At 44.6% G+C, this 69685-nt stretch overlaps 6 protein-coding genes across 8 annotated transcripts in view; 2 read left to right on the forward strand and 4 right to left on the reverse strand.

Moving 5' to 3' along the window:
• Positions 1-2857, reverse strand: part of LOC143516666 (sialidase-1-like) — a 6961-nt gene extending 4104 nt beyond the window's left edge. The window contains exons 1-5 of the mRNA XM_077008413.1: positions 2624-2857; positions 1459-1648; positions 1092-1354; positions 94-276; positions 1-2 (exon numbers count right to left, since the gene is read on the reverse strand). The exon at positions 1-2 is cut by the window's left edge and continues 218 nt beyond it. Coding sequence (XP_076864528.1) covers positions 1-2; positions 94-276; positions 1092-1354; positions 1459-1648; positions 2624-2686 — 701 coding nt within the window. The 5' untranslated portion in view covers positions 2687-2857. The remainder of the gene's footprint in view (positions 3-93; positions 277-1091; positions 1355-1458; positions 1649-2623) is intronic.
• A 2771-nt stretch (positions 2858-5628) lies between these two features.
• tmem268 (transmembrane protein 268) lies at positions 5629-14895 on the forward strand. Its single transcript, XM_077008414.1, has 9 exons — positions 5629-5920; positions 6795-6926; positions 9388-9482; positions 9596-9703; positions 10151-10309; positions 10810-10920; positions 11385-11474; positions 11869-12078; positions 12219-14895. The coding sequence occupies exons 2-9, from the start codon at positions 6809-6811 to the stop codon at positions 12375-12377; spliced, it is 1050 nt and encodes a 349-aa protein (XP_076864529.1). The 5' UTR covers positions 5629-5920; positions 6795-6808; the 3' UTR covers positions 12378-14895.
• Positions 14531-22908, reverse strand: prrt1 (proline-rich transmembrane protein 1). 2 transcript variants are annotated; one of them, XM_077008415.1, is made up of 4 exons: positions 22596-22908; positions 18314-18702; positions 17998-18189; positions 14531-17457 (listed from the first exon to the last, which is right to left on the reverse strand). In XM_077008415.1, the coding sequence occupies exons 1-4, from the start codon at positions 22612-22614 to the stop codon at positions 17281-17283; spliced, it is 777 nt and encodes a 258-aa protein (XP_076864530.1). In that variant the 5' UTR covers positions 22615-22908; the 3' UTR covers positions 14531-17280. The 2 variants fall into 2 exon arrangements, with proteins under 2 accessions (XP_076864530.1, XP_076864531.1); XM_077008416.1 differs by having other exon boundaries at positions 18344-18702; positions 22596-22906.
• A 2270-nt stretch (positions 22909-25178) lies between these two features.
• skic2 (SKI2 subunit of superkiller complex) lies at positions 25179-40471 on the reverse strand. The gene is made up of 29 exons (XM_077008418.1): positions 40350-40471; positions 39907-40028; positions 39705-39826; positions 39316-39433; positions 38700-38814; positions 38452-38526; positions 38150-38203; positions 37896-38053; positions 37633-37812; positions 37338-37483; positions 37120-37266; positions 36784-36868; positions 36575-36681; positions 36291-36437; positions 36078-36174; positions 35661-35873; positions 35224-35334; positions 34513-34624; positions 34040-34158; positions 31260-31391; positions 30752-30889; positions 30439-30543; positions 30122-30254; positions 29826-29952; positions 29533-29743; positions 28637-28747; positions 28291-28509; positions 26328-26468; positions 25179-25893 (listed from the first exon to the last, which is right to left on the reverse strand). The coding sequence occupies exons 1-29, from the start codon at positions 40360-40362 to the stop codon at positions 25693-25695; spliced, it is 3759 nt and encodes a 1252-aa protein (XP_076864533.1). The 5' UTR covers positions 40363-40471; the 3' UTR covers positions 25179-25692.
• Positions 40472-41101: 630 nt separating this feature from the next.
• On the forward strand, positions 41102-44862 carry nelfe (negative elongation factor complex member E). The gene is made up of 11 exons (XM_077008419.1): positions 41102-41241; positions 41475-41559; positions 41759-41828; positions 42308-42453; positions 42569-42643; positions 42770-42807; positions 42912-43153; positions 43318-43462; positions 43877-43931; positions 44137-44239; positions 44354-44862. The coding sequence occupies exons 2-11, from the start codon at positions 41485-41487 to the stop codon at positions 44425-44427; spliced, it is 1023 nt and encodes a 340-aa protein (XP_076864534.1). The 5' UTR covers positions 41102-41241; positions 41475-41484; the 3' UTR covers positions 44428-44862.
• A 136-nt stretch (positions 44863-44998) lies between these two features.
• On the reverse strand, positions 44999-50698 carry LOC143516671 (zinc finger and BTB domain-containing protein 12-like). 2 transcript variants are annotated; one of them, XM_077008421.1, is made up of 5 exons: positions 50470-50698; positions 49093-49298; positions 48794-48988; positions 48463-48663; positions 44999-48145 (listed from the first exon to the last, which is right to left on the reverse strand). In XM_077008421.1, exons 2-5 carry the CDS (start codon positions 49294-49296, stop codon positions 47135-47137), a joined length of 1611 nt encoding a protein of 536 aa, XP_076864536.1. In that variant the 5' UTR covers positions 49297-49298; positions 50470-50698; the 3' UTR covers positions 44999-47134. The 2 variants fall into 2 exon arrangements, with proteins under 2 accessions (XP_076864536.1, XP_076864535.1); XM_077008420.1 differs by having other exon boundaries at positions 48794-48991.
• Positions 50699-69685: the final 18987 nt, after the last annotated feature.

The following is a 69685-nucleotide window of genomic DNA, read 5'->3' on the forward strand; positions in this document are numbered from 1 at the left end:
GGCTACGGACGAGAACAAGGGCACTTCAGCCGAAGAGAGTCAGCCTGCTCTGGCCTTACAAGTGTACACACCAACATCCATGCATGTTGCTACCTGGCACTCATCTGGGTTGAAGTCCTGGCTCTGTTTGGGCTGGTTGTAGGGGATGCTCTTCAGGGCCGCCCCGTTCCTCCACGTGCGTCCGTGGTCGTCGCTCAGGATGCAGAAAACCCCGTCGCCCTCGATGGAGCCGTGGCCACACACCACCAGGCGGCCTTTAGCAGGCGCGTGACGTTTCTGTGGACACGCCACATACACAACAACTTTGAAACTAAACGTCTGCGCCAATCTCAGCCTTCGAATTTAAAGTTAAAACTTCATATTACAGGAGAAACGATTGGTCAGAATAGCTAGCTGGGTTACAACAAAACAGTATTTGACCTCGTACGTTTTGAATGCCACAGTCGGGACTCGGAACACCAGCTCAAAGTTTGCCTGCCATGCTTTTATTGTGACACTATTTTGATTTTGCAAATGCATAATAGCTGTGGCTAACTGTGTTGCTGAATCATAGCTTAAATTTAACAGCTGGCTCTGGAGTCATTCCTAAAATGAGCAACGACTTATTCCACTTCTTTGGAGAACTAAATAATCACCTAAACAATAAAAATAAACTGTGCTCCACGTTGATCTTTTCTGATACAGGTAGCTTGCCTATTATTGATGGATCTCTTGGTAATGTTGATAGTGAACAGCTCTTGAAATCATACAGGAATGCCGCTTTCGGTTGCTAGATAATGCAGACCATTAGACCTTCACACAAGCCTCTTTGAAGCCAAATAAATGTCTGATCCTGAAGCTGAAACTCTTTAAACTAAATGTTGGAGAACCATTGTGTGTCTGTACACATGTTGGTCTTTTTTGAAAGGTTACATTACAAAACTTGTACAAATAAGATAAACATTAATACACTGCTCATGTATCACAATATATAAATGTAGTTTCACATGAATTATCTCATGCAAGTGTTTAAAACTTAACCATATGAGCATATACTGCTGGAGATCCCAACAGATGAAACTAGATTCAGGGCCAGGGACAGGTAAACACACCTGAATGCCAAAACCAGGCCCTGGGGCAAAGCTCTTCACCCCCAGCTGGACGGAGAGGTTGCGTGGTGTGCTCCAGGTTAAACCATCATCCAGGCTCTCCACCAGCATGGTACTGGCAGGGCTGCAGCCGTTCAGGTGAAAGCAGAGGGAGTATACGAGCATCACGGAGCCCGTCTGTTCGTCCACGACAACCGAGCCCAGGTTGAGACCGTCGAACAGTGAGCCGTCGTCCACTATGAAGGACGTGGGGGACCACGTGGATCCTTGGGTTGGAAGAAACACAGATGGACGAGAGAGCAGGATACATGATGCTCATGCGTGTGTGAATGTGTGTGAATGTGTGTGTGTGTGTGTGCGCACGCGCCACCTTTATCCGTGGAGCGTCTCATAGCGAGGAACTTTGCCCCTACGTCCTCTGACGACTCCTTCCTGGCCTCGGCGAACGCCAGCAGGCTGCCGCGTGTCGTGAACGTGAGCAGAGGGATTCTGAACGTGTTCACCTCACCCGCTCCGCCGCTCACCCACAGTAACTGCTCATCGTAGACCAGCGGAGAAATCTGGGACACACACGGTAAAGAAAGAGACCTTTTAGCACACTGCAGCAAAGCAGCTGGAATGGACTCCGTTCCTGTCACTGTTAGAAAGCCTGTGAAACCATAATAACTGGTTATGGTTTAATGATGTAGATTAGTCCATGTGATGAAGCGTGACTGAGAGGATAGCTATAAAGCTATAAAGCTATAAACAACACAGCGCAAGTTGAGGTTCGATACGTGTTTGCAATTTATATCACAAATACTTAAGTTAAACGTTTACACTATAATTAGTTTACACTAGAAATTACTTTTTTTAAGTGCTACAGTGAACAAATGAATAAATGCAATGGAAATATTAGTATGGTTTCATTTGGTGGAAACAGCAATGCATTTCCTTGATGCAAGTTTAACCTCTGGGTATATTGGGACATATTACCACATTTTTAACATCTTTAGCCTAACAACACCACCTGGCAGCCTTTACTTCCTGGATCATTGTGATAGATGTGTTTAGATATGTGATGGATGTGTTTAGATATGTGATGGATGTGTTTAGATATGTGAGGGATGTGTTTAGATATGTGAGGGATGTGTTTAGATATGTGAGGGATGTGTTTAGATATGTGAGGGATGTGTTTAGATATGTGAGGGATGTGTTTACATATGTGATGGATGTGTTTACATATGTGATGGATGTGTTTACATATGTGATGGATGTGTTTACATATGTGATGGATGTGTTTAGATATGTGATGGATGTGTTTAGATATGTGATGGATGTGTTTAGATATGTGATGGATGTGTTTAGATATGTGAGCCAACTCCCATAACATTGTTGAGAACACAATTCCAGGATCGCCACTTAACATCATAGAGAGTGAACACAACGTTGTTACTTTACATATGAAAAATGTGCCATTTCCTCTCAACAAGCTTTTGCATGACGGAAGATTTTGAACTGATTGCAAAATTCATTCAATACAAAGTTTGATTTACCTTTGAGTGAACCGGATTCACCAGCAGCAATATCCACCATAAAGTTATATGTAATTTTCCCATTCCGCCTGTCGGCTACGCACACCCTTCGCAGTCAGAATCTCTACTGGATCTTCTTGGTGGCTAAACACACGACGTGGTGTCACTTCTCGCCTCTGTAATAACTCGATTTAATAGTTGAAGTTCAGAAAAACACCCAGAAAGGATGTTGGGCTATTTTCAAGTCTTCGTCGGTTGTCACATGACACCCGTGACGCAAAGCGATCACGTGGTCCAATCATGACGCACCGTAGACTGAGCGCCGAGAACAGCAGCGCGGCGCATAAATTGCGCAGAAATTATGACAGTAAATAAATGTATAGTAAAAAAATGCAGGTAAGGAATATATGAACATCAGCGAATCTTTAGATTTCTAGATTTCGCGCCGACAACAAACCACTAATACAGAATTTAATATTTAATTTGTAGACCGCATGAATATTACTTTACCAGATATCTAATCCACATTTCAAGAGTTGCTAATAGGCCTATATTATATACCTGCACAATATTCGTTTATTTCAGGATTGCCTTAATAAATAAACTGACTAGTTTAATCTGTTGACACTAAGCTACAGGGAACTAAACTGCCTGTTCCAGTGCTGAGTTACGTACTGTATTGGTTATTATATAACCTCAGAATTATAGATGTGAACTGGGCAAAATTTCTGCTGATATAATCGATATTGTTAAAAGGATATTACATAAGTTACATAACGATATTTAAAATGGTTGTAAAGTACACGTTTTGCACAGAGGTGCTTCAAGCTAAGAAGAATAAGCACTTTGCTTGCACAACTTGCATCCTTTCTCCAAAACGTCCTGTTTCTCTGGAAACGTGGTGTACATGCTGTATGTTTAACTGAATGGAGAGGAATACGATTTTCTGGTCATATGCTCTAAAGGCAATTGTTATTCATCCTATAAATCTAATTTGTTAAAGTGGTTATGTTTTAGGGCACACTGATGTGGTTTTAAGAAGTTGAGAGATGTAAAGGAGCCCCACTGGTCAATAGTGTAATTTCCTCTGCTCTTAACATACCTTTTCAAGGGGTTTGATAGTTAGCTGATGACATGATTGGAGCAGAGACAACCTGGCAGTGAAGCCCCAGGAATGAGGTTAATCTCCACCTTCGACCACAGCACTCCTGGGAGATATGAAGGCCGCATGAAGGATTAGTTCAAAGGAGGGCTGAACTCTACCTGTGTATCTAATGCACTGCAGAGTTTAGCTCATTAAGCTATCACAACTGATCCAGTTAATTGAGGCTTTGAATGCAGCCTAAATGCCCCAGACACTTGCTGGTGTTGATTTACCTGTGTAATCACACCTGACACCTGCTGGTGGATTATATTTGTGAAAACACCTGACACCTGCTGGTGGATTACCTGCGTGAAGGCACCTGTGATATTCTCTATCTGTCAAAGTCATAGTCAAATGTAATGTTTTGATCATAGAATTGACTGTTGATGTTGTGTGCCACAGACATAATGCAAATCATGTGATATGTGTATGTCCAGGGAAAAGGCACACAAACAGCAGAAGAAAGCACACCAAACATTTGTTATCAAGATAATTTCACACAAGCCTTACACATGGCGACCTGTACACTGGTACATAGTATACCAGGATGACAAGTTCATAAAGATGACTAGAAATCACACAAGGTGCATTATGTCTTTTGTATCTCAAGATTCCACCAGAGAGGCATATTGATGCAGTGGAGTCTTCAAAGTGATTTTTTTGTTTTTTGTTCTGTATTACTTTGATATGAAATTATATGAAAACATGACAGTCATCACCTATTTTTTTAACTATTGATTTTTTGGAAAAATGAAAAAGATGAAAGACTTTGTTTTTGATTACTGATGTTAACGTTAGGGTTACGTTCTGGTCTATGTACAGCAGTATTAGTAACAATATATCGTTCACAGTAAAACCTGTATGAGTTTCCATGTGTAAACACGTTCCTTAGTGTACAGGGCATGACTCAGCAGACCCAGCTCAAGATCATCTGCCCAAAGCGGTGACTTGAGAATAAAGGTGTAAATCATCTGTGATAGAGGCTATGGCTGTAAACAACACCTCGTCCAAATGTGCAGTATTATAGCTCCTGTTCCAGAAACTATTAGTCTTGTTTTAACATTTCTAGGAACATTAGTGTTAGCTTATCTGCAAGTGTTTTGGCTCTGCAGAAGAGAACTGCCATGTTGAAACATGTACTAAGATGACATCAGATTGAGTGGCATATCTACAGAAAATCAAGCCTCTCTCTCAAACTGTCTGTCTGTCTCTCTCTCTCTCCTTCTCTCTCTCTCTCTCTCTCTCCCTCTCTCTCTCTCTCTCTCTCTCTCCCTTCTCTCTCTCTCTCTCTCTCTCTCTCTCTGTCTCTCTCTCTCTCTCTCTCTCTCTCTCTGTCTCTCTCTCTCTCTCTCTCTCCCTCTGTCTCTCTCTCTCTCTGTCTCTCTCTCTCTCTGTCTCTCTCTCTCTCTCTGTCTCTCTCTCTGTCTCTCTCTCTCTCTCTGTCTGTCTCTGTCTGTCTCTCTCTGTCTCTCTCTCTCTCTCTCTCTCTCTCTCTCTCTCTCTCTCTCAGAGAAGAAACTCACACAAACACACACATACAAAAACACATGCATTCCTCTTGGATTCCCCAAGTCATGTGGCTCGGCTCATCTGAGTCACAAGTTGCAGGAGAGAAAACGAGAGAAAAGTAAGAGAGGTGAAGAGGGAGTGTGAGAAGGGGGAGGGCTGTCATTAAGGTGTCACACGCACACAAAGAAGGCAGCGATTTCAAAGCCAGCCTCAGCGAAAACCAGCGGGAGAGAGTGGCAGGATGCGAAAGAAAGATGACAAGAAAGGAACGAAGAAAATGATAAAGATGAGGAAATAACCCGCGGTTCAGAGCCAGACGGGCAACTGCTGACAGTACTGGGAGGAGCTGGCGCTGGGGGACAGTAAGAGACGCTCACTGCTACACACACGAGAGCCCGAGAGACATAGAGAAAGTGAAAGATGCACCGGTCGTCATAGGCAGTCTGCATTTCACAGGTCAAAAGTAAAGCGCCAGTTTGCTCACTTGCCGGCTAACACCGGCAGGCGTGTGACGGAGAGAAGCGAGGGCGAGGAACAGCAGCTGGTGCTATATTTAACGAATTTGCTGTTCTGTGTCTTTCTCATTCATAGACTGGCAAGGTCTTTTCAAGGAGAAGGTCTGTCGGACACATGCTGCAGTTTCGGGAGCCTTGATCTGAGGTCCAGTAAGTACACGAGTGCACTGTGGTGCCCAGTTCTGTTTTGGAACCAGTAAACACACTGGTATAAGCAGTCAGCTCGAGTAACGCATTGCATCCTCGAATCAGAAATGCCTGCGTGTTCAAGTAGGTCCTTCTGCTGTTCGGTAAGCTGTTCTGATACGCTCACTATGGACAGAGGAGCATTCGGTGAAGGTGCAATGAAGAGATCTCCTTGATATTTGTTGGGCAACTTACTTCAACATACTTCGCAGAATGTGAAACTGTTAAAGAAGAAGTTCCCCGCTGGTCTGACATTTCCTGTTCTGATACAGACCGCCTGCAGCTCTGAGTGTGATTTTGCAACCCCCAAGTGTAAAGAGTGCTGAACCCTCAAGAGTAAAGCCCAGCCAATAGCCCTTGGGCGACTTCGTCTGCTTCTAATCCCGTTGGATTTGGGATTATAGGTTGGCTGGAATTCGAGGACGTAATGAGCAATCGAACTGACTTTTCAAATCAGGAAGATGTTTGAAATGCCATAAAAGGAGCTAAAGTCTCTGGGCCAGACTTCCAGTTCATTAGACAGTTGGTGTTGAATCTCTAGTCGAGCTGTGAGTGGAGTGAGATGAGAGTGAGATGAGAGTGAGATGGGAGGAGCATGGAGTAAACCTGATGGCAGAACATCAGATCCTGGGGCCTCTTTAAAGGCTCATGTTGACATCACAATGATCCATGTTGGATACATCCAATCAGAAGAGAGACGATGAAAAACGAAAGAAATAAATAACAGGACTTTCCTCAAAAGCCTGTTCTAAAAGTTACAATTCCAGTAGTAGGTTTTAAATCAGATTAATTCTGAGTACATACTCTGAACGGAGCAATCTGAATGTGACATTTTTAGGAGTTGCTGTTAACATGGAGGAAAGGACTCCTTGCTGGACTGAGGAGAGGAGTGAGACTGTGTTGAGGATCTCATCAGCAGACAGTAGTCCGAGTTCAGAGAGACGGAGCCGAGACTTTACACGGCCAAACGGTATGATGCCCTAAATGCCTCTATATTCTATCTATTATTGGCATATTCATATAGCATAGTATAGTCAATTTTCATTCTTCTATTTAATGCTTTTAAAATGCATGTTGTAGAACCTTTTTAAGACAGCAAAATACTTAATGTTGGTAGTATTGATATGAAAGAAAGCTAATATGGAAATGCGACTTCTAAAAATAATAGTAATAAAAATATAGCCGCAAGCGGCAATTGGCGGGTTCACACACGAATAGGCCACTTGGCTTCAATAGGCAATAGACCCAATAGGTCCTTTAGACCCAAAAGAAGCTGTTTGAGTGGAAAAAATGCACAAATAAATCAATGTGCAAAAAAATGTTCAATTGGGTCACTAAAGGCCCAAAAGGATCAAAATAATGTGTATTGGCAAAATGATTCAAACCACAGAACTAAATCACATGCTGAGATCAGCTTTGTGTGTGTGTTTGTGTGGTATTTCATGTGAGAAATAGTTTTCAGTCCGTTCCGATGTTTGGCCACTAGATGGAGCCCAAGTACTACCATACTGATATCTCATTAATCTCAGTAATGCAATATGACATTTTGGTGAATTAAAAGGTTCATTTCTGGTCAGGCAGTGCACTTTTTGTTATAAGATGCAATTGCAATGTTATAGAACTTATTGATCTGGATCATACAAGACCAATTACTTGTCTGTATTCTGCATAACAAGATTGCAGCATGAGTTTTTATGTTTTCTTAGGTTTTTGGGTACTGTAGCGCCCCCGACAGGCCAATTTGAACCAAACTTGGCATACCTCACAAGGACTTCAGGATATAAAAGCCTTTCAAATTGGGAATTGATTGCATACATGGTTTATGAGTTATAGCAATATAGGTCATATATGGCATGGCCACAATGATATAATGGGAAAATGGACCAATCAGAAAAATAAAAATCCAACATTTTTTTACTCAGTTTTTACCTACAGAGTCTACTGATTATGGTCATAGCAATTTTTCCATAATTGGATCAAATTCCTATGACTAGTTTGTAAATAGCTATTTTCAAACAATAGATGAATGTGACAAAAGTATGCATTTTTTAATAGGACTTGTAATTGCAAAGTTGTCAGGTCTACTGCAAGGAATAAAATGAAACAAGTTGCATGTTCCTAAGTGAAAATTTGGAGGAGTTATGCATGATTTTCACAAATAGCGCCACCTAGTGGCCATATGTTTTAAAACTGCACAGCATGACACATAGTCCTGAGATATGCACAGTGGTGAGGTTTCATGTTGTTTGGCCAATGGTAAGTCTGTCAAATTGCCAATTAATTCAAATAAAAATTAATTGGCTCATGGCGGCCATGTTTTTTGAGTGATGATGTCATCATTGTGTGTCTTGATATCACTTGGGCCCCTGATGATGCCTGTAAAGTTTTGGCTTGATGTGACTAATGGTTTCTGAGAAACAGTTTTTCCCATGTTATAGCGCCCCCTATTGGACAATTGTGGCCAGCTTTGACCTATGACCTCGTAGTCATGTGCCCTAACAACTGTTAAAATTTTATGAAGATCGGTCAAAGCGTTGCTGAGATATAGCTGTTTAAGTAAATTTGGCCACGCCCCAGAGCTATTGATTGACATGTCACAACGACACTGTATGCAAATGTCACAATTTTTTCCAGGAATATTGATAATGAGATTCTTCTGAACATTTTGATACCAAACTTGTGGTGATTGGATGAAAAACCAGGGACTAGTATAAAAAAGTAGGTTTTGCATATTATGCAAATTAGCAAAAAATCTAAGTAGGCGGAGCTTAATGGTTCTTGAGGCTTTTTTGTTTGGCTTGAACCAAGGAATCCATCAGAAGTGGAATTTTGTTTCTAGGCCCTACGGTTTGGGAGATATGGACCAAAACGCAAAATGGTGCGCTATAGCGCCACCATCAGGCCAATGTGGGTCTCTGTACTTTAGCACGGTCTCGCAAAGAGACTACACCATTCTGCCAAGTTTGGTGTCTCTGGGCCTTACGGTCTAGGCTGCAGTATGCGTTTTATGCGGAGAAAAATAATAATAATAATAAGAAGAAAAAAGAAAAATTCGAGCAATTACAATAGGTTTCCCACACTACGTGTGTGAACCCTAAAAACTGTTCTTTGCATCAAATCTCTGATGTTCCAGATGAATGCTTCATGACTGTTTTGATGATTCCCAGCACTCATTTGATCTTTTAACTGTGGTAAACAACACCAATTATGGCAAACAGTAACATTTATGGTAAAATAATGCAAGCTGATGGCTACAGTCACGAAGCGCGTAAATACAACACATTTTAGTGATTTCCCAGCTCAATGATTCATTTACCAGGTGTAGTTGGTCGCACGTGAACCCAAACTAGGCTGGACGCAACTGATCCAGGCCCAGAGCCACAAACACCTTTGTGTGTGTGTGTGTGTGTGTGTGTGTGTACATGTTTTAGGTCAGTGTGTGTTGGCTGTATTCTCTTCCTCTATGGTTACTCCAAGGTTTGACCTAGAACGCTGCAGGACACGGTTGGAGAAAGAGGGTTTCCAGGTTATTCCCTCTTGACGTTCTTTACACTTCTAAACCACTTCGACTTTAGGGATTCTATAATGAACACTGCTCCCGTTCTCAATATCTCTCCATTTTGTGATCCTCAACCACAGATCCCTGCAGAGGACTTTGAGATTCCACTAAGAATAGCACTGGATCGTCCTTCTGTGAGAAGATTCTTGTTCTTCAATTCTTCCCTTTTTCATTTCATCATGGCTCCGGTAAGAGGCACATTGCAGCATACATTGTCTAATCCTCTTACGAAGTTCACTTCATGAGAAGGGCTTCCACCACAGTAGAATTCAGCCCTCGTTTTATGAAGAAAATGTTGACATACATCTAGAGATATATAGCGATCACCAACAGTCAAATTTCGGACTCTCGGTGGCTTGTGCTTGTTGCAAAGTACACACTTTACTACACAGTACTGCACTTTACTACACAGTACTACAGAATTTCCAGAATTGAGTAACGTGCCAAACACACTGACTACTGTAGTTCCGTGTGCATGTATTTGCATGAAGTTCAGCATACATGTTTTTTTGTGGAGTTCATTATGTAGCATGTGTGTGGGAGTGTGGACGTCAGGGCGTGCGTGATTGGAGTGTGTGTGTGTGTGTGTGTGATGTTCAGTTCAGTGAGCGTCATGTCTTTGTCCCTGTGTGCAGTTCATGTACGCAGTGCTGTGGTGTGCTGTCTACTCCAGCCTGCACCAGTTCCTGGCCCAGAGCAGCTTGGACTTCTGGGTTCTGTGCCTTTGTGTCAGCCTCATCGCCACCTTCATCACCATCACCATCATCTTCATCCTCCATTACAGAAGCAAAGAGGCAGGAATCTGGAACTTCTTGTGTATTATAATTCAAACTCTTATCACAGTTCCCCTACATACAGGCACAATCTTAAAGGACAGATTTCACCATTGTTTTGTGGATTTACACAATTTTACATATTTCCTCTCGATGTATATGCAGTTGCTGTGTGATTGTAAGATGACTGCAGATTCAGGTGGAAATTTAGTGGAGGTGTATGAACCTAAACTGAGTCTTAAACCTCAGACTATTAAGGCCACCTCCTTAGAAAACACAAATAGCAGTAATGCTGAAACTCTGGAGGCAAAACCCCCCACGAGCACTTGGGCTCTCAGAGCATTAATAAACATTCAGCACTAAACATGTTTTGTTTCATATCTGTTTAAGTGTAATAATCACCTCCCTGTTTAACACATTACACAACCTAATAGTTGCGTCACTACCGTCCTAAACAAGCATCTTTATGTCGAACTATTATATTGATTATAATATTACTATTGCTTTGATCTCGGGCGTAGATCAACGTGAACACAGACGTGCGTCTGGTGCAGGTCAATGAGAGGCTGGTCCGATACGGACTGCTGATGGGCGTGTCCGACTGGGTCCAGCAGTGTTCAGGGAAAATGCAGGTGCACTAACACCTCCACATGTTCTGTTGAGTCACCGGCGTGTAAGGTACACCGTAGACACACCTGTGGGCCACCAACTCTTTTTCGGTCAGTTCAAAGTATTTTGAAATTAACTAATTAACTAATTGTTTTGGGCTATGTTAGTGGCGTTTTATGCTTCTTTATGAAAGTATATGAATACACATACTTTTAAGTTCAGTTAATGCAAACATTTATGAATACAGCATAAACAAATATACAGTGACTTGCAACCCCATAAAAGTCATCAGATTAATCTGGATTACACGACATAGTGAAAATGAGCAGATCTTCAAATTAAATAATTATATGAAAATTAAATAATATTCAAACTATTACTTATGAGAGCCTATTGCAGCCGCTCTGTGAGGAGTGTCTGTACACTTTGTAGCCAGTAGCCATTGACACCACCTCTCTCTCTCTCTCTCTCTCTCTCTCTCTCTCAGCTGTTCTGTGTGTTTTGGAACTTGTCTCCATGCTTGCAGACCTTAGCTCAAACCCTAGAGGAGCTGAGCTTTGTCAGGAGTGAGATACAGGTAAGCTAGTTTTTACCTTTTAATGATTTCTATTCTTTTATATAATTATTATGTTTGTTAATGTTCTAAATTTTTGTAGACTACTAGAAATCAGTACATGCAAAAAAATTAAAAAGTGCTTTATATTCTATCCAAATATGGATAGAACGGTAGAATAGATACTTTATTGATCCCGAAGGAAATTAGAGTAAATCAAAAAGTAAATGAATAAATGACACTTTGTCAGTGTACATTTCTGCAAATATGTTAGATTAAGGAAAAGCGATGTTACAAGGGACATGTTCAATATTCTGCAAAAATGGGTTTGTTTTTTGAGTTTTTAATGAGAAAATTGAGTCTCAAATAACTGTTCCCACAAACAGCACAACCACACGCTCTTTTTTTTACCCTCCAGGACAAACTCAAGAAAAGAATGTCCCATCTCCTTCTAGTAGCTGAGGTCACGACCCCTGAACCTGTTGACGGCCCTCTGAGTGAGGAACCTGATGAGGAGCGCCCCCTACTGGTGGACAGTAACAGGGAAAACACTTCACCCAGGCAGAGGGAAGAGGCTAAGCTGACCAGAAACTATAGCCTGATACCGGACTGTGCACTCTCATGTCAGGTACAGAGTGGTTAGGAGAAAACCTGTTCCAGCCAACCGTTACTTTATATGTATTAGCCTTGGAATATTAGTTTCCTGACTCTTTCATCAGCTTTTGGAGTGACGTGTGTTTGTCTGTGTGTGGGTGCGTGTGTTTACAGGCTATTGCATATCAGCTTTTGATGACCTACAGTGCAGTATATGTGAAACTGCTGGCATCAGAAAGGCTTCCCAGTCGCCCTCTAGTGGCAGAGAGAGAGCACTGCAAAACTGCGCATATGTGTCTTTGTCAGTACGTGCAGTACAAAATCCTGCAGTAGCTTAATGTGTTCAAAAGAGTGTCCAGCGTTGATTTAAGTAGAGGTGTATGACTTTTGCACTGGCAATGCTCAAACAATCACGCCCTCAGCCAGCTGTTCTTCAGGGGGGTTTTTAAATGCTGCTTTTTAAAATACACATGCTTGTTCATTTTACACAGCAGGTATAATTTTTCGGCTTTTGTGTTTTGCGATGGGCCTTATGTAAGGGGTGTGGGGGAGGGGCTGGAGTGGAGGGAGAAAAGAGAGGGAGTCACTGATGCAGTGCAGAGATATCCACACACACACACACACACACACACACACACACACACACAAAAACACAAACACATTCATAATGTCCCCTGCATATGCATCAAGACTCTGGCAGTTCTGAAGTACTGACTCACTTCTCAAGAGGGACGAGTACTGAACTAAATGGCACACGGTACTGAAGTACTGAAGGAGGTTTTTGGCATGTAATGCAGCAGTCCAGAGTGTAACGCAACGCAGCGCAATATATAACACGCCACAGGGGGGCAGGCAGGAGCCACATGTGTGGCTGGGAGGTACAGTCCATTAATCAGTGCTGATGGCGTAGGGGTGGGGGTGGGGGGGTGAGGGTCTGCTTGGAAAGGACGCGGGCACGCCACGGGTGACACAGTAACAGTGGTGCAGGTCAGAGCTGGATAGGCTGAAGCTTACAGTGAAGGAGAGAGCTCCGGCAGCGTGAGGCCTGCTTAAACGATCACAGAGATGCCGAGCTCTCTTCGGGAGGCTAAACGACCATCTGTGATCCTGCAGACACAGTCTGGCCTGCCTCCTCACTCCAGCTCGGCTGCTGTCCTGGTTTAGCGCCCCCCCTCGTCCCCCTGTAATTCATTCTCTCTGCTCTAACCGCACATCACGTTCTCCTCTGTCCATGTTGTAATGTTACGGTCATCTACGCTGCCGCTTTTACAGTTACTTACATCTCCTGAACGACCAAATCTATGAGCCAATCCTGAGACGGCTGAACAGAGCACCGAACGTCCCATGATATGCGAGTGATGACAGATGTCCCTGCGGATTGAGAAAGGATGATTGGGTCCTGCTGGATGGTACCGACACGCTGCTCCCTTGTGCATTAGCAGGAACTCAATGTTGGGGGATCTTATTGCTCTCAGTGACAGAGAAGAAAAGAGACAGACACACACTATGGGGAAAAAAGAAGAAGAAAAACAGGCCATCTATAAATAGCCTCAAATGAGATGAAGAGGAGAAGCCGTGAGGAGAAGGTGCGAGGGAGTGAGACAGAGGGGAGAATGAATGAGACAGAGGCAAGAATGAGTGAGACAGGGGTGAGTGAGACGGAGGCAAGAATGAATGAGACAGGAGCAAGAGTGAGTGAAACAGGTGAGAATGAGTGAGACGGGTGAGTGAGACAGAGATGAGAGTGAGTGAGACAGACGCAAGAGTGAGTGAGACAGGAGCAAGAGTGAGTGAGACAGGCGAGAATGAGTGAGACAGAGGTGAGTGAGACAGAGGCAAGAGTGAATCAGACGGGCAAGAGTGAGACGGAGGTGAGTGAGTGAGGCAGATGTGAGAATGAGTGAGACAAGGGCGAGAGTGAGTGAGACAGAGGCAAGCAAGAAACCTCCACCAGAGTCACTCTGTGCATATCCTCTTTAATTTAAACAACAGGATTCATACACAACAAATGCATGAATAGTATCCATCAACAGGACGAGCCCCATAAAGCACACGTGACTGCATAAGTCATCCAGCAACCTCTTTACACAGGAGGGCTGCCACTCTCACAAGCTCAGAGACACTCAGCATCTTAAGGGTGCGGTTACCAGGGGTAACCATCTTTACTTGAGCAAAGTCATCTGCAGCAACACAGGATCAGTTTTAAAGTAGATTAGCGTGGAAAGGGCAGGTTGGCGTGAGGGACAGGGAGGGGGGAGTGTCTAAAAATAGCACGTTAGAGGCCTCTGTTCACTGGATTCACAATCTTAAAACACCAAACTGATTCACATCTGCTCTGGTAGCAGAGGTATCACACATAAATGTGTCTTCATCATACAAATTACACTCTTCTGTGTGCTGCATTCGAAATTAAAAAACAAGAGCGGGTCATTTTAGACATAGTCAAAATATTAGGACTGTTTATTTATATTTTTTCAATAAATAAAAACAATACATACATCAATACAGAGTAGTCACTTATTGGAATTAGGCAAAATGCTCGCAGTTACACTAAAGCTCTTAATCTAGTAGAGATGGTGGATTTGAAAAGCTGATGAGAGCAGAAAAAGATAAAACACACAATTGCCTGTAACTCTAAGATCAGCTGGATTTGACCTTAGAGATTATTTAGCATTAAGACTTCAGATGTGTAACAGCCATTTTCATTCTATTTTTTGATTAGTTATTTTTTCCTTCTTTGTAGAATATATTTATTTTGTGGATTCTTGTTTTTGAATACTTGTATGTACTTTAAAGCACTTTCAGCCTCATTTAAATGTATGAAAATTGCTATATAAAAATACTGCTTTTATTGTTGTTGTTGTATCTAGTAATTATACTGTATAGGGGAAAAGTGCTCTGTTAAAAAAGAGAAATCAAAGTTGCTGTAGGTCAGAGACTTTTCTCTGACATCCAACATTTATTCTTGGTGGTGTATAGTCCACCATTGTCCCACCAAACGCAACCTGCTAAGTACATCGTGACACAGCAACTAACTGGGGACCCGTGGGACGCAGCTCTTCCTGTTTTAACCATTCATAAAACAAGCCAAACACTGACCCATAATCTGAGCAAATACAGAAATGTCAGTATGGGAATATGTACTGTGCCATCTGCCACACTGACCAGCTGGGAAAAGAATCGCCACACTGCAGCAATTTCACAACCACATTCGGGGTGAGAACAGTTCTCTTCACCAATTTAGAATCAGAATCATTTAAACCGAAATGGTAAAGTTGGCAAAGTTCGTGTTTCTATTGGTAACTAATTAAAATAAAAATGTAAAGTTTAAAATGAAGCTTTAAAAACAGAAGCTCATGAACGCGTGAATGACTCGCTGGGCTTGCGGCCTACCCTGACGTCTCAGCGGCACCACGACCATCGTGCTGGCCTCGTGCTGCTGAGAGTCAAACTGGATGTTAATGGTGGTGGAAACCACTAACCTAGCAAAACCCAGTGAAGTGGCATGGGAAGGAGGACCGCGACGGTCCGATGGTGCCGGTCCGATGGTGCCGGTCCGATGGGCCCGGTCCGATGGGCCCGGGGCTGCTCCTGCTCTATGCTTGGTCTCCTCAGCGTCAGCCCCCACACATTTACTCATCCAGTGCTCACCGACTGGAAGATTGCAAGGTGCCAAAGGGATTTATGGTCTCGTCGGACGAGACTGTGACAGTACTGCAGTGCCGGGCAGGATATTTTTAGAAGCTGATTTGATTCATGTGAAATGAGTCATATAATGAGTCATATAAATATCATTTTTGTGTCACATTCCCTGTTTTTGGCAACATGGCACTGATAGAGCGTCTGATCTTTTTCAGTTCTCTTCAAGACACCTTTAAATGTTTCAAAATGTCTGTTAGCTATTTAGAGCTGGCAAACAAATGCAGAAGCATTTTTGCTAAGTGAAGCAAGTTATGTTTACCATCTAAAAAACTCATTAAATAAAGCTACTTCCTCACTGTGCATACAGCTGCATATCACAACATGCTTAATTAAAAATAGGCCATAATACTTCAGCAATCTATAATCATATTTGATCATCAAATGATAAAAATAACTCAACAAGTGCACTATGGCCAAATATATGAATAAATATACATATAAATAACTGAACACACAAACCAATCATAGTGTAGTAAGTAATAAATAACGTATAATACAATTGTTTGCCACACACTAACCAGATTGCTAAGAGACTGTAATACCCAGTCTGAGGGCCTTTCATTCTTATCCCCCAGAACATTTCAGATTTTTTAAGCTGGGTACTTTCTCGTCATAGAGAAATATTCAATTTTAAAGAAAAACATATGATTCCAAAAACTAAGACAGCGCACCAAGAATCCTTTGGAGCAGTTTATATCAGTTCACTCTAATATTTAAGCTGCTTTTCAAAAAGAAATATGCAGCGATTAAATTATTCTCGGAACAGGCTCAGGGGAACAAGGGTAACGGCAGGATTACACGACAATGTATTTGGCAAATCTGAGAATTTGGGTTTTTGGCAAAGCTGGCAAATCATTTCTCTTTTTACTGAAATATCTAACACTGTTTTTTTTATGTAATACTAGAAAGGAACAATCGAAGGTCAGTTTCCTTAATCGTGTCCTTCAGTTTTAGTATTTGGCCGTTTAGCCTGCTAGGAGATTGACCATTTCTATTGTACAGCCCCACTGAACCTAATTATATTCATGATATAAATCATAGATGGAATACTGACAAACACAGGTCATGTTTAGAATACATAATGAATATGCAACCAGGGTTGATTACATCCTACACGTCTGATGCTTCTGCACAGCTATTACACTATCGTCAAATCTGTGAGGGCTAAAACGACAGTACAACTGATTGGAATTTGTAGATCACTAACTTGTTGGCTGAGCATTAACCACATTTCCTTCAGGAAAAGATGAGAACTTTGTGTGTGTGTGTGTGTGTGTGTGTTTCCTAACTGTATGCATACACACACGTACAAACAGCAATGTGACTTCTACATAGCTACAGCTCAGCCCCTGAGTGAGACTGACTGTGGAGTTAAATCTACATTGTGTGGGTGTTGTGTGACAGTCTGGGTCAGAGGATCAGTACAGTGTCAGAGCGCTATGGATGGAGATGTTGGCTGTACCATGTGCGGCTGTGGCCGGAAGTCCTGGTGCGGGCAGTTTGTCGGGAGCAACGGCGCCCCCTGCAGGCGACTCTAAGGTTCCCAGTCATCGTCGTGATGCTGGGAGGCGATGATGACCACCACCGTGAGGATGGTGCAGAGGACGATGGAGGCGATGCCCACTGCCAGACTGATAAAGGAGAAGTTACGTGCCTCGCGTGACGCTATCTCCGCGGACACCATGTCGCCCCGGGCAACTGCTGTACGCACCTGGCGGAGGGAAGGAACACCTTTATCTTTAGAGGATGCTCAAATATGTAGATGTGCTTGATTATTATGTGTCCAGTAAGTACCTAAGTATTGTAAGGGAATACATTTCTTAGACATTTATGCTCCCACAGATCATCTTGCGACCTGAATATCACAGATCTTTACCTTTTTATAGCATTTAATTCTGTCTCACACCTGTAGATCATTTATATATATCCATAGCCATTTCAATAACTGAAACTAATTCAGTAAATTAAATATGTGTATTGGAACTAAACACATATCTTCATCTTCTCAGTGTGAGCTCACCCCTTTAAACATGACGAAGAATCAAAGCTAATTTCACATTCATTACATACACACACACACACACACACACACACACACACACACACACACACACACATTCACACATACACATTCACCCCTAGTTTCCCCTGCATACACTCTTATTCAAAGTAACTCGGGAGATGCTCTCATTCCTGTGTCATCAGTGGCGTTGCCTGGCAGTGCTGTTGCCGTTGGCGATGCCGCACCCACCTGTACTGCTTTGATGATGGCGATGATTCCTGTGGGCCAGAAGCAGCACACGGTGGTGAGCACAGCGATGGGCAGGTAGTCGTGGGGGGGGCGGCGGGGTTCCATCAGAGCAATGCCAGGGGGCATCTGCATGGCCATCTGCCCCGGGGCCACACCTGGGTGGGGTGTGCCATTAGGCAGGTAAGGCTGGCCCTGGGAATGAATAAAAACTAAGAGATTAGCTCATTAGTCCTGATCTACAGTAATGATACATAATTGACACACAGTTAAATATTTTCAGCTGTTGTATGTATGTGATCACAGTTGTGTTCATTACATCGGTTTTTCGGAACATGACCCGACCCACCCCGGTTCCGATGGGGTAGACTGGCACGTAGGCGGTGCAGGGCTGCAGCTGCAGCGGGTATCCCGGGTGCAGGTAGCCCACGGGCGGATGGGTCACGGCGCCACCGGGCCCGTGAGTCTGGATGGTGTAGCCGTTAGGAGCCCCCTGAGGCCCCATGGTTCCACAGTGGAACTGGGTCTCCTGCAGATACCCGTCCGACCCGGGGGGCGGGGGGGGAGGTGGGTAGTTTGGCTGGGGTCCGCAGGCAGAGGGCGGCGGGTGCGGCTGCATGTTGGGGTCCTGGGAGGGCAGGTAGGGCGGGGGAGCCATTGGGGTCATCTGCTGAGACATGGCCTGTCTCCCCGCGGCCTCTTCCAGACCTGACAACATCCAGCAGAGAGGACAGTCAGCACCAAGCAGTGGGGAACCGTCAGGGCCCTCTACGCCCTCTCAGAGGGCCTAAAATATTCTTAAAACATAAATATATATCATTTATCCAATTGTTTTTATCTACTTACAGTTTGACAATCGACATCTAAACAATTACAAAAATATAAGCAAATAAATTATTCAACCGTGTCTATTCAATCTGTGTTGGAAGGTGAGGGGTTAAGAGGAAGCCTGTGAGCCTGTGTCTCCCCCTATCAGGACTGTGATGCCCGCTGTTCGTTTACAGAGGGCCTGGCAGTAAGGATGTATATCTTCACCACTAAGGTAGATTCGATACACATCTCGATACACCGTCACCGAAACGATATAACTGCGATACTCTGAAACCCCTTGTCGATACGATGCGATACAAATCTCTCCTGTTCACGATATGATGCGATTCAAAATGATTTCATAACGATATGACTTATTATATGAGGATTCGGTTTGATAAATTCGACACAGTTAGTTGAGGTTTGAGGATGTATTGGCCTAACCCAGGGGTGCTCATTACGTTGATCAAAGTGTCGGTCGATCGCGAAGGAATGTGCGTAGATCGCGTCACATTAAAAAGTAGTAGATGAATCGCACACAATTGTTTGCAGATTGCGTGCATCTTGTCAAGTTGACCACCTCGCTTAAAAAAACCCGAAATATTTCCACACGTTTGATTTGTGTGTCATTTTTGGTGCATTAAATATCTTTGTCGTTGCTAATGCTCTCGTTTCCCTCCATCTTTGTTGTGTACGTCTGCGTGTTTGCGTCAGTACCTGAGGACACGATGGTGCATTTATGTTGCCTCAAAAAAAAAAGAAATCAATAAAAATAAAAAGTATGTTGCCTCTGTAAATACTTTAGAATAAGGAATAGATACTGGAAAACAAAACACCCGATTTAACCATGGTATTTGCCAATGCAAAAAGGCTAGAGGTGATGCACCGTAAATTCGCCCGCAAATTAAACCCGATGCACGTTGAATCTACCGGTGCAGTCGAATCGCAGACATGTGTGCTGAATCACCGATGTGAATCGGTGAATCTCCACATCCCTACCTGGCAGTTATAATTCAGTGCAATACCAACGGACGTAATTTTGGGGGAGGACGGGGGGAACATGTCCCCCCCACTTTTTCAAAAGCCGGTTTTGGTCCCCCCCAGTTTTTACGGTTAAAACCAAATATTTAAATAGCGACGAATCCATGTCCCCCCCACTTTTGAAATCAAAATTACGTCCATGGCAATACCAGTTTCAAATGACAGTAAAATTGACCAATCATATCTTCCCTCTTAGTGGGCGGGCTTAGCTGTATGATAATTTCAGCCCGCTGTGGCAACGCTAGCTGTCGTTAGCGTACCACCGCTAGCTAGTTTCGATTCACTCCTTTGATGCCCTCGTGCGCGTTGTTTACATATTCCGCTAACGAGGAACACGGAGCTGTGAACCTTATTTTGTTGGAACCTTATTTTGCTTAAGAAGTTATCTAGATAAGACAGATATTGTTTATTGCGTTTCTAAAGCTGTACTGTCGTCTCAGTTTTTTTTCTTTTTATTGCAGTTAAATAGGAAAGGAAACAATTTATTCGGGGGTGGGAGCGGGCCCAGGTTTAATGGTCACGGTTCGCTACTGGCACCGAGCATACGGCCATGCAGGCAGGGCACAACCGGAATAAACCTGTTGTGTTGTTGCATATACGGTAATCTAAAGAGAGGCTCAATCGCAGTAGTTTAGATTCGACTGCAGAAGTGTTACTGTATTTGCACAGGGAGGTTTTCCTCTGACCAGAGGTCTTGCTCGCTGTCAGTGTGTGACGTCTTTCATTAACATATGTTTTGTTTTTCTCAATCAGACTCTCACTGTATAACAAATGTGCTAGAACTACCAAATTCTTTACAGTCTACAACTACAACGCAATTTTAGTTTTATTTTAAAAGAATTAAATCCAGTGACATGTTGTGTCTTAAATGTGGAATATAAAAACAGAGGAGTCAAACTACCTGGACAAGATTAGCACAGGAACACCAGCATTTTGTATTTCAAATGACACAACGACAGAGGCCCTTCAAGTGTAAAATGTGGCCTGGTTGAGAGTCTTCCGTTCGAACTGGCTATCACGGAAAACAGCGAGAAAGCAGAGGTGGAGACAGAGGATGATGGTGTCCTGATAGGCGAGTGTGAGAGACGTAATCAAACAGGGAGGGGAACATTGGTTTCTATACTCTTGTAAATGAATTCAGACGGTGGCCCGACTGCTCATGTCTTACTGATGCTGAGTTGAGATGGGTCCTAGCAGTCCCCAAACGTAACAGATAGCATTTACGATAAGTGTGTGGACCATCTAACTAGATGTGATACACCAGGCCAAGCGCACCTAACAGTTCCTGCATTTTCCGATTACTCTTTTGTGCACTAAAATGGGGTTAATGCAAACAAGCTCTAATGGTTTGTGTCGTAAAATGCTGGCCAAAGACATTTGATGTTTGTTGCAAACTCTTCATAGATATAAATCAATCTGTCTATGGATCTGTAAGTCTCTAAACTGTAAAGTATACGGATGACATTAGGGGGTACGGAAGGGGTTTTGTGTGTGATAACATTAGGGGGTAATATGTGTGAGTGAGAGAGAGTGAGAGAGAGAGAAAGAGAGAGAGAGAGAGACAGACAGACAGACAGACAGATAGATAGATAGATAGCGAGCTATTCCTAAGGACAAAGCATTATGTAACCCCTGACATCGTCAGCAAGGCAATGAAGGTAAGGAATTGTCTGAGACACTGCTATTCTGATTCACATATTATAGAGAGAGAGAGAGAGAGAGAGAGAGAGAGAGAGAGAACAAGCGTGGGGGAGGGGAGGTGGGTACAAACCATTCAGCAAAGCCAGAAATAACATAGTAGGAACCTGACATAGTAGCAAATCAAACATCTTTTTTCAGTCTTTTGTGTCCTTCAAGCTCTGGCCGACAGCAAACACGGGTTACATAAATTCACGTTAAGAGTAGTTCATCTGACTCGGTTTAGATCATCTGACTCGGTTTACATCATCTGACTCGGTTTACATCATCTGACTCGGTTTAGAGGCCACAAGAACGTGCGGAAGATCTTACGTCACCTAATATCTAATTAATAGCAACTCGAAGCAATTTAGTGACAATAATAGAATGGAAACCGAAATGAACAGATTGTTCAGTTTGCTCCTCATCTACACCCAGCCGCTCACGCGCCTTTTGTGAGTGTATCTAACGCTTCATCCATCTCTGACTCAAAGTGTCCGCCTGAGACAGTGAGACAATGCTCTCCTCTCCATCACGCCTATATATATATATATATATATATATATATATATATATATATATATATATACATATACATATACATATATATATATATATATATATATATATATATATATATATATATATACATATATATATATAACTGAGTGAGCATTGAAAAAATATGGAAAAAAAAAATCTACAGATTGCATATAAATGTATTGAAGAGTCATATCCGGACAATGACAGATTGTCCATCAAAATCAGATGATGGATAGAGAAAAATGTAACGGACAGAGATAAATGCGGCGCCAGAGCGCATCTGTGTGGATGCAGTTGTTCACAGCGGTACAGGCGAGGAGATGCAGCGCTGAGACGAAGCTGGGGAGATAAGGTGCGTCACAGCTTCATAAACACATTTATACAAATACATCCCTTTAACACACGGATCTGATGCACTGACCAGCCCTATTAAACAGTGGACAGCAGCATAGAACTATAGTCGAACTAATTAACAGTTAAACACCTTAATAAACCAGAATATAGATAAATGATTAAAAAAGCATTCTTACTGTGTTTTTCCGACGACATCACGTTGAGTTATACGATGCGATGCCTTTGAGTTGTCCCTCCACAATTCTTTGGGGGGTGCAGTCTCTACGATGCCTTTGTGTGTGTTTAAACCGTTAACATGAAATAAATGATGGTTGCAATATCTCCAGATTAAGAAAGCATCATCAGATAAATGGTCTTCATCGATCCCGGCTACGTTGGTGTTAATCCTCACAGATGTCAGTGCGTTTCACTGCCTTTTCCTCTCAATGCTGGAGCAATAGGTCCAGTGCAGAAGCGGAAGACGCTCACAACGCATCGCGTTACACTGAATTAATCAGACACACGGTCTCGTCTTAAAGAGACAGAGGAACCAGGTGCTAGTCGTAACAAAATACACTTCACTCCGAGTCTGAGCACACCCAAATCCCATTTAGATACCAAACATGGAGAAAGGTCTTAAATAGAGACTGGTTTCTCGTCTGTTCCACATGAATTACAGATAAATTTAAGTAGAAGCATGCAGTGGTGATTTCCTCACAATTTATTGAAACAAAAGCCAACGACATTGGTGGTTATACCCCAACAAAATATGTCAATGTCTCAATAATTCGTCATGTGCCCTTGAACATCAATTACATCTCGACAACAACGTTTCATGCTGTTCACAAGTTGACTTGTGTTGAAGTTATTGTCTGCTGAGGTATGGCATCCCATATGAGGTGAGTTATGAGCCTCTACATGGAGACTCAGCTGGTCTAGTAGATTTTCTATGGGATTCACGTCTGGAGAAAGTGCAGGCCACTCAATTTCAGGCAGCTGTTCCCTAATGACACGACCTTGATGACTAAATTAGGCCTGTGTTGTTCATGCAGAGAATTAATGACATTAATGACTGGATTAATAACGTTATTCAAATAGTATGGGCTTGTCACAAAATGTAGGGCAGTTCTGTATTGACTAGATGGTGTCTGTCCACACTAACACCACCACCACAACCATCACCACCACCTCCATCGAAAGCTCGTCTAGTGACAACAGCAGCTGATGCAGAGCACTCTCCTTGACGTCTCCAACATCATTGGCGGCCATTTTTTTCTGCTCAGTGTGAATCAACTTTTATCAGTGAACAACACAGAGGCCCACTGTTCCCTCATCCAGCGTAAATACTGCCTGGCCAATATGTTGATGCCCATGTCTGGTGGTGTGGTCAGGTACTTTTGCACGTCATCTACCACACAGGGGCACATGGTCATGGTCTGCTGGTTATGGAACTGGTCTTGTGACCGGAGGGTCGTGGGTTCGATTCCCAGACCTGAGGCCATGACTGAGGTGCCCTTGAGCAAGGCACCTAACCCCAACTGCTCCCCGGGTGTCGGGCTAAGGCTGCCCACCGCTCTGGGCACGTGTGATCCACAGCCCCCTAGTAATCACTAGTGTGTGTGTGTGTGTGTGTTCTAACTGCACAGGTGGGTAAATGTGGAGGACAAATTTTGATTGAGGTGAAAATCACAATTGACAAATATGGCACATTTCATTTCACAGACTACTCTGATGTAGACCACTCTGATATAGACAGATCCTGACATGACACTTGGGTGCCTCTCACCACCCTTAAATGTGCCTGGAATTCTGCAGGGCACTGTTCCCAATGAAGCGGTCAGTGTGGGACGTCTTCATGTGACTCTTACAGTCTGTATCTCTGTTGCAACCTGCTAATGACACTCTGTGAGAATCTAAGCTCAGTGACAACTTCCGTCTGAGTACATCCTGTTTGAACCCTCGCAATGGCGATCAATTGTTAGGAATGGCCTTGGACTGATCTCAAAATGTGAACAGCATGATGAGGACAGTTTACATACCAGTTTTAATTAAGCCAGGAAATGTATTGGTTGATTCATGGATTAAACACCCATTTTGCCATTAAACTCTTTGTTAGGCAACAAGTTGTGTAAAAAGTACTGAAACATTGAACAGTTAGACAAGTGCATTCAAATGTTTAGAGTCACATTATGTTTTAGTCACATTACATTCACCTGTACAGGTACAAGTGCATTTTAGGTTATTCCTGAAATTTCACCCGAAAGCCAAAAATCCCTAATTATTTGTCAGTAGTGTTTATACCTTCTCAAAATTACCACTGAAATTATTTACCAGGCTGAACTATGAATGCAAAAACAGGCCTTGTTTACAGAGTGATCGGTTTCTAATAAGAACGTCCTACGTGGAGGCCCCTTTAAGCCATTAACTATGGTGAACTGGTGCAAAAATAATGGAATTATTGCATTTTGTAAATAACTATAGTCATCATAGGCGTGGTTTGGGGAGGTGTCGACCCCCCCAATAATTTCTGCTCAAACGTGTAATGTCTTAGGTTGGGTTATGTGAGCATGTGTCTGCCTAGGTTTAAAAGGAATTTACACCACTGATCAGCACTAACAGAATGTACGTAATCCTAACAGCTTTGAATTTTGCAAATCCAACAGTAAATACAACTGCTAATGCTAAATGTAATACATAATGTAAGCACTTTTTTACTTGATTTGATTACCAACGGAAGCTGATGTGTATAACAGTAGACCCGACAACCATTTACAGATGTAGCAGATTTTATTACATCACAGTTCATTACTGTGTTACATCTTTGACTGCCAAATGCAAACAGTCTGCTGATCTGACCGACGGCGTTTTTGTAAAACAAAGCAAATGCGCACACACACTGCGTGCACACACCCCACTCGCACTTGTACACACACCCCACTCGCACTCACACACACTGCGTGCACACACCCCACTCGCACACTGCGTGCACACACCCCACTCGCACTCGCACACACCCCCCACTCACACGCACACACCCCACTCGCACATATGTAAACATGCTCTGTAATTCAAGTACACATCTGGAAACAACTTTAAAGCTACACTCCCTCATCTCGTGGCAACCTTTACTTGTGATTGTAGCCACTGTGGTTTTTAATGCTCATTGCTGTTTAATCTCATCTGTACATTCCATGGACATCCACTTCACTAGGCAATTTATTCTGATGTGATTCGTAGAAAATGTCTATGCATGTATTCATGTATTCATTCACAGCAGGGCGGAGCGCGGCACTCTCAGTGTGTGTAGAGGGAGGCGGTGAAGACGATGTCCCTGCGGATGGACAGAGAGGCCGTCTCCATCTTGCTGCCCAGCACGGCGTCTCCCACGATGCGGGCCGCCTGTCTCACCTCCTTCAGAACCTCGTCCAGCCTCTGGATACAGCGCACCACCGTGCCCTCCTGAACATCTGTCAGCTGGGCGATCTCCGCAAAGGGCTGTAGCACACACACACACACACACACACACACACACACACGTAATGCCATCTGTGTGGCTGAGGGGATTATTTCCATGCTGTGCCTACTGTTAAACCTATTAACCTTAACCTCATTAACCAAAGTGAAAAATGAAAATGAAATAAAAAGTAATCTTTATGTTTTCTACCATCACTAATGAGGGACCGACTCGTCTCTGGTCCCCACACTTTTATACACAAGTCACTGAAATAGCATCATAACGCAACATGAGACGAGCACAGACAGGCCGGGACACGCTGCTCAGGTATCCCTGAGCAACGGGATCGATCTCTGAACACGCCCCGACGGCCAGAAGGTCCATTTCCAACTCCACACACGGAAACCAGACCAGTGCGACACGCGTACGGTAGCCCTGTGAGGCCAAACCTGTGTGCGTCAGGGTGGGTGCTCACCATGCCTCTGGCCCAACAGTACACCACCTCGGTCAGGCCGAACTTGAACTGGGACACGAAGTCTTCGGCCGTCTGCGGTAGGCCGTGGTCACGCTGGAGCTCGCCGATGCGCTGGGCCACGTTGAGCACGCGGTCGATGGCCTGCAGGGGGCGCAAAGGGGAGAGAGACGGAGAGATAGGGAAGGTGAGAGAAGAGAGGTGGGGAAGAGACAGGAAAGGGAGAATGAAAAAAATGGGGAGGGTGGAGGGAGAGAGAGAGAGAGATATTAGTAACTACATGTTACAAATTTGTTTGAATCTTACCCATCACCTTCATTTTGCCTTCCTGTATAGCTCTGGATCTAAAGCAGACGCTGCTGGATCTAAAGCAGACGGTGCTGAAGCTAAAGCAGACGCTGATGGATCTAAAGCAGACGCTGCTGGATCTAAAGCAGACGCTGCTGGATCTAAAGCAGACGCTGCTGGAGCTAAAGCAGACGCTGCTGGATCTAAAGCAGACGCTGCTGGATCTAAAGCAGACGCTGATGGAGCTAAAGCAGACGCTGCAGGATCTAAAGCAGACGCTGCTGGAGCTAAAGCAGACGGTGCAGGATCTAAAGCAGACGCTGCTGGAGCTAAAGCAGACGCTGCTGGATCTAAAGCAGACGCTGCTGGATCTAAAGCAGACGCTGCTGGATCTAAAGCAGACACTGCTGGATCTAAAGCAGACGCTGCTGGATCTAAAGCAGACGGTGCAGGATCTAAAGCAGACGCTGCTGGATCTATATTGTTTGAGCCACATTCAAAGCTCCATGTACTCCATGTGTAGCCATGAACAATAAACTCAATTCTGTACCAACGTCCCAAGTTACTAAAACACATTATAGCCTGTGTTATTAATAACAAATTCAATGATTTATTGATCATTGGTGTATTATCAAACTGTATTCTGCCTATTTTTTAATCAACTGATTTTGAATAATGAGTTTAACTAAAACAAAGATGTCTGTTGACCCAAAAAAAGGTCAGCAGCCCACAGCCTACAGGAGCGCAACACTAACACGCTGGACGTCAGTGCTAAGACTGCAGCCGTGCCAGTAATCTTATGCTGAGCTGAATGAGTCAGGGACTCCGTGCCACTACCTGCTTCCTGTCAAACAGCCCAGACAGACACCCAGCTGCGTGTGCTGGTTCAGAGACGACCGCACGCACCTGCCTGCCTCTCACACGCACACTCACGACTGCAGTCATCACTAATTCAAGCACTCTTTAAAGCTGTGTGCGTGCATGCTCTGTGTGTGTGTGTGTGTGTGTGTGTGTGTGTGTGTGTGTATTCAGCAGGCAGCCTTTGTCTGAGGCACGGAGCGAGGCGAACAGGTTCCAGACGCTGTGCTGTCCTGGTAGTGAGTCAGGGCCGTGTTGTCACACACACGCAGGACTGGGTACACACACCACTGGATGTGCACTCCCTTTAATAACCCAGACTCAGAAAAGGTTTCCTCACTCTGGAGAACTCCAGACCCAGCTGAATCCATCAAGATATTCATCTCAGTTATTTCTTGTTTGGTGCTGCATTTTAAATTAATTATAGTAACTTATTACTGATCAGCCTATTAAAAATGTACTTTATTTGAAGTACGTATTGCTGAATATACCTGAATGTAGTGACAGTAGCTATTTAATACAGAAGGATTTAACCATTTATTAACAAACGTGCATGTCAAAACGTCTATTCCCATCACATTTGACCTAAAGTTTCAAATCCACAGCCAACTTACCAAAGAGTGATATACAAGTTAACTTATAGTGAACTTGAACTATATAAAGCGATACATAGTATATTTATAGCCTGTCATTTACAGTTATGCTGCAGAATTTCTGGGTCACTAAGAAACAAGGACACGAGAAAGCAAAGACGGGGGTGCAAACGACGACCCTCCGGACGCGAACACACACGGACGCACGCGCACGCTGGTCACGGTACCTCCTGTATGGTGCTGGGGACGTGCGGCTCTATCTGCGTGTTCTGGGTGAAGACGAGACAGGACAGCAGGGCGGCGCTCTCCTCCGGTGCCAGCGGGCTCAGCGTGTTCTCAAACAGCAGCTCGGTGAGCAGCAGCTCGTGGCTGCTGATCTGACAGGCCACACGGCCTTTCAGCTGCACCGCACCGCTACCGTCGATGTAGTTCAGGGCCTCCAGGACCTGGAGACGACCAGACACGGGCGGGTGAACGGCGGGGGGACGGGGGCGTCTGCTTTGTGACGAGGTGTAGTGTTGTGTTGACTTGCTGTACGGGGGCCTCGTGTTGCTTTAGTGTGAGGGCTCTGACCTTAATTCTCTGATGGTACTCGGGTAGCAGGGTGAGAGACTGATCAGACACCAGGAACAGCAGCCGGTCCAGCTCCTCCTGCACCGCCATCCTCTCCTGCACACGTGTGAACTGAGACGAGAGAGAGAGAGACAGGCAGTCATTTTGAGACATCATAAAGAGAGAGAGAGAGAGAGAGAGAGACAGGCAGTCATTTTGAGACATCATAAAGAGAGAGAGAGAGAGAGAGAGAGACAGGCAGTCATTTTGAAACATCATAAAGAGAGAGAGAGAGAGAGAGAGAGAGAGAGAGAGAGAGGCAGTCATTTTGAAACATCATAGAGAGAGAGAGAGAGAGAGAGAGAGGCAGTCATTTTGAGACATCATAAAGAGAGAGAGAGAGAGAGAGAGAGAGAGAGGCAGTCATTTTGAAACATCATAGAGAGAGAGAGAGAGAGAGAGAGAGAGAGAGACAGGCAGTCATTTTGAAACATCATAGAGAGAGAGAGAGAGAGAGAGAGAGAGAGAGAGAGAGAGAGAGAGAGAGAGAGAGAGAGAGAGACAGGCAGTCATTTTGAAACATCATAGAGAGAGAGAGAGAGAGAGAGAGAGAGAGAGAGAGAGAGAGAGAGAGAGAGAGAGAGAGGCAGTCACTGAGGCAATCATGTTGTTTCCAGCAGACGATGAATCTGAGGGAACACGGATGACTGACAGAGCCACGCGTGTAATCTCCACCCTGCTAATGGTGCGATGGCTACAGTACTACGATAACGATAAACGGACGATATACATCGTGCAGCCGTGCCGCCAATACTACGCAGATTATCTTCACTTCTGTGAAGTAAACCATTTTGTTTTCTCCGCCACGTGCGGGCAAACGGTGAAACTAAAGTAAGGAAGGAATGGAGTGGGAACACCTGCTCGGTGAAGGTGGGAGAGTGAGAGCAGTGGAAGTCTTTGAGGCTCTCCTGGAGGACACGCTGTCTCATCACGGCCTCCACCACATCCACCCCCTTCAGGTGGAGGTCGTTCACTGGGTCAAGGGTCGCAACGCCATCCGGGTTGGCCTCCGCCAATCGCAGAAGCTCCTGGGTGGCGGTGGAAATGGCCTGCCCGGGTGGGTCCAGTCTGGGAGGGGGAGGGGGGGGGTGTTATTCTGCTGTTGTGGTTGGACCAATGGGAGGTAAGGTGCATGAATAGACACGCCCACCTGAAACGGGGCTGTTGCCTCTTGTTGTAGTTGTCAATGATTCTCTCTGGAATCACCTTGAGTGTTTTAACTGTGATGGCGGTGATATCTTGTGCCTTCAGCTTCTGCACCGTGTGACTGCAGGGACCTACACACACACACACACACACACACACACACACACACACACACACACACACACACACACATATATATACACACGCTGACAGAAAAGAACAGATGAATCCAGTCCAATGACGCGGGGCATGTGAGTGTGTTCTGCCCACGTCCCGTGTGACTGTGTGGGGGATCCTGACCCTCGGGAATGAAGAGGCGTTTGCTGTGGAGGTGTGTGTGGCTGGGGCCCATCTGGGCGCCTGGGGTTTCCTCTTTGCCCTTCTCACACATGATGAGGGCGGTGAAGGTCCGATTCACAGCGTCACTGGACACCTGCAGGCAGCCCAGCAGCCCAGCAAGAGACACGATCAATGAACATGAAGTCATTCACATGAGTTTTAATGCAACTGGTGAATAACTCAGAGTAGTGGCTGATTAATATGCCTTGTGATGTGCAACTAAATATAACCCTAGCGCTGAAGAGGATTTTTCATAACCACCAGGTGCACACACAGACCTGCAAGACGACTGCCAGGGTGTTGACGTGCTGGGCGTTGTTGACCACAACCACCCGGCCCACTGAGAGAGCCTTCAGACCGCTCACGGACTCCATGACTGCTTGCTGAGTTACGGGTATACAGAGAACAGGGTGGGGATTTAAAGGGTGGAGATTTTAAAGGTATAAGACATCTTTTTGGCATGTCTGAAAAAGCCGTGTTGAAGTAGCACATAACTATAGATGTGTTTTTGTAGATCATGAAGAAGTGGAGATGTGTGTGTGTGTGTGTGTGTGTGTGTGTGTGTGTGTGTGTGTGTGTGTAGACACACACCTGCAGCCTCTCTGTTGTGATGCGGAGCTCTGTAACTGTGTGATAATAGGACAGCAGGTCAGATAACTGACCCTCCGTGTCCAGAGGAGGCAGAGAGGAGAGCATCGTTCTCAACTCCGCAATTCTCCTCTCATGAGCCTGAGAGATGGGGGGGAGAGAGAGAGAGAGAGGAGGAGGATGGGGAGAAAGGGAGAGAGAGACAGATAGAGGGAGAGGAAAAGGTGGGAGATGCAAGAGGGGTGCAAGAAGGTGTCAAATGTTGTCAGATGTGCTCTCTGATCTTCCCTTAATGGCTGACGAAAGAAGAAAAAACTACCTCCAGACAGAATATGAGAGAGAGAGAGAGAAATATTCCATCTGTGTCAAATATTCCATCTGTTACCTCAGAAATAGCTACAGGAGGTTTATTTGTGTGTTTTTTTTTTACAATTGTAACTTTCGATCAAGGAGAGACACCCTGTGAATTGTCTCCAGCCCCAGGGGGCTGCTGGGAAATGTAGTTTGGTACCTGTGTATCCCTGTGGCTCTCTGAGAAACTTCTGCGCATCATGTCGGTGACGCGTAGCGCTTCCACACGCAACAGGTTGAGGATCATGGTGTAGGTGAGCCTGAACTGAGACTGTAGCACTGTGGGCTTCCCCTGAGAACACATCACACGTGGTGTAGGTGAGCCTGAACTGAGACTGTAGCACTGTGGGCTTCCCCTGAGGACACATCACATGTGGCTTACACACACAAAAACACACACACTCGCACACTCACGCACGCACTCACACACGTACACACACTCTCACACACACTCACACACACACTCATGCACCCACCGGCTTTCTCTGTGCCACTAGTACGGACCGCAACGCCTTCATAAAGGCGGCATGAAGACGGCAAAATAACGATTATGATGATTAACAAAAGAATCGAACGCACTTTAAGACAGGAAAGCGTCAAGCTTAAGTTGAGAACATGTGATACACACACAGACGTAAAGGCCCACGATGTGTTCACCTCACGCCAGCGTCATTAGCGCAGTGTCAGAGGAGGAGTCGTGGGGGGGGCTGATGGGAAGGGGAGTTCTCTGCACAGCCCACCGAGCGTAATTACAACCCTCAGCCCATCACTGGTGCTGTTGCCATGGAGCCACACGCCACAGAGCTGATTAGCGCTCAGATTAGACTCAGACATGTTCCAGCCCACAGCCCTCCTGGACAGATTCCCCGTTCTAAGACAGACTTCCAGACCTGGAACAGACTGTGATGACCAGCACTGGAGAGCAAGGAAGTCACTCCGACCTTTCAGAAACGGACAGGCAAGTTTACAGGATCACGGAAGGATATCGGAGCTGCTCTAGCGCTGTGTGCAGTTGGTCCACAGCCCAGTGCAGGGTCTCCCAACAGCACTGTGGAAAGATCTCAGGGCTCACCGTCGATGCACCAAACCGCGGCCCGTTTTCACCCACACGCCACCTAGAGGCGGGTCAGGGTGGCACGTTTGCTAGAGGCTCAGTGAAGCCCTTGATCATAGAGCCAGAGAGGAAGAGACAGAGTCAGAAACCACGAGGCAGATGGAGACACGCGAAGGACAGAAGGAGAGACCAAAAGAGGGCGGGTCTCATTAAAGGGGACATAAATATCTCCAGATCTTTAATCGGATCACGTGTTTGCAGAACAAAAATTAAACTTGTTTCTTAAAGTCTCACTTTTTTCTTTTTCCTTAAAGCTAAAAACTACCTGTTGCAATTTACCGGACCTTGTAAAATTGAAATGACATCAGACATATACAGAATTCTGTACATTTCTCTCCAAAGGTCCTTGAATGAGTTGTTGTTAATAAACTAAAAATGTTTTTCAACTATTGCAGTCCAGATTTCATTATTTCTATAGCAAAGAAACAGCCCTGGATAAACAGCGCTGGTTAAGGTCTTGGGCTGAGGGCGCAGTGAGAATCTTTATTGTGCTTGACTGAAGTGCCACCTGAGACATGGATACAGCTCTTCTCAAGGCTTGAACTGTGCTTCGTCACTTCCTACCTAACTGACAGAACACAATTCATCACTCTACCCGGACACACCACATCCACCTCGGTTGTCATTTAAGGAGTCCCACAAGGCTCAGTACTGCACTCCCCCTCAGACACATCACACGGCATTTCAAACCGAACCGTCATCGCCGAGTAATGACACCCTGACCTCAGCACAAACGTCCGCCACGGTGTCGCTTGGAAGCTCACAGAACTCTTGGTGAAACCCAACTTCCTCATTCTTAGCAGGTTCAATAAAGCTCTGAATAAACTCTCAATGGAGCTGGTGCTCTCGCTGGTCCTCAGAGCGTGTTGATGACACGGCTCCGTCTCCACCCCCCTGCTGTGGTGTTACTTTTGACACGGCTCTCATTTGACGCCCACATCTGTTCTACTGTTAAAACTTCCTTTCTCCTACGCAACACTGCAAAAAAATATATAAAACCCGCCGTCCCTCTGCGGGCGAATCTCTGATTCACGCCTTCGTTTGCAGCTTCCTGGACTCCTGCACCTCGCGGCTCGTCTTCTGACTAACGCCTGGCCGCACCAGTACGTTACACCCATCCCACAGGATCTCCCCTGACTTCCACCTTCTCCAGACCTTCGCTGCAATTCTCCTCCAACATCAGTATGTGACCTCACAAATGCGCTTCTGGAAGAATGGTCAAAAATCCCCATAAACACTCTATTGAACTCTATGGATTAGGAATGGGATGTCACATAAGCTCATATGTGAGTCAGGGAGGGTGAGCGAATAGTTTTTCTATGATTTAGGATCATATATCATAGATCATGAACATCCAGATGTGTACTGTGCTGCAGACTAATTCAGTTTTGGCCCAGGCTGTGGAGGTGGAGCAAAGCCTGACTAGCATGAGGAGGCCGCACTAGCGTGAGGAGGCCGCACTAGCGTGAGGAGGCCGTACTAGCGTGAGGAGGCCGTACTAACGTGAGGAGGCCGTACTAGCGTGAGGAGGCCGTACTAACGTGAGGAGGCCGCACTAGCGTGAGGAGGCCGTACTAGCGTGAGGAGGCCGTACTAACGTGAGGAGGCCGCACTAGCGTGAGGAGGCCGTACTAGCGTGAGGAGGCCGTACTAACGTGAGGAGGCCGCACTAGCGTGAGGAGGCCGTACTAACGTGAGGAGGCCGCACTAGCGTGAGGAGGCCGCACTAGCGTGAGGAGGCCGTACTAGCGTGAGGAGGCCGTACTAACGTGAGGAGGCCGCACTAGCGTGAGGAGGCCGTACTAGCGTGAGGAGGCCGTACCCACCAGCATCATGGCGTGAAGGTCTGACATATCATGCACTCCAGCCTTGCAGAGGATTATGACGGTTCCTGTGGCGTCCAGCCCTCTCCTGCCTGCTCGGCCTGCCATCTGAATGTACTCACCTGGGAAACCACACACACACACACACACACACACACACACACACACACACACACGAAGAGCCCCGGGGAGCTTTCACATCTCTCTGGAGATGAAACAGCTATTTGCACGTGCGCGAGCATCTATTCTTTTTTCAAGCATAATCACGTTGCATAATCACGTTCAACAGTCTGTTATTCCTTCAACACCTGCTATCGCCAAACAGATCGTTGTGAGCCCTCCACCAGAGCATCCACACAGACAGACAGAAATCCCACCAAACTGGACCAGACTGGTTCAATCCCGTGGCTGACTTAAGAAACATAAGAATGAAGAAAGATACATATATTTTTTTTTTAGATATATATTTTTTTTACCAGGCAGGAGATTTCGGAAGCCAGTGCCATCGTGTTTGCGAATGCTGTCGAACACCACGGTCCGGGCTGGCATGTTCACCCCCATGGCGAACGTCTCGGTGGCAAACAGCACCTGTAAGAAGGAGCACAGTGCTCATGACCTCATCTGCACAGGATGAGTGCACCTGTGGCCACAATCAATACCGATGTGGGCAGTAGAATGAATGTGATGTGGAGGTTGAACGAATCAGCCGATCAGGTGCTTTTGTTAGTCTCCCAGCGTTACGGCTCGTTCTCACTGGGTCCTGTGCAACACCATCCTGAGAATTTCTTCTGCCTCATAAACTGACACAGCATCTCAATAAAATGTGGACACCTACTACTATAATTATTATTGCTACAACAGTCTGTGTATCTTAGTTCTGAAAATTTGTTAAATTAGCATTTCAAGTCTGACACATACACAAGCACTTGAGTGGAGAAAAGGCCATGCAATCAACTCACTTCACTTTTTTATTCTTGTAAATTTAATATATTAAAAAAGAAACATATATTTCCTAACTTTAATCATTTAATCACTATACTATCACTATACTATAACCCTAAAAGCGTCTTAAGTATTAGAATTCACTGCACACTATGACTGCTGTTGGCATGATGCAAAAACAGGAAGAGAGCAAGAGTGTGGCGTGAGTGTAGCAGCTCCATCAAACACCACCTCCTGAGACGTACCTTCACGAGACCTCTGGAGAAGAGCATCTCTATCACCTCCTTAAGGATGGGCAGGATGCCGCTGTGATGCACAGCAATGCCTCTCTTCAGCAAGTCTCGCATTTGCAGGATCTGGAGATCAGAAGGCATCAGACGTCACATGCGCCCGCAGGCGTCCGGAGGGTTGCCTTAACGCCAGCCCGGCACCTACGCGAGTCACTCCAGCATACAGCTCAAAGATTTCTCGTTAGCTGCTCACGAGACACAAAGCGAGAAATCTCAACGGAAGACAATAAAGACCAGACACGTTCCAACATGCGGGCGAGAGCACGCCCGTGTCTGCGCTGCTCGTTTTAAGGTTTACGGGCCATATGTCTTCCACGTGACAAGCGGAAGACAAGAACAGGGTGAGAGAAAGGTCAATCCCGAAGGTGGAAAGGTCAGCGTGCGGGTCGCACCTGCGGGAGCTGGCGGTCGCTGCCCCGCAGACGGCTCAGGCTCTTCTGGAAGAAGGAGTGGATCTCGTTCTTCTCCGTCGAGCTGGTCAGGTCCAGCATGGTGAGGGCGCGGGCGTTGTCATCGCAGCGCGTGCGAGAGAAGGTGAAGGCCACCACTGGCGTCTGCTGTCGCATGGACAGGTAGTTGAGGAGCGTCTGCCAGACGGCACGGTCCTGGAGGAGCGCGGGACCGGACGGGACACAGAATACTCAATTATTGTGTTTTTAGTCCATTATCTTCTTTACTTTTGAAAAAATCATGGAAAAGGTGTCAGTGCATTGTAACTATTATTACTACCATCATCATTAAATGGTACATCACCTGCTCACACCCATGCAAACGTACAAGCACACACACACACACACACACACACACACCTGGCTGTGCGTGGTGTTGTGCGAGGCGTTCTTTGCACCAAAAGACTGCGCGTGTTTACTGGTGCGTTCCTTCTTGGCCTCCACAGCAGCATAGTACCTAAACCCAAAACACATGACATGCTGAAACAAACAAACAAACAAACAACCAAGGGAATATTCAACAAAACAAAAACATCTCTTCTGGGCGGACGGGCACGAGTCTCCTGACTGTACCCTGTGGTGAGGAAACTTCCAGAAGCATCGAGGAGCAGGAAGAGCTCTTTCTGCGTCTTGGTGCTGTTTCCTGTGTAAAGGTAGTGCTCTAGTGGAACGGGCCTCTTCACCGTACTGATCACGTAGATGTGTTTCTTCTTAATACGCCTGGACACCACGATGTCCCGTGAGCAAGAGGAGGACCCAGAGAGGAAGAGAGAACAGGGGAACAGGTCAGAGAGCGCGAGATTGGGTTGGGACCCTGCAGTAGGACGTGAGAGGTGTGTGAAACGCCCAACACTTACCCGATCCACTGGCTAAACTCCACGGCGTTGGGCACCGTCGCACTCAGCAAAATGATGCTAACGTGTTCGGGCAGCATGATTAGCACCTCCTCCCAAACCACACCCCTCTGGGGAAGACACAGCAAGCGCAGGTATGATGGACCGCCTCCAAAACCACATTAAGCCACGCCCGTTAATTACCGCACTAGACAGCAGGAACGGATTTTCACCTCAGCGTCATTGATGTAATGAACTTCGTCAAATATGACCCATTCCAAGTCGCGGATCACTTCGGACCCATTATACAGCATGGACCTGATGGAGAAAGATGTAGAGTCAGAGTGTGAATTTCATTGTGCTTGTCGTAGTGAGAGATTTGCAAAGTGGTGGGCAACGTGAGACACTAAAAAAAAAACACGTCTTGTCTGGTACAACTTGCTCATGAGCTATTAATACTGTGATTATGCTTTGTGAAAATGTCTTCAAGCACTGTGATGTGGTGTTTGAGCTGAATCACCCACTACACGGTTAATTCATGGGCATTTTAATGAGTCTTGTTGCTTTACCTAAGTATTTCAGTGGTCATGATGAGACAGGAGGCTTCTGGGTTTAGCTGCACATCTCCTGTCAGAAGACCCACATCTCCAAACGTATTCTTAAAGTCCCGGAACTTCTGATTGGACAAGGCCTTGATGGGAGAGGTGTAGATGGTCCTACGAGAGATGGCAGATGGGTTACAACTGGGTCGTAACACACACACACACACACACACACACACACACACCTGGTCATGTGCTTTTGGGAAAGCGCAATGGCGTACTCTGCCACCACAGTCTTGCCCGCTGAGGTGTGAGCAGCAACAAACACAGAGTCATGTGCCTCCAACCTGAGGATCGCCTGCTTCTGGAACACATCCAGCTCAAACGGGTACTGAAACAGACACACACACACACACACACCACACCCACACACACCCCCACACACACCCACACCCACACACACAGGGTAAACACTGGGCAATGTACAGCCAAGCAGCACAAGGAAGCCATCACTGCTCTGGACAAAGTGATGTGATGTACCTTAAAGGCAGGGTCAGGGATGCGCTTGTAGAAATCACCACACGGCGAGCTGATGTCCACAGGCACGGCCCACTTCTTCTCTGCCTTCTCTTTCCTGTCTTTTACGGTCCCTTCATCCGTCCTGTCTGCAGCCGGAGCAGGATGCCCACCAGAGGGCGCTGCAGTAGGGGCTAAGGTGTCCTGGCGGGGGCCGAGTCAACAACCAGATGCAACACAAACTGCAAGACATGCTTATTGCATTCATTCATAGCATAACAAATTACCTTAATGCCCAGATCCTCCAAGCTGTTGGTTCTGGCCATTTTTGAAGCTTCTCCACTTTCCAAGCCTTTCTCTTTTTCATCAGGCAAGGCGTCAATTATGTCATCAAAAGTGGACAGAAGGGACAGCAGATTCACGTCACCTTTCGTGATTTTGGCTTCTGTGCATTTTTGGAGAGGAGATACAGTGTGAGAGAGGGGTCACCATCAGGAACGTACAGTGTGGTCGGCATGTATGAATGAGGTATGGATCGGACCTTTGTGACTGAAGTCCATGCCAGCTTTCAGTCCTGGGGGGACGGTCAATAAATCTAGAATTAAAGGGAAAATACATTACTATAAAATCATTACTGTAGCCTGTACACACGCACACCCACCAGGATCACACTCTCGAACAATGGCTCTCAGACTACATTTGATGTTATTCCATACAAAATCCAAACCAGCACTCCATACAAACAAGCATATGGGAAACCTGTACGATGGCAGACTGACGCCAAGTTCATATGCAACTAATGTCAAGCAAGCCATAGACAAAATGCAACGAGAATGTCCAAACCATGTTCAAAGTCAATATCCTCTTCCCTCTCCGACTTCTTCTGAATTTGCTCCAACGTCAGCTCCTCCATACCACCTAGGAGACGGGGTGGTTACAGAGGCTATAAACCAAGTGAGCGAATACCTACTTTGCATGAACGACTAAAAAAAGTTGTAGAACCAAAGTTAAAATGATCAAATTATGAACCGTTCTACTTCCCAGAAGCTACATGAATGCAGCTGCACACAAAGCACCGTGAGCTGGTCTACCTGGCAGGAAGGGGTAGTTTGTGCTGCTCCCACGAAGACTTTCAGCAGGGGGGCCCGGCTGTCTGTGCAGTGATAAAGAGTTCTTCGCCGACAGCCCCGTGTGTTCCAGCAACACCTTGAAGAGAAAACGTGTGAACATTTCAATACATGACATTTTTATTGAAACCCTACAGCTAAATATACTTCACGTAGATACTGAAATATAATAATACAGAGAAGATGAAAGAAATCTCTGAATCTGGAATGTGCACGTCTGCTCATGATTATCTCCTCATGACTTATGAATAAACATCTCACTTTCCTCCTTTTACTAGACATGTAATAATAATAATAATAACATTTTATTTGTAAAGCGCCTTTCTGGACACCCAAGGACACTGTATACACAGGAAAAATAAAATACAATATAAATACAAATAAATATGCATAAAAATAGAATAACACTACAATTTTCAAATCTCACCCATAAGCCACTTTAAAAAGATGAGTTTTAAGACCAGCTTTAAAAATATCTAAAGATGAACAAGCCCGCATTTCATCAGGGAGCGATGTAATGGCTCTTCTCCTGCTGACTGAAGGTTTTGCTGGAATGCAAGTGCTGAGATAAGTGTGGTACCTCGGTGAAGTCCTGCAGCATGCCAGTGGTGGGGTCCCTCACCACGGACAGGCTGGAGTGCAGAGGGGACAGTGGACAGTGCAACAAAGAGTCCACATGCCTGTCTCTCTTGGACAACCTGAGAGGAAAAAAAATGGGTCATATTGAGTTATTAGCCTTATTAACTTATTCGCCTTAAGACCACCTTATAGTCTTATTTTAAATCCAAGGTGCAGGAACAACAAACAGTTCCTCCAAACGGCACTATAAATGTTGACTCAAACATCTACATTTCCAAAAGCTAGTGCATTAAAAGAGGACATGTTACACGGGTTACAGGAGTCTAGGGACTACGTCCGTAGTCTGAGCATGAGACAGTGGGACCAAGGAAATGACGTATGGTTTCATACTTAAGAAACTTCTGGAATGCATCGTTCGTGTCATGTATGGGCATCCATGCAGGATCCTGCAGGAAGCGTTTTTCTACCTCCATCTTCAAATCTAGACTCGTGGGAGGAAGACCGTGAGGGAGCTGAAAGGAGGAACCATAGATGAGATGAAGACATTCATACTGACTGTAGACCACAAAACAGCCACGTCCGTTCAACTTACTGTGGTCTGTGAGGGGAGCGGCTTGGTTCTGGGCAGCGGGTGAGTGAGCAGCTCGAACCTGCCTGAACAGCCCATCTCCAGCAAGGAGAGAGGGAGGTCCTCACGGCCGGGTGGAGGAACATCTGGACAAACATCACAGTTCCCGTTACTGTCAAGCGTTACTGTCACTGTAAGGCATGCCAGCACCAACCTTTCACGCCAAGCAGCTCAAATAAATCCGGTTTCCTCTTACAATAAATGAGCTATCTAGACCTTCTCACTTTGACCACATAGCTGGCCAGATCTTCTAACTTTATAACACTCAGCTAATGGTTAGTTTATGTATCTAGTTCATAGCTAGTTCTGCTAGCAGAGATGTCATAATTTATCCAGTTTCAACAGAATGTCCACTGAAGCGACTTGATTAAAAAAGATAATCCGACATCATTCGAGCACCAGCTTACCTATTTTATCCATCTCAGTCTGCAGCGATTATTTCCAGCGATTATTTCATTGAAGTTACAAAAACAAGCCGTGCATGAGCGGGAAGTGACGAACCGGAAGTTCGTGGACTCTTAAATTAAATTTACTGGACAAATTGGTAAAAAAAAATTAATAAAAAAATCAAGACAAACTAAAACAAATCCAAAACCGTTGCCCAGGATTTATTGTTACTTAAATTAGCTTATAAAAATCACACTTCCCAATTATGTGTGTTTTTACGTGGGGTTTCACGTTCTGACCGTTACTTAGTAGTATAACTTTGTTCCTCGTATTACTGACAACCTTACATCTTATATATCTTACTGACAACATGATTTATAACATTTCTAATAAGATATTTGCCAAATTTTCCCTAATTATGTCTAATTACAAAATTAGAGTTTTCAATGTATTAAGTTATAATCACAGTACTCACAGGACAGGACTGAAATGTCTGGTTAACGTTTTTTTGGTGACTTATCTAGGTGTGTAGCATTGACTGGTGTGTAGGCTAATCCATATAAAGCACACACATCTACATTCAACAGCATTAGTTGAATAGTTATTTTATAGTTAGTTATTTTAATAAGGGGAGTATAATTTGGTGATGCCAACACAATGCCTCCCTAAATTATACCCTCTAATGTAATATGTAGCAATATGTGGGGGGGGGGGGGGGTCGGATTCTGCCGAGGACTCGTAACTCAGCACCACACGTGTTCTCTGGGCCGGTGTGGGTTGTGGCAGCTCCACTGTTCACCTGAGGCACCGGAAGATGACGACGCGTGTGACGTCACATGTGGGCGCCGAGTGCATCATTTGCAGGCTGCCTCTCGGAGAGCTTTAGCACAACAAAAGTCGTTTTTTTGCCAAGTAAGTTGTGTAGATACATTTGCGCAGCACGTCGGTATCAACAGCTAAGTTGAATAATGATGATGACGAGCGTTTAGGTTTAGAATTGCGTCCAAGTAAAGTCATTAGCGAGCTGCCTGACCATAGCGACACCAACATGCTAGCTGGCTAAGCTACGTTTACATTACATGTTGACATTAAGTAAATAAATAATGTGAATTATCTGATAAAAATATATATCATCTTTCATGCAGTTTGACTACGATGGCGGTATTTCCGAGCTCATTAACGGAGGAGGAAGAGACGCTGCAGAAGAAATACGCCAAGTTAAAGAAAAAGGTAGAAAGAGCCCTGGATTGTAATGAAGGTGTCTTGTATTAATGCTGCATAATGTGATGTACCTGGCTGTGATGTTCACACACTCATCGTCCCAACATTGCTACACTCCTATGATATCGTCCTGCTGTTGAATGTGGGCAGAATCTAATATAATGAAACCCGTTGTTCCATGATGTTTTCATGTCTCCTGTGATGGTAGAAAAAGGCCCTTTTGGCCCTCAAGAAGCAGAGCTCAAACAGCCAGACGAGCCAGACTGGCCTGAAACGCAGTGAGTTGCACATCTGTTTACCATTGGCTCACACAGCCCTAAACAACATTGTGGACTTTAATATGCACATTGTATAAAGCACTGTGCATTTTTGTAATATGTTGAATTGAAACTGCTAGTATGGTGTTTCTTAACCCATTAATCAGGACCCATGAGTTGGCCCGTTGTTTTGTTCTAACCCAGTATGCTTGTAATCAAATCTCAGAAGCAAAACCTAATTTGTAGGAATGTAGTGTTTCATCTATTTGTTAAATTAAATGTGGTATCTTTTTCTTTGCCAGCAAACTTGTTCCTCTTCCTGATTCATTGGGTTTTGCCACTAATTGCTGTATTAGTCTCACATGCTGCCATGGAGAAATATTCCATCACCTGCTATTTTCAAAACTGGAAGTTGCATAAATTTGATCAGTTGAAGCTGGATAATTAAAATATCTTGTTTTTTGATGAGGGGGGTTTTGCTGTGATCTGTTTCTCACAAGCCCTGTCGGATCAGCCTGTGGTGGACACAGCGACGGCCACCGAGCAGGCCAAGATGCTCATCAAGTCTGGTGCAATAAGTGCCATCAAGTCAGAGAACAAGAACTCTGGGTTCAAGCGTTCTAGAACACTTGAGGGCAAGTTAAAGGTAAGAAATCCCATTGTCTTTACAACGAAGGCATTCTCGATCATTTTAAAATCAGTCCCCATGTTAACACTACTACAATACTACATCAATTAATATATATTTAATTGACCCACAGGATCCAGACAAAGGTCCTGCTCTAGCATTCTTGCCGTTTCAGAGGAGCGTTTCCACAGATGAGGAGCTTCCAGAGGTAAAGTTACCACAGGACTGCAAGGGCAGATGGTTAAGCAGCAGTATCTTATAAATCAGACACCAGGATCCATAAAAACTCATTAACATAAATTACTCGTCAAGTGGTTTCTTTCTCTTTTTGCAGTCTGCTAAAAGGGCGCATAGAAAGTCTCTGTATGAAAGGTAAGTTCAATGAAACCTGAAAGAGGCCAGTGCAAAGTTTAGTCATTTGGGTGTGTGTCATTGTTTTTTATATATATAAATAAACAAACTTCCTGCTGCTGTAGTTTTGTCACCCCGGGAGACCGCTCTCGTGATGACGATGACAGTGGTGGAGTGCCGTCCAGCCGTGACTTTGAGCGTGAGAGAGAGAGAGAGCTGGAAAGAGACAGAGATCGAGACCGAGAACGGGAACGTGAGCGGGATCGTGAACGTGAGCGGGATCGGGACCGAGGGCGGGACAGGGAGCGGGATCGGGACCGAAGCCGTGACAGAGAGCGAGACCGAGAGAGAGATGGACCCTTTAGACGTAAATGCCTCAATAATTTAGAAGTCAGTCATACATAAATGTACATAATGGTGTATTTCTGAAACCTTGTTTCTAGTGTTGTTTTTAGCTGTATAGGCACAACTGCTGATGTTGGCGTTTGCTCAGAGTGATCTTGATCTTCCTCATCTGTGGTGGCTGTGCAGGCTCGGACTCGTACCCGGAGCGGCGGAATGTTCGGAAGGGCAACACGGTGTACGTGTACGGCGCGGGACTAGTGGAGGACAGCTTGCGTTCGGCTTTCTCTCAACATGGCAACATAATCGACCTGTCCATGGATTCGCCCCGCAAGTATGATCAATCTGATAGCTTGGGGATGTATATGCTAACATTCACTAATACACTGATTATCATGTCTGTTTGGGAACGGCCTACAGCAGAGGTGTCCTAAAAACTTTGACACCCCATGTCAGTTACACCGAACGTGGCAGTATTATCTTACGAGTTTTAATGGGCATATGTATTTATATTTTATATTTGATATTCTTAATAGGTCTACAAAATAGGTTTACAAACTAGAAGCAAGTTTGACCAGCACATGCATCCAAGATCTCCATTGTAGATGTTCTCACCAGTTGATAGCTGGTCCCCATGTGGTGTGATTTCTGAGTATTTATGCAGTAAAGTCACCTAGGCTTAGCTAACGTGTGTTGAATGTAGGGACACCTCCCAGCTCCCTCACTTCCCCATGTTTTCTTCTCCAAGCTGTGCCTTTGTCACGTTTGAGAAGATGGAGTCAGCAGATCAGGCTGTACAAGAGGTTAGTTCCCCAGATCTCAGCAGGTTCGGTCTCCATGAAGTTCATAAATCCATTAACCACCATTCAGATCCGTAGAGCCACGTTCTTCATTCGGCATTAGTAGTGTTCGCAATTTCACTAAACCTCGATAAGGTTGAAACGTTTAGTTCTGTGATTGTTTTTCAAGGCGAGTCTTCTCTAATACTGTGTGAACACGTGCTTTCAGCTGAACGGCATCGCGGTGGGCGACGTCACCATTAAGGTGAGCATCGCCAGGAAGCAGCCCATGCTGGACGCCGCTACAGGCAAGAGTGTCTGGGCCTCTCTGGGTGAGTGGCAGCTTTGAGCACCAGGAATCCACAAGTCTTCTGGCTTTGGTAAAAGCCTTTCAGACAAACTTACTGTTTCCTGTTCTCCCTTTCTGTATTTTACCAATTTTGCAGCTGTCCAGAACAGTGCCAAGGGCTCCTACCGGGACAAGCGCAATCAAGTCGTCTACAGTGAGGACTTCATCTGACGGCTCTCTTGCCGGGCACACTAGACGGAAAAGAACCGTTTCTCAGCATTAGCGATGAAGGTTATTTTTGTGGTTGGGGACCATATTTTTCAAGTGAATCATAACATTGTTGAACCTTTACCCCTTCTCGCGATTCCTTAGGAGATGTATTTAAAATGGCAATTTTTCATGAAATATGGTGTAGTAAAATGTTCTTTGGTGTCTCATTTAGTATCCCTTTTTTGGTCTGTTCCACACCGAGAGGAGGCGTGTATGTGTCTCTGTAGAGGGTCTGCTCCATGTTTCAGCAGGGTTCTTATGGGACAGCTTACAGTAGATCCCGAGGGTAACTGGGCACTGATTTTGTTTTTTGTGGCTATGTATTAAGAATAACATCTTTTCATAAGCGGTTTTTGCCGAATACAGATGTAAATATTCTCAAATTAAAGCAGATATTTAAAACTTTAGTCTCAAGGTTTTTACGTTTTAAATCCTGTGACTATTTTCAGCAATAATTTCACAAACACAAAACGGGCTCAACATGCAGAATGTCACAGCAACAGTATGCTACAAAGCACTGCGAATGTTTGATTAGGCCACTTTATTTCATCAAAAATGTAACTACTTTAAAAGGTGTCAAAAATGAACTACATCACAAGTGCAGAGGGAGCAGAAATATTCATGACCTGTAAAACTACATCCCAGCCAAGCAGGATCACAAGCAGCTACTTTAATCTTCACTGCTTAAACCACAAGCTGCTCTGATATGGAGGCACGCCAGGAGAGGAAAATCTTTCAGAGACAAACTTGTAGAACTATAGAGTTTTGATTGCAGAAAGGGAAATTAATCTGTTGAAATGGTGTGTTTTTAATGCATCATAGGTCAGAACATGCTTGAGCTCAAAACACGCAACATTTGAAACACATTGATCTAAAAACATGTAACATGAATCCACGATTACAATATTATTAACTGGGTCGACTGACCTGCCAAGTAGAATAAATGCAGTAGACGGACAGTAACTGGTCTGGCAGGTCCGGTTCTCGTTTATATCATTCTCCCACACCAGTCTGTCAGCACAGTGATTTCTTACATATTTATTAATGAGGCACAGATATTCAGAAGTCTGTAACCAACTTCTCGTAAAATAACGAGAAGGATGAGTGAGTCATTAACTCACCGCCCATCTCACTTTGGCCAGATCCTGGTAGCATGTGGGCTTTAGCCTAGCTTAGGCTGGCTGTGTGCGAGTACTGCCCGTCACTGTGGACACTAACTCTGCCAATGATCGTCCTGTAGACCGGGGCAGGACTAGCAAGGCTCTTGTTAATCCTGAACTTGTACGAACCCTGACCCGATACACCGGTTTGTGCCTTTTTCATAAATTGTCCAAAAAACTGAAAAAAAAAAATACATCCAGCACAGCCTATGGTTATAAAGTATTGCAACTGAACATACATGAAAAGCCCGCACATCAATTACATGGATGTACAGCTTTATTGGAGGGGACTGCATCATCTGAAATGTACTGATATGAATTTCACTAATGGTTCCTCAAAGCAGTAATCATGTCAGGTTCCATTCTAACTAGCCAAGTGTAGAAAACATCATCGCAGTATAATGTACACGAGATCTAAAAAAAACTTTGACGTTAACGGCAGCCTTCCTGAAGTCATCACAGCCAGGAAGGTTTGGGAGCTTAAACCGTCCTTGCAGTTGACTTCACTTTTAGGAAAACAAAACTAAAAAACTAGCTAATCAGCTACATTATTGTGAAAAATATGTCATGCATTCTGAAGCTAAATGTTCTGAATCTGAAGCAGTGTAATGATCCTTTTTGAATTATCATTAGCTAACATTTCTGTACCCTGATGGCAAATCCTCATATTTCCATCAGTTTTGTCATTGTCTTTATATTTAATGAAACCGTTTCCTATGAAATGTAACCAACTTGATAGTGAACCAAGAATCGGAATAAGAAACCAGAGCACACCAGATAATTTGATTCTAGAACAATCAAACCACTTTCTCCTCATATCTAAACACGAACTGATGCACGACACCAAGCCTACGTATTACTACGTAATTACTGCATCACTGTTACATGTGAGAATCATGGTACCCCTTGATATGAAGTGAACCACTGGCTACCCAGGGGCACTGTGTAAGCAGAATGTCCTAAGAACCCCAGTCAGGGGTGGGGGTGTGGGTGTATTTCCTGTACCCAGGACCATTTTCTGTGGGTTTGGTCAAGTGTGTAAACCGTTTTCAGGCCCAGGAAGAGTGTGGTGAAGGTCCTGCTCAGATCGCTGGTCAAGAGTTTGATGACGTCTGATGCGGGCCACTGCGTGTGTGGAAGCGACGCCGACGCCACGTGAGAGTTTGTGCGATTTGGCACGTCACGTGACCGCTTCGACCTACTGCGCATCACTACCCTCGTCACGTGTGGTGAAGTACCGCGTGTCCGGAAAACGCAGCTCTTCGGCGCTCGAGAGTATCCGAGGGAAACGATAAAAAGCAGCGGACGGATGGAATCGCACAATCAATCCGTAGCTCGGACGGAACTGTGCGAAAGCAAAATCACAAAAGCCTGTGATAACGAGCCCCCCAGTGATCGGTCCCGGGTGCGGACTCCATCCAGGACGAGCACGACAACCCTCAGACGCTCAACGAGGCCTCCGCTAGCTCCACCTACCCGTCTTGCCTCACGATGGGCCCCGGCCGGTCTTAAACGCCTCCGCCCCCGGCCACGGCGCCGCTCTCCCTCTGGATCTCCAGGTAGTTCTGGGCGGTGGTCTTCCCGTGCTGCTCCTTCAGGTGGCGCCGTAGAGCGGGCTTGTGGGCGAAGCAGACGTGGCAGAAGGCGCAGACGTGCGGCCGGGCGCCGCTGTGCATGTTCATGTGGTCGCACAGCGTGGACTTCTGGGTGAAGGTCTTGTGGCAGAGCGGGCAGCTGTGCAGCTTGGTGGCCCGGTGGACGGCCATGTGGCGGCTCAGGTTGCTGGAGTGGCTGAAGTGTTTCCCGCAGCAGGGGCAGACGTAGAGCAGGTGGGTGGCCCGAGAGTGCGCGGCCAGGGCCTGCACGGAGGAGAAGGCCAGGCCGCAGTGCTCGCACGCCACCGTGCCGGTCACGCACGACGTGGAGCCCACCACGGCCACCGAGTCGTCGCCGCGGGCCTCCTCGTCCGCGGGCACCGCCACCACCCCCATGTCGTCCACGCCGCCGGGGGCGTCCAGGCCGAAGTGGGCCGGGCCGCAGTCCGAGCCCGGAACGTTCCCCTGGCCTTCGGCGCCCCGGTACTCCACCCGCAGCGTGCCGTCGACAAGAGTCGGGGCGGACAGGTAGTCCGTCCCCATGTCCGTGGGGAAATTACCCATGATCTCGTCGGAGGTCGGAAAGCGCCAAGCTTGCTGGAAATTACCCAGAGGCCGTCGCTCGCGGAAGGTGTAGCGTTTCCTGTGTTTGAAGCCCCGCCCTCGGCCGCCCTTGGGCTCCCCGTGTCTCCGCCTCCACGGACGCTGCCCGCCCCTCTGGCTGCTCCCTGCGGCCCCGTCTTCGTCCCTGCCCAGCTCCTCCTCCTGCGTGTCCAACACTTCCACCGTCTCTCTGGCCTCCTCTGGGATACCAGCACCATCTCCTGGGTCTTGGTGGTCCTCCTTTACGTGCACCTGAAACACAGTAAAATCGTTCCTGGCTTCTTCCTCCTGAATATATCCGGAACAGTCTGATGCTCTAACCTGTAACAAAGTGAAAGCAGTGATTATTACAAAACATTGGATACACAGAGATGATTCTAAAGAAATATCAACAAGCATTCTCACTTTGTCATGATTTTAAAGTGTAACACATAGTTGTATACTAGTAATAAACTGTCAAGAAGGTAAAAGGTGAATGACAAATTAAGCATGACATCAGATGTGCTACAGTCTCTTAATGTACACATATAATATGGACATACAAGAAAAATAATGTGGCCGGTTAATGTAGGTACTCCTAATAAGGCGAGTTGTCAGTGTCTATGACTACATAAAGAACAAAGGAAACGGATACGTACCTGATGTATGGACAAATCATCATCGTCCTCATCTCTCTGCTGGGTAACAGGGCGTTCATCACCAGACACCTGAGCCTCCTCCTCAGAGCTGTGAGGCTGCAGCGACGACGTATGGTCAGAAGGGGGCGACACAGAGTCCAGACTATGTGCGCTTCCACTGACAATCACCGGCATGGACTGGGTGTCCTCGGTTTTCAAAGTCTGAGTAAGTGCAAAGTGTTAATGAACAGAATAGGTTATGAAAGCACAACGCTGAGTTATTTGTTCAGTTATACGCCCATGCTGGTGTAAACGCTAGCCGTAACGAGTGTGTTAGGTGGTTCACACTCACTCCTGCTGGACTGTGGTTCCTGGGCTGCAGGTAGTTGCTAAGTGCTCCCCGGCATTTCTCCACCACATGCTCCATTTGGAGGTAGCTGGCTGCAGTCAGGTAATTTACAATCTCTTTGGCACTAAACCGTAAGATGCCGGTGTAACAGGACTGCAGGAGGTCCCGTATGACTGTTGAGCTGTGCAACACTGACACCTGCTGGACAGAACACGAAAGTATTAACCAAAAGTGTGAAAGATCAAAACTGTGAAAATCACCATTCCTACTCCCAGCATGACTACAAGTATCACGGTTCATACCTGCAACTCCGCAGACGGGTTCAGCAGGAACTGGTCCCTGAGGAAGGCGGAGGAGGCCGCCAGCACTACTTTATGTCCCCGGAACATCTGCCGGCCCCCTGCCGTGATGGTGATGTCGCAGAAGTGCAGCTGGTCCCGCAGACAGGTCATGCTCCTCAGGGCGGCATCGCCGTGGCCAGGCAGGCGGAAGCACACCTCGTCCATCTCTGCAGGACACAGGGGTGCGCATCAGATACCCGACCGGACAGCACTGCTACCACTCCAAGCTCAAAACGTTGGTTGTGGACGGGCAGTCGGAATAGCGCATGAATCTAAACCACATTATTTCAAAATTGGCAAAGGCTGCATGGCCTTAAAATGATCGATTCTCTTCTGAATTTTGGTCACAGTAGGAAATACAAGCAGAGTGATGAGATACCACTTTAATTGCATCATCATCATAAAGATGATGGATCCTCACACCTTTTCTGTCACCTTAAAGCAGTGGTATTAAAATCTGGACATCGAATCCATATCCGGTCCAGGATTTTGTAATCCCTTATAGTTATACCATAAATGTAATGCCATAAATGATTAATGAGACCGATTGGCCAATTCCTTGTCAGCCCTGACTGCTCGGTAAAGAGAGGCTGGCATGTTTGTTCCTGGACTTTGATGTGAATACCACTGCTTCAAATACTAGACATGGAGATTCACCATTCTAATGACATACATGGTGGAAATACATCATGGCCCATAGGGAGGTCCTAATTACTGTTTAGGTGTAATAAATAGACTGTTTAAAACAGCTGACTTACATCAAGTCCCAAAACGACTTCATCCATCCCACTCAACATGCCAGCAAATGTGCTTAATGTCATTTTGTCTACCAACAGTGACTATCGCAACAAGTGTCCCACCAGACACAACACACCGAACAGCACCAGTCCTGTCTAGAATGAAAACCCCACTTACGTGAGAGTGTGTGCATCAGGTAATGGCGAACTGTGTGAGGAGATCTGAGGCTTTACTTATCGTGAACCAACATAGTCGAGTCCTGTTGGACCGGACCGGACACACTCCTCTGTGGCACCGTTTCCACAGACCCAGACTAGGCAGCCTTACACATATTACGGCCCAGAACCATACGAACATGAGCCTCGACGGAGAAACACGGTTTAAAATGGGACAGAACCGAGCACTACAGCCAGCTACGGCACTACATGTCAGATATATCACACAAAACCGCCCCGACGAGCCTTTTAAGGCACCGCGACAGGCAGCCGGCCCGCATCTTTTGTCTCCACACGTAGCTAGTTAGCTAGGCTAGCTAAAGCTAACCTGCGGTCAGCCAGTTCTCGCCTCACTTTCTCATGAATTCCCCCCGTTAAAACTTACCTTTAATGTTTTGTCACAAGCGGCCGAGGCCTACATAACATGAACACATAAACGTCGCGGTGTGAGCTTTTTTCTTTTTCTTACTTGTAAGTTTACACAGGTTAGCTAGGTAGCTAGCTGGCTAATGTTTACTTCTCCATAAAAGTAGCCCGTACTACGGTGGCCGGCATGTAACTTCCGACCTGTGCCTCGGACAGCGGAGCAGGCGCGTTTGTAAATTCGGTTGGTTTTAAACAGGTGTTACGGTAAATTCAGTCCCTCCTGTTCCCCCCACAGTGCGCATGTCTAAATCATGACGTAGCGCTGCGGGAGGCTCAGACGGGCTCTGTGTGTTTCTCTTTGCTCTTGTATTTCTTTCTGTTCCTCGGGGTAAGCGGTTTCTCACTTAGTTTGTGAACTAGATCCATATAAACTCGTACTTAAAATCATAAGAATGTTGTTATAACAGGTTTTGATATTAAAGATGAGCTAGATTTTGTTTCGTTTTTCACTCTGTATATAGAAAAGTGTTTCATTGAGGTCTAATCTTTTTTATAGCGTTTATATAAAGCTATGTTACTCTGTTCAGACTCCAGTGAGGATGGTGTATTGGGCATGAATTATGAATAAACTACATAATATGTAACAGTAATGAGTCTGTAGTATTTGATATACATTCGCTGTTATAATTGCATCTTGGAAACGGTTTCATCGTTTGGAATGCATTTACGTTTTAGTTCTATAGTAGTAACGTTTCTTACTTTATATTTTTAATCCATAACATTGTTTACAGTGTTTCAACAGAACACAGTTCAGCTAGCGTGGATATTCAGCTGCAGTAATCATGCTGATAAACTATATATCTGTTACCCTTTCACACAGTAACTTTACTGTATATACACTACCGTTCAAAAGTTTGGGGTCACTTAGAAATGTTCTTATTTTTGAAAGAAAAGCAGTTTTCTTTCAATTTAGCTAACATTAAATGCATCAAAAATACACTCTATACATTATTAATGTGGTAAATGACTATTCTAGCTGTAAACATCTGGTTTTTAATGCAATATCTACATAGATGTATGGAGACCCATTTCCAACAACCATCACTCCAGTGTTCTAATGGTACATTGTGTTTGCTAACTCTGTAAGGAGGCTATTGGATATTTAGAAAACCCTTGAAAAGCCTTGTGCAAGTAGGTTAGCACAGCTGAAGACAGTTTTGCTGATTAGAGAAGCTATAAAACTGACCTTCCTTTGAGCTAGTTGAGAATCTGGAGCATTACAATTGTTGGTTCGATTAAACTCACAAAATGGCCAGAAAAAAACAACTTTCGATTGAAACTCGACAGTCTATTCTTGTTCTGAGAAATGAAGTCTATTCCATGCGAGACATTGCCAAGAAACTGAAGATTTCCTACAATGGTGTGTACTACTCCCTTCAGAGGAGAGCACAGACAGGCTCTAACCAGAGTAGAAGGAGAAGTGGAAGACCCCGCTGCACAATTGAGCAAGAAGACAAGTATATTAGAGTCTCCAGTTTGAGAAATCGACGCCTCACAGGTCCTCAACTGGCAGCTTCATTAAATAGTACCCGCAAAACGCCAGTGTCAACGTCTACAGTGAAGAGGCGACTCCGGGATGCTGGCCTTCAGGGCAGAGTGGCAAAGAAAAAGCCATATCTGGCTAATAAAAGAAAAAGATTAATATGGGCAAAAGAACACAGACATTGGACAGAGAAAGATTGGAAAAAAGTGTTATGGACAGATGAATCAAAGTTTGAGGTGTTTGGATCACACAGACGAACATTTGTTCATCTGAACATGTGAACATTTGTTGTTGTTGTGAACAGTTGCAGAACAACTGAAAAGATGCTGGAAGAGTGCCTGACACCATCTGTCAAACATGGTGGAGGTAATGTGATGGTCTGGAGTTGCTTTGGTGCTGGTAAAGTGGGAGATTTGAACAAGGTAAAAGGGATTTTGAATAAGGAAGGCTATCACTCTATTTCGCAACACCATGCCATACCCTGTGGACAGCGCTTGATTGGAGCCAATTTCATCCTGCAACAGGACAATGACCCAAAGCACACCTCCAAATTATGCACAAATTATTTAGAGAAGAAGCAGGCAGCTGGTGTTTTATTGGTAATGGAGTGGCCAGCGCAGTCACCAGATCTCAACCCCATTGAGCTGTTGTGGGAGCAGCTTGACCGTATGGTACGAAAAAAGTGCCCATTAACCCAATCAAACTTGTGGGAGCGGCTTCTGGAAGCATGAGGCGAAATTTCTCCAGATTACCTCAGCAAATTAACAGCTAGAATGCCAAAGGTCTGCAATGCTGTAATTGCTGCTAAGGGAGACTTCTTTGACGAAAGCAAAGTTTAAAGTAGAAAATTAAAAAAAAAAAAAAAAAAAAAAACCCATTATTTCTACCTTGTCAATGTCTGGACTATATTTCTATTCATTTTGCAACTCATTTGATAAATAAAAGTATGAGATTTCAGGGAAAACACAAAATTGTCTAGGTGACCCCAAACTTTTGAACGGTAGTATATATTTACATTATTTACACTGAAAAAAGAGAGGGAACACATTTAACCAGAACATGACCAAAAGTGGTTCCCCCTCTGTTTATTACAGGTGGAGTAGATTTGATATAAATTAATCATGCTGATAAACTATATCTCTTTTACCATTTCACACAGTAACATTTGAACTATCTGTACCTCCTTTAACACTGAGAACACAGGGGGAACATATTTAACCAGAGACTGGGAAAGGTGGTTCCTCTTGTAGAATAACTGCTGGAGATGATATAAAATACAGAAATAATGCTGATTATTTATACCTGTGTATAATCAATTCATTCAGTAATATTTATTCATCCTGTACCTCCTTTAACACTGAGAACACAGGGGGAACAGGTTTTACTGGGACTGGGAAACTGGGAAAAGTAGCTCCCCTTGGAGAATAAAGCTGGAGTGTATTTAAGGTACATTATTCAGGCCCGTAGCCAGCATTTCCTCAATGCTGCGCCTATAGCGATCGATCGCCAGTGGTTGGCGCCAGAGCGAACTAGTAACTCAGTGGGTTTTCCATCCACCGAGTTTTTGCGCATTTTGAAAATGCGCATGAAAAAAGCTGGATGGAAAAAGACCAAATATTGCAAAAAGATTTTTACGCTAGGAGGAGGTGGAAAAGTTAGACTGTCGCATCGCCAAAATTCGGAAAAACTGGATGGAAAAGGGTTTTTCGCATAAACGATGACGTATCATGCCTCAAGTCAAGTGGTTCTGTACATGATCGCGATGTAAAGATGGCAAATGCATACAAAAACAGTTCTGGAGAGAGCAAAAATTGAATTTAACTTCTCCATGTAAAGAAAAGAAAAAGAAAAAAATGTTTCACAACCTCAACGTGCAAAAATGCGTAACTGCCAGATGGACGTAAAACCACTGTTGTTTGGCGTCCTCTCACGTGATCTAAAGTTTATTCGCATAACTGTAATGAATGGAAACAAGGCTTAATTCACATTTTTTTCTGCCGAAACTTGGAAATTGCTCATTATTTTTTCGAAAGGTTTGGATGGAAACCCGAATCATAGATGTAGATCGAAGATAAATAAACTAGATTTTTTTCAGCGTGAGAAATCGGATGTATGGCGTGTGAGCAGTGGCGTGCACAGACATTTTGGGGGGCAAGTGCTCGGGGGGGGGGTGAAGGGCACTTTTTAGCGCACATGGAACACTTCATTATAAAAAAAATTACAAGCATATGTTGAATGAAATGTGACATTTTATTTGTAACATTCTCTAAACGTGAGTTTTCAATGGAGAAAAGTCACGCAGCGAACTGATAAAATTTAAAATTCATATTACAGTCATGTCATTCAGTTAACTTCTGTTTACCCTCCACTGTCTGCAGACCTTGTTGCATATATTTTGCAATTAGTAAATCAATATAGGCCTACAATTAAGACAGTAAAAAGACCAAAAAGTATGAAAAGGAGTTATAGGCTATGCAGATGGGCATTTTTCACAGGTAATGGGAAACTTCCCGTTTCTTCTTTCACAAATGAATGTGTTAATTTATGTTGTCTAACAAAACCTATACAACAGAAAACGTTCAGCTTAACACATAGATTTGCAAACTCTACCTTAATTATTTGTATGTGGTCGTCCTCACGTTATCTATCATTGATTTGGGCTAGAGCGACTAGTTTATCAGGTGACCATCGGCTAAAAATGCTTAGTAGTTTGGTGCTGTATGACACATTTTACTGCACAACAAAATGATTTCATGTTGGGCTTAAAGGGCAAACGGTACGATTTGATTTGACTTGATGTGTATGTTACCTGGCTGGTGGGGCACGGGAGAAGAAGTCTATCTGTGACCGTGCGTGCTGTACTGAAGACGCTTCCTTCCACTCGCTGAACTGAACTGCTGCTGCAGCGCATCTGGTGTTAAAAGAAGAGAGAGGTCGGGTGTGTGCGAGGTGGTGGCTCATTTCAGGGCATTGTTTTTAATCGCTCAGGTTTTCAAAAGATCATTTCAGATTCAAACCGACCTCAGTAAAACGATAAAAAAAACCCGAAGTTTCAAAAGGGCACTTTCGTTGATAAAGGGCAGAGTTGGTGGTGCTTTAGTGTATGTGTGCACGCCACTGCGTGTGAGCGTGTGAAAACGGTCAAATGCGCGTGTCTCACGCTCATTGCGTGAGAGTTGGCAACACTGTTATAAGTTTGTTGTGAGTCTGTTGTTGCTGTCCTTATTTGTTTGTCTGTATATTCACCGGAGATTAACAATTCATTCATTGAATAGCCTACCTATCTTGAGGGGCATGTGTGTACGGAGGGAGGGTGCGGGTGCGGGTGCGGGTGCGGGTGCGGGGGCGGGGGGGGAATCGAACGAACCCTTCGATCCCCCCTGGCTACGGGCCTGTGATGCTGATAAACTATATATCAGAGAACAAAGCAGGCAATTGGTAATGAGATCAAAGAATCAAAATACTTCTCTGTTATAGTTGACTCCACTCCAGACCTTGCTCATGTGGACCAACTTACTTTTATTTTCAGGTTTGTTAATAATGACGGACATGTAGTTGAGCGTTTTCTAGCTTTTGAGCCTATTGAAAGCCATAGTGGGGACAGTTTGGCAGAGTGTGTCGTTGCTATGGTGGAGAATCTGGGCCTAGACTTATCCAACTGTAGGGGCCAGTCATATGATAATGCAAGTAACATGTCGGGAAAGTGGATTCCAAGCTCATCTTAAACAAAGAAACCCTTTGATTTGTTATGTCCCCTGTGCAGCACATTCACTGAATTTAGTTGGTGTCAATGCTGTTGACAGTAGCCCAGAAGCTGGACGTTTTTTTGACTTTGTACAGGCAATGTACACATTTTGTGCATCATCTACACACAGGTGGGGAAAGGTTTTCCGTGATACTGATATCAAACTCACACTGAAATCACTGTCAGGTACTTGATGGAGCGCACGAGCTGAGTCAACTAAGGCTCTTTGGAAATATTATGCACAACTGAGAGAGGCATTGAATGATATGTCTAAAGATATGGAGGAGAAATATGTAACTCGAAGTGATGCCTCTGCATTCTGTGACAAATTGGACACGTTGGAGATGGCCTTCATGGCATACTTCTGGGACACAATACTACAGAAGTTCCAAGCCACAAGCCTGCAGCTGCAGAAGCATGATATTGACATATGTACAGCTACACAACTTCTCTTGTCTTTACGAGACTACGAGATAACTTTGAGGTGTTTGAAGGGGCAGCTTTAAATGTCACCACTGCTGTCTCCCAACAGTACAGGCATGACCTCCAGCTTACAAAGAAGCGGAAAATTATGTCTGATGATAGTGCAGAGCCAGGTGTAGCATTTAATGGAAAGGACAAGTTTCGGATCCTGTCTCAACCACCGTTTGAATACATACACACACTTAACTGAGCTATTTGATGTTCTTTTCATGCCTGACAATATGTCCAACAGTGAGCTCACTTTAAAGGCTAACTCACTCGCTGCAGCATATCCTTCAGATCTGAACATGAGCTTGGCTGATGAATTGATACAATACAAATCATTCATAACAGAAAAAGAAAAACATCCTAGTAAAATGCTCAAAACCATGATAAATTTGAATTTACAGTCAACCTTTCCAAATGTCTACATAGCACTTAGACTTTTTTTGACTGTGCCTATCACAAATTGTGAAGGGGAGCGTTCATTCTCCAAACTGGCTTGTATTAAGAATGATCTCAGGATTAGGATGCGCCAAAACCGCCTGAACTCACTGTCACTTCTGGCCATTGAATCAGATTTGGTCAGACAGCTTAATTTTGATGAATTAGTGGATGACTTTGCAAGAAAGAAGAGTAGAAAGAAACTTGTATAAAATAGACTCTTGAGTTAGGGTTAGTTAGTGACAGGTTGTTTAATGTATTAATTTATTTATGTTTTTGGGGAGGGGTCCTGTGCAACTCTTTGCCCAGGGGCCCAGACCATCCTTAATCCGTCCTTGTCGAGGACGTGCTACGTCGGGCCTGACCAGCCACAACAAACCACGCAAATCAGCTAAGTAGAACTTACTTCCCTAACTCCCAAACCATTGAGACTGTGTCTGTTAGCCGTGGCAGGTATAAGAATAACAGGACGATATGTTTTAAAAATCTAATTAAAATTAAATAATTAATTACATTAATAATTAAATTAAATTAAATAATCAACATGAAGTGAGCAGCAATATTAAGCTAAGGCTAGGACTTTTAAACATTAGATCGCTTGCATCAAAAGCTGTGATAGTAAACGAAATAATCACAGATAACAGACTAAATGCACTCTGTTTAACAGAGACATGGGCTAGAGTGGACGAATATGTAAGTTTTAATGAAGCAGCTCCTCCTGGATACAGTTATGTTCATCAGCCCCGTATCACAGGGCGTGGAGGTGGAGTAGCCACAATATATGACACAGATATAGGTTTTACTGTAAAACCAACTACCTCTATTAACTCATTCGAGGCTTTGATAGGTGAAATAGGCAATAATCTTATAGGCAATAAAACAAAGCTTAAATTAGAGACCATCTATCGACCGCCGGGTCCCTACTCAGAATTTCTTCAGGATTTTGCTGAGTTTCTTTCGGAACTAGTCTTAATTATCGAGAGATTTGTAATTGTGGGTGATTTCAACATTCATTATGAAAATCAATCAGACCCACTGAAAATTGCGTTCGACTCCATACTAGATTCAGTAGGTATAGCCCAAAATGTGACAAGGCCTACCCACCACTGTAAACACACCTTAGACTTAATACTTACTTACGGATTAAACATAGAACATTTGGCAGTCATCCCCCAAAATGACGCCATTTCAGATCATTCCCTACTAATATATGAAATGACTTTATACGATGTACATCAGATGCGCCATACAAAAACCACGCGCACTATCACATCCGACACTGCAGCAACATTTATAAACTTACTGCCAGAGCTACCGAACACTATGCCACTGCAGCCCAATGAATTGGAACAGGCAACACAACAGTTTTATTCCACACTCAGCAATACCTTAGACAGTGTAGCTCCAGTTAAAACAAAATTAATTAGGGAGAAAAAGCTTGCACCATGGTATGACGACCACACTCGTCTTTTAAAACAGGCAGCTCGAGCATTGGAGCGAAAATGGAAATCCACCTCACTAGAAGTGTTTAGAATCACATGGAAAGACGCCATAGTCAAATATAAACATGCCCTAATAAAAGCTAGAGCTTTTGAATAGAAAACAACAAAAATAACCCTAGATTTCTCTTCGCGACGGTATCTAAACTAACAAAATATATATATATATATACTTGCACACACTAGCGATGAATTTTTAAACTTTTTAAATAATAAAATAGATAATATCCGACTACAGTCATAATACATCGCAGCCTAACCTCCAATCCAACCCCAGTAGTTTAGTTATTAGTAACTATGCATCCAAAAATATTACTGAGCTAAATGTCTTCGATCCTATATCGCAAAAAGAGCTCACAACACTGATTAATTTGTCTAAGCCTACATCATGTATATTCGACCCAGTTCCAACCCGTCTATTTAAAGACCTACTCCCAGCCACTGCAGGGCCCTTACTTAATATGATTAACTCCTCCCTTAACCTAGGTTACATGCCCAAACAATTAAAATGCGCCGTAATTAGACCCTTGATTAAAAAACAGAATCTCGATCCGCAGATTCTAGCCAACTATAGACCCATTTCTAATCTCTCATTTATCTCAAAAATTTTAGAAAAAGCAGTTTCCAATCAGTTAAACCACTATCTCCAATCAAATAGTGTCCATGAAAAGTTCCAATCAGGATTTAGACCAAACCACAGCACTGAAACAACTTTACTCAGGGTAGTGAATGATCTACTAATATCGACCGATAATGGGCTCGTCTCGTTCCTTATACTGTTAGATCTTAGTGCAGCTTTTGATACTGTAGACCACAACATTTTGCTGGATAGACTAGAAAACACGGTAGGTATTAAAGGAGTCGCACTCTCCTGGTTTAGATCATATTTAACTGACTGCTTCCAATGTGTAAGTGTTAATAATAAAACCTCTAAATCTGTGCAGGTTAAATATAGTGTCCCACAAGGGACAGTCCTAGGACCACTTCTATTCACACTGTACATGTTACCCTTAGGCGAGATTATGCATAAGCATGACATCAGTTTCCATTCCTACGCAGACGACACTCAGCTATATTTATCGGCAAAACCCGATGATTTAGGCGCAAACAGTACGATTGAGAAATGTGTAGAAGAGATAAAACATTGGATGGCGTGTAACTTTCTAGCACTAAATCCCGATAAAACAGAATTAATAATAGTTGGGTCTAGGGCTGCGAGAGACAAGATACATAATGTAGCATTGAATCTACATTCTTTTACTATAACCCCCAGCGCAGAGGTAAAGAACTTGGGCATCACAATAGACCCAGATCTCTCGTTCGATACACATATTAATAATATAACTAGGGTAGCGTTCTTTCACTTGCGCAACATTGCCAAAATTAGAAACATATTAAATATTAGTGATGCAGAAAAACTAATCCATGCATTCATATCCTCTCGTTTAGATTATTGCAACAGTCTCCTAGCTGGATGTTCTGGTAAATCGATAAACAAACTCCAGCTGGTTCAGAACGCAGCAGCACGAGTTTTAACAAAAACTAAAAAGTTTGATCACATTAGTCCTGTACTATCGTCATTACACTGGCTGCCAATTAGATTCCGTATTGACTATAAAATACTTTTATTAACATATAAAACGCTGCATGGCTTAGCTCCAGACTATCTTAGTGAACTTATTGAACAATATAACCCAGCGCGTTCACTTCGCTCGCAGGACGCAGGGTTATTAACTGTTCCTAGGATCAAAAAGATCACAGCAGGTGGAAGAGCCTTTTCTTTTAAAGCTCCACAATTGTGGAATAATCTTCCTGCCTCTATTCGGTACTCAGACACAGTCTCAATGTTTAAAACTCGATTAAAGACTCATCTGTTTAGTTTGGCCTTTGATTGATCTGTTACATATTTACTACATCTCGTATCTTTTCTCCGAGGTTCACCTGGAGAGTAACATTGCAGTCGGAGCCTACAATACCAGCATCGCTGCTCCGACACGGAATGAAAGCCTGGCGTTCATCAACAGACATTTACAGTGACAATATCAAAACCCAGAACTTTCATTTTTACCTTTACTTAGTCTGATTGTGTGATTTGTGTGTGACTTGTGTATTTGTCTGTATTTTGTGTAATTTGTGTGTTAACAGGCCGCCCAATGGAGGATGGGTTCCCTTTTGAGTCTTGGTTCTCCCGAGGTTTCTTCCTATTCCCCACCATCATAGGGAGTTTTTCCTCGCCACTGTCGCCTTTGGCTTGCTCATTAGGGTTCTGGACCCATAGTATTGTTAACCTTTTAAATCCTGTAAAGAGCTTTGTGACAACATGTGTTGTGAAAAGCGCTATACAAATAAACTTTGATTGATTGATTGATTGATTGATCCTCTAATAAACTCATTTCTGATCCTATCCTTCCTTGTCACTCCAAATGAGAATCTCAACATCATCTCAGACACCTCCATCTCCCTCACCTGTCTCTTAGGACTACACCACTGCTCACAAGGTCCACAACAGTCCGGACTGTCCGTCTCCGAGTCCACTGAAGAGGACGGGGACAGAGACCCATTCTGAGTGCCAATAGCACTCACGTCAAGCATTATGAAGTGCTTTGAGAGAGTGTTGCTGTCCCACATTCAAAGCAGCATACCAAACACTACAGACCCCCTGCAATATGCCTACCGAGCCAACAGGTCTACCTCAAACGCTATTGCCACTGCCCTTCATGTCTCCCCCTCCTACCTGGAAAATAAGGACTCTTGCCTCAGAATTCTGTTCATTGACTACAGTTCCGCCTTCAACACGGTCATCCCTCACAAATTCACCCACAAACTTTCATCCCTCGGACTACATCCCACCCTCTGTGGCTGGCTTCTGAACTTCCTGACTGGCAGACCTCAGTCTGTCAGAATTGGAAACAGGACCTCAGCCAGTATTACCACCAACATTGGTGCCCTGCAGGGATGTGTCCTCAGCCCCATTCTCTACACCCTGTACACCCACGACTGTGTCGCCTCCCACCCCGACAACGTAATCCTGAAGTTTGCTGACGACACTGCTGTGATGGCTCGTATCACCGGTGGAAATGAAGTAGCCTACAGGAAGGAGGTGAACAGTCGGGTGACCTGGTGTATGGACAACAACCTCGCCCTAAACACAGACAAGACCAAAGAGATGATAGTTGACATGAGGAAACTAAAGAGAACTCATCAGCCACTATTCATCCGGGACTTTGAAGTGGAGAGGAGCAGCACCTTTAAATACCTGGGGGTCCACATCTGCGATGACCTCACCTGGACACAGAACACCACACATGCTAAAGAGGACTCGGCTGTATTTCTTGAGGAGGCTGAGGAAATTTGGCATGTCACCCCAAATCCTCAACAACTTCTACAGCTGCATCATCGAGTCCATCCTGACCAACGGCATTACTGTGTGGTACGGCAGCACTACTGCAAAGGACCGCAAACGCCTGCAGAGTGTGGTAAAAACAGCCACAAAAATCACAGGGATTAAACAGCCCTCTCTGCAGAGCATTTATCAACGCAGAGTCCAGAGGAGAGCCGCCTCCATCATTAAAGACCCCACCCACCCCCAACACAGACTATTCACACTCCTACCATCAGGCCGGAGGTACAGGAGTGTGAAGTGCAGAACCAGCAGATTAAAGAACTCTTTTTTTTTTTCCCACTGCCATCAGACTCGTGAACAACTGAGCTGATTTCTACCCCATAAACTCTGACAGTCATTTGCACGGTCATTTGCACTACACTACGGGCTACAGCAATATATTTATTACTAATGTATCCCACCATTGCACAATGTAAAGAATTTTGTAAAGAATTTTGTATTTGTATTTTGTATTTAGCTTGAGAGTATGTTTGTTTTTATATTTCCATAACTCTTTTATTCATTTATTATTTTTATTTTTTACTTTATTTACATTATTACACCCAGGGCGGACAGCAAGGTAGAAATTTCATTGTACAGGGAAGCTTGCTCCTTACTGTGCATGACAATAAAGCTTTGAATCCTTGAATCCTTAAAGGACTTTAAGGTAAAGTTAAAGAAATTGCCCCAGAAGCAATGTTTGTGAACTGCTATGCACATAGATTAAACTAGTTTAGTGTTAAACTAGTGCACAATTAATGCCTCAGTCCAGTGTTTTTTGCAACTTTCTCTGGGTTTGTCACATTTATTGATAAACCCACATGTACTGTTGAAGGCCTTTCCTAAGTCTTCAGGTAGTTCCCTGAAACTCTGCTACACAGTGGAGCTTCACATAATGGATATTAAGCACTATGACCAACATGTATCATAGGCTCCTGCAGACTTTTGAAAGGATATGTTTTAAAAGAGTCAGGTGACTCCTGAGGAGATAATCCAACATTTGATATAAAGTTATGGTTGTTTCTTTGATATAGGGAGACTGAAATCTGAGTTCCATGTTTTCAGGGAAACAGTGAAGCAGTGAATAAAACAATGTATTAATATTTTACATATATTTAAATTTTTTTAAGATTTTCATTATAAACTTGATAGTTTAACAAGGCTCTCTACATAAAATTTCAAAAGAAGTAATTTTATTGTTTATACAGTGTGGTTTAACCCTTACGGAGGGAAGTGTGTGTGTGCGCGAGTCTGCGTGACTAGTGTGTGTGTGTGTGTGTGTGTGTGTGTGTGTGTGTCTTGCAGGTGGGTAGAGGAAAGGGGTTTCCCTATAGATAGCGCGAGGAGAAGACCGTCGATCATTATTCATTCGGCAGGTACCATCCCTGACTGAGGCATATGTGTGACTAAGGGTGTGTGTGACTAGGTGTGTGTGTGTGTGTGTGTCGCGGGTATGGATGGGGAGGTTTCCCTACAGCAGTGGTTCCCAAAGTGGGGGGCGCGCCCCCTAGGTGGGGCGCGGAGCTATTGCAGGGGGGCGCGGAGCTTGGAAGTAAAACATGTGCACATGTGTCAATATTAGGGATGCACCGATTCCGATATTAATATCTGAAAAAAATCTAGAACGGGTATCGGGGACAATGTGACCGATCCATAAAAACAGATCTATTCAGTCTAATTCTATGCTTGTAACGCTTTTCGGAGTTAATTCAACCTTAAATATCCACTCTGTCCCGGATAGAAGTGAACTTGGACAGTTAACAGGCGAGTGAAACGCGAAGCACACATAGGAGAGGTGAATCACCGACTCGTACTCGCGCTGGTGGTATTACACTTAGTCCGTTTATTTGCTGGTTGACCAAAATAAACCTGGGCTCCAGCACTACTTGACTGTTCATACATGAACTGGTGAGTTGTCCAAAGCTCATTGAATGCGTTACTTACAGAAATAAAATAAAGATAAAATAAAGAGCAGTGGTCTCAGTCGGTCTACGGCAGAAAGCTAAAAAAACAACAATATTATATATACACTCGCTCAACTCGCTCCCTTAAAGAGACAGTACACATATTTCTGGCCGTTACATGCTTTGTGCTCTGCGTGATGTCTGCGCTAGCAAACTAGCCGCATATGTATTGCTGTTTCTCTTATTTCATCTCCTTATTTATTTTAAATTATATTTAAAATTCTTGAACCATTTCAAAGGTTTCTTGCAGTTTATTTTTTTCATGTTTGACCAAAGTTGTGAACCTATTGTTTTTGTAAGTTTCAGGTTCTTTGGTATTATTTATTTTACATTCAATGTTATTCATAATTGCACTGACTGAACAAATGCAAGTTGTGTTGTTTTTACATATTTATATGTGTGTTTAAGTGTGCTACACTGGTGCAGAATTTTCAACAAACTTGTAATTCAGTATGTCTGTGTTTAAAAAAAATGTTTTAAGTCGATTCAGCACTGTTTTACTCTTATCAGATCGGTATCGGATCAGTTTCGGCCGTTACTAAGCCTCAGATATCTGAATCGGGTGGCAAGGGTTATAAAGCTTCGGAGAGTCAACATCAAAGAAGATCAAAATAAAGTTTTAATTAAACTTATCAAAGCAAAATATCAAAGCACAGCTTAATACTCTTTGAGCGCCTTGACATTGATTGAAGTGATGACGTCACACGTTGGGGGGGGGGGGGGTTGAGGGGGGGCGGGGTCAACCTGTCACTTGATGGATGCCATCTCCTACTTTCTCTCTCTTATCCTAACCCTAACCATAACCGTTACCCTTACCTGTACCCTAATCCTAACCCAAGAGAAATTAACAATAATTTAATAAGCTCCTTTCTTCAGAATGGCAGAACCATCAACCATTTCCAGCACAAGTCTGATTTCCTGTGGATGCACAGTGTGCAGGAAAGAGTTTGGTTGGTTGCACATTGGCAAACAGAGAGAGAGACAGAGAGAAACAGAGAGAGAAACAGAAACAGAGAATTCTTCTTTATTCTGACAGAATACCTGCTGAGATTGAAGCTCCCATTTGATGAGACTTTTATCACATCATGTCTCATTAGAGCCTCAAATCTCTCCTCTCTGTCTGTCTCTCTCACACTCTCTCTCCCTTCCTGACTATCTCTGCTTTCATATGTGCTGTTAATGATAGTTATTGCTAATATGGAGACATGAATCACATATTGTAAAGAAATGCATTACTTTGATTGCTTTCATATTTGATTGTTTGTTCATTGTTGAATCTCTTTATTTTACGAGGCCAGGAGCTCACTTGGTCCCTACGGCGTCTTAAATTTCATTATGTATATTATGGTCCCAAATTCCTAAAAGCACTGTATGGTAATCATCCCAGCTCCTGACTATAGTCAAACAGTTAAACTTTCAGAACATGAGCAGCTAGGTGATGGTAGCAAACACCTGATCCTTTTTTAGTTTTTGTAAATGGTGATTTTAACCCTCCTATTATGTGCATCCTTTTCAAACAGCCGTACTGTTTAGGGTCACTTTAACCCTGTGCATGTTTAATTGTTCAAAATATGTCTGAAACCAAAAAAATCCTAACAAACAGTGTGAATATTTAATTACTAACTACATTACTAATTATTCTATCAATATTTAGTGCAATGGTGTTCCTTACTTGTAACAGGTAATGGTTCCATTAGGATCGTTTTTCATAAAAATGTGAAAATTTCCATGTTCAAACTATGATACCAAACACACACAACACTCTCATACACTTATACACACACACTCACACACACACACACACACACACACACACACACACACACACACACACACACACACACACACACACACACACACACACAAACACACATACACACAAACACACTCTCATACACACACACACATACACAGACACACATACACACACATACACAGACACACACACACACACACATACACAGACACACACACACACACACAAACATACACACAAACACACATACACTCTCATACACACATACACACACACACATACACACACACACACACACACATATACATACACACAAACACACACACAAACACACACTCTCATACACACACACACACAAACACACACTCAAACACACACTCAAACAGACACTCAAACACACACACACACTCAAACACACACAAACACACATACACACAAACACACACACACACACACACAAACACACACACACACATACACACAAACACACACACACTCATATACACATACACACACACATACATACACATACACACAAACACACACACAAACACATACACAAACACACACTCTCATACACACACACACACAAACACACTCAAACACACACTCAAACACACACACACACACTCAAACACACACTCAAACACACACACACACACACACTCAAACACACAAACACACACAAACACACACAAACACACACACAAACACACACACAATTGTACACACACACATACACACACACACACACACATACACACACACAAATATAAAAAATAAAATTTTTTAAAAAGGGTCAAAAATTTTAAAAAGGGTCAAATTGACCCGAACAATATCTATGTGATATAAACATGCAGGGGGTGGTTGCAAATAACTGACATGAATTATTTTCATATAATATGTTGATTACACTAATTAACCCAAGCAGAAGAAGTTTCATACTGAAAAAATTATTTTAAATAGTTTTCCTACATCTTCAAACTTTGAAACGGGTCAAACTGACCCACAACACGATAGGGAAAAACCATAGCAACCTCATATCCTCTTAAGTAAAACATGCTGTGTCACCCTAGCGCCGTGTCAAGTTCTGAATGGTTTCGTTTATTATAGATTGTCACGGTGACGGCTCCGGACCCTTCCCTGTGGGTGTGTCGTTACGTTGTCTGCGTGTCGTTAGGTCCATGTTTGTACTTCCGTGGGCGTGGGTTGTCTGTGAGCGTGTTCGTTTGTTACACCTGTGCCTTGTCTCGAGATCACGAGGGTGTGTGTTAGTCTGCTATATAATGTGCGTTCGCGCAATGTCGTGTGCTCGTCTTTGTCTTGGTTTGCACGTCGTGTGTGTGTTTATGTTAAACGTCCAAATAAAGCAAGTAACGTTGGCTACTGCAGACTGGATCCGTGTCTCATCCTTCCGCCCACTCCCAGCGTTACAGAAAGACGAGCCTACAACGAGACACAATGCCAGGCTACAAGGCGAAGCCCAAAAAGGGGAAGAAGCCCAGCAAGCGGCACCACCGCTCTTCTTCCTCCCCCCCGCGCCGCGAAGCCCCGCCGACTTTGGCGCAGCTCGAGCTGGACCCGGTCTGTGCGTCCCTGCTACGACAGGCAAGGGTGCACCACAACCCCGAGGCGGCGGAGAAGCTCCGCCAGGAGGCGGTGCGACTTTGGGTGAGGTACCACCCCCCTTCGTCCAGGGAGCTTTCACCCCTGCGGGTGAGCTCCTTTGCGCTCGGTGGTGTGGAGAAGGTCCCAGAGGACGAGTTTGGAGAGGGGGATTCCGTGGCAGAGGACTCGGACGAGGAGGAGGGCTACCCTCCGTCGGTGGGCGAAGCGTCCACTGTGGACTACTGCGGAGGAGTGGACCCGGCTCCCTCGGTCTGCTCCGCCTCCACGGTGGACTATGGGGAAGGCGAGGAGGAGGGGCTGGACTACCCTCCCTCCGTTGGCTCTGCTTCGGCAGACGACCGTAGTGAGGGCGAAGGGGACTATCCACCCTCCTTATATTCCGCTCCCACCGTCTACTACGGAGAAGACGAGGAAGAGCGCTACCCTCCGTCCGTGTACTCGGGTGTTTCCGAGGGCACGGACAGCGATCCCGGCACTGAGGAGGAGGGCAGTCCGTCCCTATCTGAGCGTTCTGCCGGGACCGTCAAGGGAAGGGACCGCTCAGAGGGAGGCGCTTCCTCTTATCGCTCTGAGGGGAGCGCGATGGACTGCTCCCGGGGTGGCAGCCCGGAGCTGCCCATGAGCTGGAGCCAGGGCAGCGAGGCGGCGACCGAGATGGAGGTGGACGCTCCCGCTGTCTACTCCAGAGAGTGGTCGCGAGGCGAAGCGGGTGTATCGAGTGGCCAGTCGGACGAGGAGTCAGACCCAGGCGCGTCAGCCCAGCGCGCGGCACCAGGCGCGTCAGCCCAACGCGCGGCACCAGGCACGTCCGCCAACCATACTGCACCGGGAGGAGGCTTCGCGGCAAATGCGGGAGGGGTCCCGTTCGCCTGCAGCTCCCGTGCTCTCTCCTCTCATCGCCCTACTCATGGCGCGTAGCTTGGCGCCTGTTTCATGTCCGTCTGTCCCTGTTTTCGTGTTTGTTCCCGTATGTTTGCCTAATCCCCTTTTCCCATTCGTGCCCATGTTTGTGCAAGTACCTGTATGTGTATTCGTGACTGTACCGTTTTGTGTATCTAACGTGTTTTCCCCTGTCCTCCCAGGGAGGGTGTACTAGAGCCGTTCGTGGCGGTTCCCGACGTCGGGGGTGACGGCTCTCGGAGGCTCAGGGTCCCTGAGGCTCCGGACCTGCCCGTTGGTGTTGGTTCGGGGCTTTCCAGCTGCGCGGGACGCTCCGGGAGTAGCGAGCCCCTGGCGGAGGGTTCTGTCACGGTGACGGCTCCGGACCCTTCCCTGTGGGTGTGTCGTTACGTTGTCTGCGTGTCGTTAGGTCCATGTTTGTACTTCCGTGGGCGTGGGTTGTCTGTGAGCGTGTTCGTTTGTTACACCTGTGCCTTGTCTCGAGATCACGAGGGTGTGTGTTAGTCTGCTATATAATGTGCGTTCGCGCAATGTCGTGTGCTCGTCTTTGTCTTGGTTTGCACGTCGTGTGTGTGTTTATGTTAAACGTCCAAATAAAGCAAGTAACGTTGGCTACTGCAGACTGGATCCGTGTCTCATCCTTCCGCCCACTCCCAGCGTTACATAGATTAGTATAACATTTAATTCAACATAATATAACACTTAGTATAACATAGAATAACACATAGTACAACTAGGTATAACATTGAGTATAACCTAGTATAACATTTAGTAACCCTAAACCTTAAACAGGGGAAGGAAGAGGTCACAGACTCATTCAGAGTGGCTCATGCAGGTGCCTGTTTTGAAGGTTTAATGCAACATGAAACTGCATTCTTGTCTTGAAGGTGTGTAGTCTTAGTGTAGCCTTAGTGTACTCTCAGTTGGGCAATGTGGTGGCTTGCTGGTTAGCACGTTTTCCTTTTTCAGCACTGTGGTCTTGGGTCCAAGTCTCTATCTGAGTGGAGTTTCCATGTTCTCCCTCTGTATGTGTTGGTTTCCTTCCACTTTTCCCCTTAAAAATGCGTGTTTCTCCTTGTCCAATAAAAACAGTGTCTGTGTACAGATCAGTCCCACCAGGATTTCGCGGGCCTTTTTTGTGATTGTTGCGGGCTAAAATGTTTTGATGTTGCGGGTGTTTTTCAAAAAAATTGCGATGGAAGTTGCGGTGTGTTTTTGCTTTTTTGTAAGTACATTACAATAGGGAGTAAATGTTGTATGGTTTCCTCTATTTAGTAGTCCATTTTAATTATCTATTTACCTATTTATTCAGGGTTGGCAACTTTTCAAGATCGCTTGAAGCGAGATTTGAACCTGGAGGGGGTGGCGAACATTAATTGTTGACGGGGGGGGCGGGGTTAGCGAACATAAGTTGTTACCGGGCGGCCTGTAAAATGGACACAAATTAAGTATTATATCGAGATCGATCGCCAGTGGTTGGCGCCAGAGCGAACTAGTAACTCATAGATATGGATCAGAGATAAATAAACTTTATCTCTGACTTTAAACTTTATCTCAGTTTAAAGTTTAAACTTATAAACTTTATCTCAGACCCTCGCCGCTTGCGTGCGCTGCAGTGACTTCGCGGGCTACCGTTGCATTGTGGGGAATGTAGTGTTTATGCGTGCAAAACACCATCGGGCGGCTGTGGCCTGCGGGCAGGTTCTAATAGTAATTAAATATCATCCAGGGGGCCATAGATAATCAATTCGCGGGTCGGATCTGGACAGTTTATCCCCGCTTTCATGTAGTGTACCGGGATACTGCTTTTCCCGATCTTTTTGCCGTTATTTTCGTCGCTCATGCTGCTTTCAGTCTGCTCCTCAGTCTGAACGTATATACGGAAGTAAGGCGGGAGTTTGTCGACGTCAC

This window comes from Brachyhypopomus gauderio, chromosome 6, assembly GCF_052324685.1.
Source record: "Brachyhypopomus gauderio isolate BG-103 chromosome 6, BGAUD_0.2, whole genome shotgun sequence".
NCBI classification, from domain to species: Eukaryota; Metazoa; Chordata; class Actinopteri; order Gymnotiformes; family Hypopomidae; genus Brachyhypopomus; species Brachyhypopomus gauderio.

What these genes read in the sequence shown, in the direction of transcription:
- LOC143516671 (XM_077008420.1), bottom strand. Translation starts at nt 49,296, where the DNA reads ATGGACGAGGTGTGCTTCCGCCTGCCTGGCCACGGCGATGCCGCCCTG. An exon ending in ACCCGTCTGCGGAGTTGCAG is followed by an intron (nt 48,992 to 49,092) that starts GTATGAACCGTG and finishes TGTTCTGTCCAG; the next exon opens with CAGGTGTCAGTGTTGCACAG. An exon ending in ATGATTTGTCCATACATCAG is followed by an intron (nt 48,146 to 48,462) that starts GTACGTATCCGT and finishes ACTTTGTTACAG; the next exon opens with GTTAGAGCATCAGACTGTTC.
- nelfe (XM_077008419.1), top strand. Translation starts at nt 41,485, where the DNA reads ATGGCGGTATTTCCGAGCTCATTAACGGAGGAGGAAGAGACGCTGCAG. An exon ending in GAGAGATGGACCCTTTAGAC is followed by an intron (nt 43,154 to 43,317) that starts GTAAATGCCTCA and finishes GTGGCTGTGCAG; the next exon opens with GCTCGGACTCGTACCCGGAG. An exon ending in GAGTGTCTGGGCCTCTCTGG is followed by an intron (nt 44,240 to 44,353) that starts GTGAGTGGCAGC and finishes CCAATTTTGCAG; the next exon opens with CTGTCCAGAACAGTGCCAAG.
- skic2 (XM_077008418.1), bottom strand. An exon ending in TCCCAAAAGCACATGACCAG is followed by an intron (nt 37,267 to 37,337) that starts GTGTGTGTGTGT and finishes CATCTCTCGTAG; the next exon opens with GACCATCTACACCTCTCCCA. An exon ending in TCACAACAGAGAGGCTGCAG is followed by an intron (nt 30,544 to 30,751) that starts GTGTGTGTCTAC and finishes CCCGTAACTCAG; the next exon opens with CAAGCAGTCATGGAGTCCGT.
- prrt1 (XM_077008415.1), bottom strand. An exon ending in TCATGTTCCGAAAAACCGAT is followed by an intron (nt 18,190 to 18,313) that starts GTAATGAACACA and finishes ATTCATTCCCAG; the next exon opens with GGCCAGCCTTACCTGCCTAA. An exon ending in CCATCATCAAAGCAGTACAG is followed by an intron (nt 17,458 to 17,997) that starts GTGGGTGCGGCA and finishes TCCCTCCGCCAG; the next exon opens with GTGCGTACAGCAGTTGCCCG.
- tmem268 (XM_077008414.1), top strand. Translation starts at nt 6,809, where the DNA reads ATGGAGGAAAGGACTCCTTGCTGGACTGAGGAGAGGAGTGAGACTGTG. An exon ending in TTCATTTCATCATGGCTCCG is followed by an intron (nt 9,704 to 10,150) that starts GTAAGAGGCACA and finishes CCCTGTGTGCAG; the next exon opens with TTCATGTACGCAGTGCTGTG. An exon ending in TCCATTACAGAAGCAAAGAG is followed by an intron (nt 10,310 to 10,809) that starts GCAGGAATCTGG and finishes TCTCGGGCGTAG; the next exon opens with ATCAACGTGAACACAGACGT.